Source organism: Anastrepha ludens, chromosome 2 (genome assembly GCF_028408465.1).
Source record: "Anastrepha ludens isolate Willacy chromosome 2, idAnaLude1.1, whole genome shotgun sequence".
Taxonomy (NCBI): Eukaryota; Metazoa; Arthropoda; class Insecta; order Diptera; family Tephritidae; genus Anastrepha; species Anastrepha ludens.
Window position 1 is genome coordinate 104,872,072 of NC_071498.1, and position 72,089 is coordinate 104,944,160.

The 72,089-nt window shown below is 36.2% G+C and overlaps 2 protein-coding genes across 4 annotated transcripts; one reads left to right on the forward strand and one right to left on the reverse strand.

Moving 5' to 3' along the window:
* Window positions 1-596: 596 nt before the first annotated feature.
* On the reverse strand, window positions 597-26,530 carry LOC128855010 (atlastin). 3 transcript variants are annotated; one of them, XM_054089552.1, is made up of 7 exons: window positions 26,282-26,530; window positions 3,987-4,287; window positions 3,108-3,887; window positions 2,861-3,016; window positions 2,510-2,790; window positions 2,351-2,417; window positions 597-2,266 (listed from the first exon to the last, which is right to left on the reverse strand). In XM_054089552.1, the coding sequence occupies exons 2-7, from the start codon at window positions 4,179-4,181 to the stop codon at window positions 2,138-2,140; spliced, it is 1,608 nt and encodes a 535-aa protein (XP_053945527.1). In that variant the 5' UTR covers window positions 4,182-4,287; window positions 26,282-26,530; the 3' UTR covers window positions 597-2,137. The 3 variants fall into 3 exon arrangements, with proteins under 3 accessions (XP_053945527.1, XP_053945529.1, XP_053945528.1); XM_054089554.1 differs by lacking the exon at window positions 26,282-26,530 and adding an exon at window positions 20,776-20,794; XM_054089553.1 differs by lacking the exon at window positions 26,282-26,530 and adding an exon at window positions 9,306-9,415.
* Window positions 11,655-15,546, forward strand: LOC128855009 (putative inactive tyrosine-protein kinase Wsck). Its single transcript, XM_054089551.1, has 2 exons — window positions 11,655-13,659; window positions 13,735-15,546. Exons 1-2 carry the CDS (start codon window positions 12,355-12,357, stop codon window positions 15,037-15,039), a joined length of 2,610 nt encoding a protein of 869 aa, XP_053945526.1. The 5' UTR covers window positions 11,655-12,354; the 3' UTR covers window positions 15,040-15,546.
* Window positions 26,531-72,089: the final 45,559 nt, after the last annotated feature.

Below are 72,089 nucleotides of genomic sequence, written 5' to 3' on the forward strand. Positions count from 1 at the left end.
ATAATATTTAACATTTACCTTGACGCCAGGCTCGATGAAAACGATTGGAGAGCGCCCACCTGCGGTTACAGCGGCCCAAACCATTACGTTTTGCGATGCTACCAGTATCACTGTAACGAGTAATGGTGCGATAAGCAAAAACTTTATTTACTTTAAGGTGCTCGAGCTCGCGAACAATCGCTGGTAGTGATTTTCCAGTCACATGTAATGCAATCAAACTATCACGTTTCAAAAGGCAAAATGCTTCCGCACTTTGGTAAACAATACTCTGGACTGTCATTTAGCCAACTAACAGACAGCTGCGCGAGCGGCCTGCAGTTAATTACACTTCGAATGCCAGACCCTGTAATAAGATTTGTTTTTTGTAAATCAGCGGAGAACTTTTCGAGTTAGATGGGAATTGAGAAAAACGCGACACCCTTTTCTATTTGCTCCGTGAGCTCTCGGTAAACCGGATAGGACTCCGCTTTACAGCTGGCAGCACAAAAAAATAAAAATAAAATACCAGGTTGCGCAAAATTAATCACCCTATCGGAAGGTTTATAATTTGTGTCTCAACCATACCCAAGGGAAAAATATACAAATCCCAATCCATATCAGAGAAACTTCATATCTTCTCACTTTTATTGACTTTGTTTTTCATTTTTTAATCTCAAAAATTAAAATTTCCAATTGCTGTATTCTGTATGTATACATATATATTCACTGCATTTAATACCTTAACCAAATAATTCTTACAAAGTTATAGAAGACGAATTGTATAAAAGAAATGGTACGAGTATGCAACATTAATATTATTGTAGTTATTAACAAATTAATTATTACCATTATTATTAATATTACGTAAATATGCAGGCAGGTGGATAAACAAACACAAACAATAGAAAACAAAGAAAAACAAACATAAATCAAAAAATTAACAGTGATGCGGAAATTCTATAAATTCTTTTCATACACAAATGACACGTTGCTTCTTATTTTTTCTAATAAGACCTTTTTTTCTTGAGGGGTCTTTCAAGGGTATAAAAATAAAGCTGGATTCCACCAACAACTTCAACATGGTTTCTATTCAAGCATACCCTGCAGCATTGTTGGCGAGCTCAAATTAGAATAGGCATTTTGATAGTTTAGTAAAATGTGTTGCTCAGTAACAAGGAGAAATGAGAATATTTCAAAACTCAATTATGTCTACATATATATGTATGCATCGGCAGATCGCATTTTTTAACAACCGCACAATGCCTAAAACTTACAATCTGTGAATGGTATAGACGACTATTTTTGTAATGATTTCTAAGGATTTCAAATTTTATTCATTTAGTTTTTCAAGGCAGCACTGAAAACAATACAATTATCGAAATAATAATAACAAACACCATTATATTATCGTATAACAACAACAGTAACCATCACGGTCAATGTTTTTTTTTTTGTTTTTTAAACAGTGTTGCTAGTGGACCATATTATAAGGTATATAAATATTTAGCGAATAGGGTAAATGCTGGGCAAACGTTCGCTCTTACATGCAACTGCTTAATCTAAGACAAAATTCTACAATTGGCCGAAGAGTAAGACTGTACATAAATTATCCGAGTTTAAAATATTTCCATTTCCAACTTACGGAATTGCATAATAAGATTGCAGCTATGTATAGTTACTAAATTTTGCGTTCAGTATTTGCATTTGTAGCTAACAAACATTTTTACGGGCGTTGGGCAAACTTTTTTTTCTATGTACAATACATTTACTTCTTGGGTCTTCGCTTTTTGCGATTGCTAGCCGCGCTATTTGGATTTGTTGTGTTGCTTGCATTGCTGTTGGCATCACCATTCGGCGGTGTGACGGTAGCGTATTGACGTGCTGCAGTGTTGGGAGTTTGAGCAAAATTAGTTTGCGAACTCGACGTCGTACCCACTAAACGTGACCAAATTTGCATGATCACAGTTTTGTCGGCCCTCTCGCCAATATTGCCACCACCACCTTGTGGCACAGTTGTTGCTGCTCTTGTACCTTTCTGTTGTGCCACATTGTTATTGTTGTTTATTTTCGTTGTTGCTATTTTCCCTTTAGAATTTGGTTGAGTTTGTTGTTGTTTTTGCTGCTGCTGCTGTTGCTGGTGAGATCTTTTGGCGTAATCTCATGACTTCTTCACCTTACCATTCATTGCCGTAGATGCTGTGCGTCCACCAACTGCCGCTTCGGCAGCATGCGTTGCCACATGTTGTATACCCTTCTCCATGCAGCCCTGATATATGGGTTTCATGAACTGAAATCGGGTTAGTAACAGCAAATCAAATTAAACAAAAAATGTAAAAAGGCAAAAGAGTAAAAAATATGAATATGAACTCACATTATCCCACATAAACGTCGCAAAGTCATCCAATTTGACACCAAAGTCACCCATTTCACCGCTGTACCTGTTAGTGGATATTTTTGTATTTATAACTATTATTATTTTACTATTCAACAAATGTTAGAAACCATTCACACTTGTAACGGTGATTTTTACCTAATATAAGCCCACAGCGCTAATGTTAATAAAGCCACACCCATTACTAGATTACAGAAATTGGCAAATGTGTAGAGCCCTACTAGACCAAATATTCCACTTAGTACATAACAGATCACTGCTGCGGCGAAATACACGGCCGGCGTGCGTGCAGCCTTGAAAATGTTTTTGCTCTCATTGTGCGATTTGTAAGTGGCATAAGAATCTTCCAGATCCACATCCAACTGTTGACGGAATTTCTCGGAGAACTCTTCACCTCCCATTTTTCGTTTAGATGCGAACTATGTATACAAATCATGAAATGAGTATAAGTAATAGTGTGTGCATGTGTGAAGTGTGTGTGTTGTTTACTTGGAATAATGCCTGATCCTTGATTCGGAAATGTTCTGCATCCAGATGTGCTGTGCTTAAGTACGGCTTAGTACCGCCACAAACCTCCTCCATCAACTGATTGTAAAGTTCCTTCGCTGATGCTACGGCTGTCAAGTGATTAGCCTCAGCGGTGGCCTACAATGATAAATAGTTGCCAATAAATCAATGTTGCCTCGGCACGATCAAGCGAATAAGGAATTTATTTATATTTGATCACGTCACTTACCACTAGCATGCTCTTCGGCTCGGGCAACTCATTACCTTTGTAGATGCTCATGTATGACTGGAAGTACTGTATGAGGTCGCGTGCACGCACCCGTTGGCCGCTAATTTCTTTATATACCAGATTGTCTGGTGACAGTAGCATTGGCACAAATGTGCGCAAACTTTGTTTGAATTCGGGCGTTATATCCTTGAGACGACCATCAAATTTGGGATTAGTTGCAACGCTTAAGCCTGGATGTGGCATTAAGAAACATGCCACTTCCATGAAACAGGAGGCAATATGTCGTCGCAACGACTGCAATTCCGGGTGCTGTTTGTCTGACACTTCTAGGCGGCGCTTTAGTATCTTATCGCCACCTAAAGCCCCATACTCAGCTTCATATGGAAAACTCCAATCGCGCACCAGAAACTGTAGACGTTGAAACGGCTTTTTGCCGGTGTCGGCCAATGCTAAACGGCCATATTCAGTGAACAACTGCAAATGCTGCAGATCGTCTTCCTGTATGTTTTGTGACAAATTATATATCTGAACGGAGGAGACCATTGTGCTGAGCGCAAAAACGGTAGCACAATCGCGCACTGTACTTTGACTATCGAATGCACCCTGCGTGTCGAGCAAAATGATGGCCACCTTATCACCGTTTGGGTAGTCATGCAGGAATATTTCGGACCACATTAAAATACCTGTGGTGTCACGTTCGGAACCACCGCGCCACGAGAAGCCTGTGAGCGGTTCGTGATCATCGCCTAGCCAATCGGTTACCACATCATGGCGCACATACTACAATGGAGAAACAGAAGAATGCTTATGGCATACGATACACTGTACACACATATATACATATATAAACATATGTATGTAATATAAGATCGATCTTACTTTGGAGTATAAGTAGCGCAGGAAAAAGTCGAGTAGAAAACTTTTGCCTTTTCGAAATGCGCCAGCCACCGATACGACACAAACGAAGCGATCCTTCACCTCGTCACGCATCAGCACTTCGCTTAACGCATCTTCGTTCAGCACGAAGGTGTGCTCCTCCGATGTGTTTATTATCTGCACTGCCACTCCAGGCATGCTCACGGCTGTGTGTGTACGAATGCTACGGACTACAGTGACAGCTTTGCCAATTGACAAGTGTGTGTTGCGTTTTTTTTCTTCAACTATTTCACGATGGGTTAAGCTGGAAGAGGAAAAAAGCGAAATAGTTAATTTTTACTGCGTGATTAAATAAAATTTGGAATCCAATAAGATTTAATTAAATATTTTATTTTGTTTCCTGCCACTTTAGAATTTATGTTTACTAGACTGGGTTGAAAAAAGTGGCAAAATTCTACCCCTGCATTTAAAGTTTATGTTTAAGTTATGTGGTTCATTTTGGCACTACAATTTTTTTTTTGTTTTTGGTTCTTCTAAAAACCGATATTTTTTAATTTAATTTTCAAAAATACTTCTAATGCGATTATATTCCACACCTGAGGAGTTCTATATATAATTAGCTCGAATGCCCTTTTGTGACACTTACTTGTTTATATATGTATGTATGTATGTATGTAACAAAAGTTTAAAAGTAAAGTTTTAATGAGTTAGTAAAAGTACTTGAGTTTGATGAAGCAAAAAGGGTATTGAAGCTGACCTAACATGTAAAAATGACTTCAGAGCTCAAAGGACATTTAAAGTAAATATAGACCTTCTCAAGACTGAAATATTGAAATAACGTTTGTGAAATAACCAAGTTTCAACAAAAAAAAAAATCATTCCGACGCTTTTTGACGGATACAAAAAAAAAAAAACTTTTTGAAGGTACATAATCTTGAAATATAGAACTGAACTTGTTCGATTTTTTTTGTATATGGCGATCAACGCGGTCTAATATATATATATACATATATAATTTCCACGTACACCATTTTTGGGTGTTTGGCCGAGCTCCTCCTCCTATTTATGGTGTCTTGATGTTGTTCCACAAATGAAGGGACCTACAGTTTCACTCGGAGGTTTGCCATTGCCTGCCGGGGGCGACCGCTATTAGAAAAAAATTTGTTCTTAATTTTTTGATCTTTCACCGAGATTCGAACCGACGTTCTATCTCTGAATTCCGAATGGTAGTCACGCACCAACCCATTCGGCCACGGCGGCCTAATATATACCGCACAAAAAATATGGTCTGCAACACTCATTAAACATAAAACATTTGTTACCACTACAGTCGGTTCTACGTTGCCGGACCGATTCATATCCGGCCAAGGACTTCCACTCCATCTCATTTTCTCGTACATGTATGGGGTGTCGATCGTTGTATTGAGCCGTAAAGGAGCTGATTTGAACCTTTGGTCTTATATACCTAGTAGTGATTTCTTTAAAAAAGTTTGAGAAAAGTAAATCAAACAATTTGCCGACACTATTGCGAGAAAAGAAATCAGCAAAAAAAAGGTTAGGTAGGTTAGGTAAAGGTTTTTATTAAATTTAATTAATTAATTTAAAATAAGAATTTATTAACAAAAAAAAAAAGATGGTTTTTATGAAATATTATTGTATAATTTTCTTAAAAAAATTGGTACAAAAATGTAGATGTTCGGAAGTCTTTTATATAAAAAAAGAAAATGCTCAACACCTCAGCGAAAAAAGACCGTGGAAAAACAACGAGAATTAGCTATAAAACTGTACACAGAATTCTCATAATATTCTGAATAAAAAGGTGGCAATTTTTATGTAACTATTTGTTAAATTGTTGTGAATTTTGCACACAGTTTGGAGCTTTGAGTTATATGGTATTTCTTATAGAATGCACTATACTTATATAAAAATATAAAAGAAAAAGTAAATACAAAAAATAAAAAATACTTAAAAGTTGGTAAGTCGTTACTACTATTTTGAACACAGGCGTGCTTACATATAAGGTGTTTTTTTAGCTGCATGAGAGCTACCAATATCGATAACTATGGTTTGGCAGCTCAGAATGGCAAACTCTATTGACATTTCTGTTCGGTAAGGTTTGGCAAGTCATTATGAATCGTTTAATGCTTGCAAATTTTGGATTTTCTTTGAAAAAATAAAAGCGCTCGGTCATCGGTTTATATTTCTTTCGAAATGAGGAAGAGATACTGTTATCGTGAATGGCGAGCGCTATCGAGCCATGCTGATTGAGTTTTTATTTCCAAAACAAACAAAACAAAAATTAATCAGCTAAAATCGACGACATTTGGTTCCAATAAGCGTGCACTTAGTAATCGATTCACTGTAAAATCAATTTGAAGACAACCTTTTTCCCCGAAGTGGTCCTGTTCACTGGCCCCGTCGTTGTTGCGATATAACACCTCTGGATTAATTTTTATGTTACGTAATTGATTTACATATGTCGACATATCAGCAACTCTTAAAACATTGGAAGCCAATATTCAAGCCGTCGTATGGCATCAGACAAGATTTATTGGAAAAAATAGTAATAAATTGGGTTGATTGAATGGAGCATGTAACTTTTAGCCGCGGTGGAAATATGCCGGGTATCAAATTCAAAAAATAAATGCCATGAAATGATCTACCAGACGATAATAAAAAAAATTCATTCCAACAATATTTCTCTTTTATATTAATTTGGGGAAAAAGAAATTCATTATTTTCTCGGTAGATCCCTCGTAAAGTATAGATCAAGCAATTTAAAGTTTATGCTTGTTTGTCAAGGTGACATTTCACACTAAAAAAATTATTTTTCTGTTTTTCGTTTGTTCCATTCAGTTGTGAGTTCAATTTTTCTTTAATGAAGGCGAAAATGCATTCCAGGCCGTTGAAATTGTGAATAATGTTTATAGTGCAACAGCTACTTACGCGCAATTTTGGTTTCGTCGATTCCGTTCATGTATTTTTAATGTTAAAGAAAATGTCGATAATGTCGAAAATTCTGATAAAATCACAAAAATAATCGAAGTTGACCGGCATGTTAGTAATTATAGCATCGCCCAGGAGCTAAAGATCGACCATAAAACAGTTTTAAACCATTTGCACACAAATTTTACGCAAAAGTAATGGATTTCTTTTTCTTCAATCTAATATTAAGTTCTCAAGCTCTTAAAAACACCCGATACATATGTAGTAAACATTTGTTAAAAACTGCATTGATTTTACCTTAAACAACACCTTTACAGCTCTTGTTCTCAATCCTAATTGGGAATATAATTCTCTTGAAAACATTTTGAAATGGCTAAGCCTTTTGTTTATCAACTCATAAATGGATTTTTGAAATCCACATAGCAAGGGCTAAAGAAGATTAGAATCAAAATGAATTTTTGCAAAAAGCAGGAAAATTAATATTTTACAACAGCAATAAATAACGTCTGCAAAGCGAAGTGCTGCAAAAGGCAAATTCTTGGCAAGCAATAGGAGCGCTGAGCGAAGGCAAAAGAAAGCAAAGACACAAAACCATGTGAAGGTGCCAAAAATGCAAACACAAATAAGTCAAAATTAAAAGTTTAAATGAAAGCATAATTTCAGCGCAACGTAGAGAAATGCTGTGTAGTGTACTTTTTACTTTTTTACATTTTTTTTGTTTTTGAAATTATTAGAATCCAAAAATAAATTTTTTAGGTAGCTTGCATTCGTCATAGGCGGCCGTCGTAGTGCCGTCGACAAACCAAAGAGATGTGATGCAAAAGGCTAGTGCGAATAGAAGGTACATATGTACATGCTAGGGCAGAGGTAAGTGGCCGGAAAAAAAGTGTATGTAGCTATAAAATGGAATTTCCACTGCAAATAGAATGAACGGCTAAAAGTTTATTTAAAGTAGAAGTCATTGACAGGTGAATATGAGCAGAAATGCATATGATGGTATGCTAGAGTCTGTGCACTTGCAGCTGTTCTGGTCTTACCATAAACGTATTGCACTCATACATATGCACGTACGTACATGTGACAGGTACACAAATTCATATGTTGCATGCATGCTGCCGTTATAGCCAACGGGTTTATGCTTGCGACACACATCTCGAAATTAATCACCATAATCACAATAACAACTCATAAGTTTTGTAGTTGATTTGCGGCAACAAATGTCAAGAGACTCATTTAGTCACCACCAAATTCAACAAACACCTATAGCAAATGCAAATATGCTCACAAACGACGACGCCGTTGCGTTAAGCAACAATTTCACATATTATGCATATATTTTATTACAAGTATATTGTACTTGATTGGGAACAGTGGTGAGTGAAAAACGGCGGAGAACTTTGGCTTTTCGACATCAATTAATTGAGCAACAAGTCGTTCGCTGCTATTAAATCACGATTCATTTACTAATAAAAATTACTTTGTTTGATGACGTTTGCAGCAATGAAATGAGGGGGGTGCGCACGCATGTAGAGTGAAATACTTATTAGGGATAGATCCAAACGATATATAGTATGTTTATAAAAATTAAAAGGGTGTCCAATCCAGATAATATTTTTGCTTAGAACTCTGAAAACAATTAAATTTCACTGGCAAACATATTTAAGCCTTAACATTTTTGAACTTGTTTTGAGTCTTTTCTTCATATATGTACATAGGTATATATAATTTTTGTTTGTATGATTATTCTTAACCATGAAATCACCTTCTTTGCACTACACAACTTTGAACTTGGAACGTAATTTCGTTTCTTTTCAAGGACGCATATGCTTGAAAATACTTCAAAACTTGAGATTTTAATCGAAAACTTGGAGTAATATTAACAGTAAAATAGAAAAAAAAAAAAAACGTGAAAACCAACCAGCTTTCTTGTACACAAAATACGAATGTTTTACAATGAACTGTATAAATAAATACATGAATAAATCGCAATAAAACAACAGCGGTCACCACACGCAGTATAATTATAATTATAAAAAAATTAAAATAATAATAATAATAACTAAAAATAATAATAATAATAACTAAAAATAATAATAATAATAACTAAAAATAATAATAATGCAAAAAAAAAAATATAATAATAAAAAAACAAAATATTAATATTATAAAACAAATAATAGTAACAAAAAATAATAATAATAATATTAGTAATACTAATAACAATAACAAAGGTAACTACGTCAACAATATTTGTAAACTTCGTAGTAGGTTGTCGCAGTTAAAGCACAAAAACAAGAACAATTAGCAGTCCGTTTATGGAGAATTATGCATTTACTCTTGTCCATCGTGTTCTATCACTACTAAGTAAGTATTTACCAGCGTTCGCGTTTTTCGTTTTTCGTTTTGTTTTTTGGAAAACGACGGATTTAATTGAATTAATTAACCGTCACCGCACGCAGTCGGAATACTACTCAATAGCACCAACTCTGCTCGATTCAGCACAGCTCACAGATTAGTTTAGTTCACTTGACATCGAAGTGATTCGGTTCTATACACGACAATCTTCAAATGATGTAGAGTGTCATCGTTGCCTGTTCTCCTGTACTCGTATAGAGAATGAGTGCTCAACGGCAGAATGTTATGCATAAAAACTCGGGCATTTGTCTCTTCGATTTAATAGTACAGCAAAGATTCCGAGATTGGGGAGAAAAAAAAAAAAAAAACAAAAAACAGACGAAGTCACAAAACCTGCTTATATCGATAAAGTATATAAAATGATTACATCGACGATCTGTTCGATTGAAATTTTATGTTTTTATAGTGTTTGTTTCAGTTTGTATTTGTATGCAAACGCTTAGCAGTGTAGCAAGAATGAGTGAGCTTATACTCGTACATGGGTGTTTGGATATTTCATTGCTCAGTGATGACAACAGCGGAAATAAGCAACTGGAATCAGTAGATACTCGGAGTAGCACATGTATGTATGTGTGCTTAGTACATACATATATATGTACATATGAAAGTGGAAGGTATCAAAAATAAATCGAAAACCATGCACATCTACATAGGTAAGGTTAACTTGGTTGAGCAGCAATGATCTCACAATGATCAGACGACTGGTGGTCCCTGGTTGCTAGAGTATGACGGTGTTAGGCTTCAGACTCAGTCATGATGTACTTCTGCGCCGTAAGATTGTAAGATAATGATATGGAAAGCGGTTAACAAAGTTGGAGCTTCAGGAGCTTTATTGTGGGTGTGCTTTTCGAGCATTGTCTGTTAAGCATACACGCGGTGAGACTTGGCATTCAAAATTTTGTATCTTTAGTGCGTCCAATGGCCGACACTTCGACCTAAACTATTTTTTGTGTCCGAGAGAGACTTGGCATTACGTTCGAGTCCATTTTGCAGCAGATGCCTGAATGATGAATGAACTAAACCTCTTGGCCCTTTTTTGCTTAGTCATGGTTCAGTTTTTTCATACAACAAAAACGTTACGTTCAAAGAAGAGCACAACAGAGACATGCGGAATGAGATTTAAGTGAACTCTGGTTGCAGCAGGATGGCGCTTTGTATCATAAAAGTTATTCAACCTTGATCATCTGCACGAAGCTAAAATATCGATTTTAAGTTGACAATCTAGAAACGAGTCTCTTAACATAATATTTTTTGCATTTTTTGTTGTAAAATTTCGTTGTATGCTCCACAAATATTTTTTCTAAAAATATTTAACGGTTTTTTTATAGCATTTTTAATAAGATACCCTTTAATAGAGAATTATACTGGTACGAATAAAAATTGCACTCATTTTTATCGGTCTCAAATTATGCTGTTTGGTTTTGCGTGCGACTCTGAATCAAAATGAAAATTTTGAAATTATGAAATAAATAATAGCATAAGTACGAGAGTCGTTTGAAAAGTCCGTGTGCAAAGTCATAAAGATGACACTGCTGGCGCGTAAAAAGGTTATGTTTAGTTCGTACCAATTCTTGGAAGAACACATCGCAAGTTTCAGCCAGATCGGTTATTTCTTTGTGTTTGGCATTCGTTTGAATCGCGGAAGTCGGGTGGTTTTTCTTTGCGATCACGACAACGCACTAGCTCACGCCTCAGCAGTTGTATCGCAAAATCGATGGAAATAAGGTTCCAACTCGTTTCACATCCCCCTATTCTCTAGACTTGACTTCCTCGGATTCCTCCAATTTCAAAAAAATGGCTAGCTAGAAAAAGATTTTATTCAAGCGTGAATTTTAATTAATTTAATTTAAAAACAAAAAAATTATTTTTCGAAATTATATTTTAATTAGTCTTCTTTGACGTGACGTTTTAATGTGGAGCGGAAAAGACGACACGGCTTGGGTTCAAATGTATTAAAAAACTCTCTAATTTTCAGCATCGCCATCCATTCATTGCGTTATGTTTTAACTAATTACTTTATACTTTATATACTTAATTAAATTTCCAAAATAGGTTAATAACAATAATAATACCTTTCGAAAAATATATGAGTGGTTAATTAAAAATGCAACAAAGTAGTGTTTTTATATGCAATAAGATGGACATGAATTAACATCATACCTGTATCCAATATTTTCTTTTAAATCTAAAATCGACGAAAATCGTTCTTGCAGGGTGACTTTTTCACAACAACTGTTCCCAACTGGCGCTGATCTCACACTCTCAATACTTCTGCGCGCTCTCAGCCAGTCAGAGATGACTGAGGGTGCCGCATTGACTTCTGCGTATTAGTCAGCAATGGCTTGAATGATTTTTAAGCCGGGCTAAGGTAAAACCAGGTGAGACCCCGAAACGATTGTGTGTAAAACAACTAGCAGAAGAATGTGAAAATGAATATAAAGTAAAATGAAAATAAAAAATGTTCATTCCGATCGTGAGGTGAGCTCAACATCGATCTCTTTTCTGTACATGCATGTTAAAGGTTTGTGGTGGCACGTAAACAGAAAAATATGAAAGTAACAACGATAGATAGCCAACGTTTGGTCACTCTGCAGCCAGTTAGTTAAACACAGTTTTTGCTTTTCAATTCGCCTTTGTCACTTGTGAAGTGCTCGTGTCGTTTGTGCGACGAATAAGTGAGTAAACATCTGAGCACCGCCTAGTCAATTCGATTATGCTGGTAGTGTGTTTAAATGGAACGTTACTGATTACTGATGCTCGCTAGATAGTCAACGATGAAGCAGAATACTTGGCGTAAGTAGTCAACTATTCCGAATGCGAATTTCAACAATAAAATATAATAAGGAAAACAACGTCGGAGAAAATTTAAAACATAATTCAAAAGTCCAATAAAAGTAGTGCAAGATTTAATTAGTGAGCCAACGATAGAATACAGCTCAGATATAATCGAATTTGATAAGAGTAAAATAGCGTACAGACCGACGAGGGTGGCACCCTGAACGCCAAGCGCATGGAGCATTTAATTAGTCACAATCCAGCAATAGAGGCAGCAGCAGCAACATTAAAAATGTCAGTAACGCCGTTAGAAGAACATCGTAAAACGCTGCGGCCGCAGTGTAGGAAAAAAGCCTATAACAGCGGCCACCGCCCAAGTAACGCGTGGAGTCACACCTGGCGAAGCAGCAGTGGCAGCAATAGCAGCACGAACGCTAGCAGTTTAACGCACTTGTTTACCTTTCGTTCTGGCCACATATTGCGTTTGGCAACGTTATTTTTCGGTACATTATTAACGCTGATAAGCGCACAAACTACAGATCAATTGCAAATTGTGCCGATCGCTGGTGATTCAACATTTTTCTACGTCGGTTGCTATACTGCACGTTCAGACCTCTTTAAGGAATCCATATACGCGAAGACACCGCAGTCATGTGTTGAAATGTGCGAACATCAAAAGTTGAGCTACGCTATATTGTCTGCGGAGCGTTGTTTCTGCACGAACAATGTCATTTCGAAGGATCGCCAGGATGACAATCTTTGCAACACTCGTTGCTTAGCTGACAAATCTCAGTACTGTGGTGGCGTCGGCGTACACAGCTATTATTCAACAGTCTGGGCTGCAGAGACGGCACCGCGCAATTTACGTGTGGCAAACGTAACTGAGAACACAATTACAATTGCTTGGGATATGCACGTGTCCCCTAGCAAAGTGTTCGTTGCTGGTGTGGAGGCCACAGCAATCAATCCAGTGAAAGAGATTACGAATTTCCTCATACGTACACATGTACTTCACTCGTATTCAACGCTACCCTTCTTCCCCCAACCTGAATTCATTGTGCAAAGCATGGAGACCAGTTTCGAAATTACTGACCTACATCCGGCTACTGAATACAACATCACCGTTGAAGCAATGTGCGCTCAGGATGTGTGTGGCAATGGCTCGTTGCACGCCACCACCGAGGTCGGAATACCGAATCCGTTGCCGCCACAGCCGCGTATTGTACGCACAACTGACTCCACTATGACTATAGAAATCGCGCCGCTACGGAATGATAACGGCCCTCTAACTAAAGTGTTGGTTATTGTGGAACGCGTTGATGAATCGTTGAGTCAACCCTTCGATACCGAGCTTTTGGGCAGCTGGCAAAAGGCGCAAGAAGATGGCTTACCGTACTACATAGCTGCTCAATTGGATTACAACGCACCAGAGGATAATCGGACAAGTCTCTTTATTGTAGGCGACGGTAAACGTTATGGACCCTATGTCAATATGCCATTAAATACCACCGGGACCGATATTCATCTCAGTTTGGGCGTGGTAGGTTGAGAATTAATTACCAATGTTAATACAAGTATATACTGATTACTTTATATAAATTTTCCTCTTCATCAGGTCAGCACATTAAACGGTGTAACAAAGACCCTGTATACTCGTGGCTCTCACGAGCAACACTCAATTACTTTGGACAATTTTACCTACGCTACCTTCGACTCGGGCCGCGCTTCGATTATTGCATTGACCGTCACCTGTATTGTGTTTGCAATTTGTTTGGTACTCAGTGTGTTCACTTATTTTTATTTGCGCTATAAGACCTGCCAGGCGCGCAACGTCATGAATCGCAATGCCCACGAGATGACCATGCAACAACCGATCATTGAGCGCGAGAACAATGGATTTGTGGTGGAGGATGAACTACCCCCTGCTGAGAATTTCCGCCAACAGCTTGATGTGCTCATCTCGACTTTAGACGCCAGTAAGCGTTTGCCTCGCAATGCGCTGCGCATGAATGTTAATGATATCTTTGCGGAGGGTCGCTACGGCGAGGTGATTACTGGCAAATTCATCTCTACCGCGCTGCCGGAAGCCAGTGCCGACTGTCAGCTGCATGTGCTAGCATTGGACGAATTGCAGGGCAAAGAGCAAGCACATCTGTTGCGCGACTTCCGCAATCTTTCCAAGCTGCAGCGGCACGAGCATTTGCTTGATTTTTACGGCATCTCAGCCAGCTCCGATTGGTTCTATTTAGTGTTTGAACATCAAAATGTAAGTTTAAAACGACGTCTTATAGAGAGCCGCCGTGTACCTAGTTCAGCGCCCATGCAACGTATTACTGCTCTCTCCGAGGAGCTAGTACTGCAGTGGATATACGAGATAGCCAGTGCCTTGGAGTATCTCACCAGTTGCAAAGTAGTGCACAAACAATTGTGCTCACATAATATTTTCGTCACAGCCGATGCCAAATTGAAGGTGTCCTTATTCGGTCCAATTCCGTACGTGCAAAACCAAAAGAAAGTCGACATTACCCGCTGGTTGGCACCGGAAGCGTTACGTTATCAACATTTCTCCGTTAAATCGGACGTGTGGTCATTTGCTTGTGTCGCCTGGGAGTGTTGCACCTTGGGCGGTACACTATATTCTAATATAAATAATACACAACAGCTGCTCGACGCAATTAAGAGCGGTTCACGACCCGCACAACCGACATTCGTCTTTCAGGATTTGTACCAACTGTTGCTCAACTGCTGGCAGTTAGAGCCAAGTGAACGTATCAATTTCGACGAGATCGCGTACAATGTGCGTCAGCTGATGACGTCACCACGACACGCGTTGTGCTTTGATCGAGCGACAGAAATGCCCGGCAATAATGTGCTTGACACACTGCCATACTACATGCCAATGCTGGAAATGCTCAACTAGGCCAGCTAGACAGCTGTAGCCGCTGCTGACAGGTTAGAGAGCCGCATTGACGAAAGACGAAAATAAAGGACAGCCTGTATAGATCCAAAAGGTTTATTTTAGCAATGCCGGCAGACAATGAAGACGAAATCACAAATTCTGGTTCTCAAATATGACCAAAAAGCCCTTGTGTGTCATTAAGTAAAATCTATTGTTATTTACAAAAATAAAATTAAATTTAGTTGTAGATTTATTAGTGCAATGAGTGAATTGCTTAATAATTATATTTATATGCATATGTATGTATCCTAGCTGAAATTAAAATATGTAAGTGTTCTCAGTATAAAATGCCGGTATTCTGATTTGCAACAGATTTAAATATATTATTTATTGTTAATGTAAAACCAAATACCCAAGCAAGCGAGGGAGAAATATGTAAAGAAAAAACGCAGTTTATAATAAAAAACCATTTTTGAAGACACTTGAAAGGAAGATTTCTTTCATTGGAATATGTTTTCTGTATACATATATAGGGTGTTGCAGTTGCCATGTTGACATTTTTAAGAAAAACTGTAGTTCTCCTATACAAAAGTACACAATCTTTAGTATTACTTTATTTCTATGTATGAAATAGAAGATACTCTTTTTCAATATTTCAATCATAAATAAATGATTTTTAAATCTAATTTAATCTAATAAGCACTAACACGATTATCACAGAATACATTTGAATCTATGTAGTTGTTATATTTTTTAGTTTTTTTACTCGAGGTCATTTTATCAATGTTTGCTTAATATTGCCTTTAACTGGTGGGATATTAACCGAATGGTCGACTTGAAATGACAATTTCATTTCTATGAAAGTCTGGTTAGCTAGGGTGTGTGTTTATATTTGTCATCCATTATTGAGAAATGGTTCTTCCTAATAGTTTAAACTTAATCGAAGATAACACAAGAAATGGGAAACCAAATTTCTAGAGCGCCGTTCAAAAAATGATTGATAGCACTGGGCGATCGAATAAACTATTAAGAGAATCTGATGCTATGTTCTCACGACAAGTAATTCGCGAATTACCCTATTTTCATGGCCATTCGTAATTCACTTTGGCAGCAATGTTCTGTGCTTTTTATTAATATTATTAATTGTGAATATTGGTGAGAAAAAGTAAGTTAAAACTAAGATTTTAGCTTTCCAAACGACTTACTTTCTTCCAAGTTGAACTTTTACAGTTTTTATAACTTAACAGTACTTAGGATATGCAGTTGCTTCAAAAGCTATAACAGCTCCTCATGAAGGTGGAGCAGTTCTTCAGAAGATAATGTGAACTCCTGTACAAATCTTGAGGTATTGAACAACCTCCTCTATAAAATTATTTTTTTATTCCATTATTAAAATTAAACATTTTCTGGTTATTACTGAATATTCCTTTGGGTTTGACAGCTAATTTCGAAAAATTTCCAAACCAAATTAGGGAAGACAACGATTTTTCGGGAGATTGAGACGGAATTAATTGCAAATCATGGTGAAAAGACTTCATAGGTGGGATCTTTAACAGACTGTTATTCGGCTTTGAGTGAATTTGACGGAATCAGCTGATGGACTGACGTCACTTAGTGTGTGTTTACAAAAAAACTGAGAATGTGTTGGTGATATAAGAATAAAATCAACCAATGACACTTCGTTGCCGTCTGAGCAACGACTGACTAGGCGAGTGTGCCCATTTGTGGAACAACATCAAACTCACACCACAAATAGGAGGAGGAGCTCGGCCAAACACCCAAAAAGGGTGTACGCGCCAATTATATATATATATATACATATATATATAACATGCGTGAAATGATGGTGCAGAGTTCGGCTGCCAAGTCCCAAAGTGACGTGGCAGCCAAACTTCCCCTCACAATTTTCTTTTTCACCATAGTGAAATAGCAAACCTTTTAATCTACCATCCTTGATTGCAAATGAAGTAATCCGCTCTCAGAATTTTGTATGACAAATTACTTAATTTGAAGGGTAATTGGGAAGTGAATTACGTATGAGAGAGCGAATTACATACATACGTGCCATGGGAACATTATAGTAATATTGGGCATTTTATCATTTCATACAAAAAAGCCTCTGACTTAATATACATAGGTGGAAGGTGAATTCGCCTTAAATGCTCCGTTATTTGAAAAAAAAAAAATCTTTGTAAACTTTCAAAACGATGGCAAAACAAAATAATTTTGTTTTTGTGACATTAGCTGTTAGTTGTTTTGATTGGCAGCTTATCCTACATCTACACCTTTTACTAAATGTGTCTTAACATCATTTTCACATGTGGGCATCTTGCTGTCTTAGTATTTCATTTTCAAAATGGCATTGAGCAAATCTGATTCGCGCATGCAAATTGGGTGGTGAATTTAAATTGGGCTGTCAAAGTACGAAAAAACAGCTGATGTTAAAACAGTGATGGCAAGAAATTCGGTAAGACAAATACATACATATGTTTTAACAGCGAAATTTGCGGTTTCCACGTAGCATTTCTGTTTCAACACGCCTTTTTTTAACATAATCTATAGAAGGTGCAGATGTGGGGTAACTGACAGCAGATCTTCCGGAAAACGTAAGCAGAAGGCAAGTGACAGATGTTCGCTTACCGCACATTGAGAAATCATTTCCTAGCCATCTACTGATTTTAGTTTTGTGTAAGCGCTAAATGACGCATTATAAAAACGGCCCTAAGAATGAGATGTTCAAATAAATGCATATTCTATTGAGTACGTCCAGACATATGTACATACAGACTTAAGTAGTATATTGTATCAATGCTTGTTGAACCTTATTCAACTGAGAATTACTTTATTTATTTACATAGCTAAACATTCGTAGGCAATGTACAAGAGCACAAAACTTGTAAACTTGTTGTTGTAAACTGCAAAAATATATTTAGAAATAATTTAGTTATATACAAAAAGCAAATTACAATTGCTTATTGTTAAACTTGTGTAATATCTTACAATGCAAAATAACTATATTATATGTACATATGTATATGGGCATCCGCATACAGAGCATTGTTAAATACAGCGGTGTGCGATAAAACAAGTCCACATGCTGTTTGACTTGCGTGCACTTGCGCACATACATATGTAGCTACTATAATTTTCCTCACGCAACTGCTGTATGTAACAGTATAGAATAGTCGGGATATATGTCTAAATATGCTCAGAATAATGATAGGAGTCGATTTATCACGATAACTCGAGCGAAAATTAATACATACATATATACATATATTTCACTGAAGCTTGGTACACATTTTATTCTCTATCCAAGGTAGTTTGGTTTTGAAAATGGGCGTAATCGGTCAATAACCATGCCTACCTACCATATAACGGTAATCTTCAAAAAGGAAAAAAAAACGCGATAATTCTATACAAATGATGCACCCAAGAAAAAAATGCAACGCAAGCCAAATTTTGAAAAATGGGCGGTGTCACACCTACTTTTGGGTAAATGGGTATATCTCGATAACCAATTCGTCCAAACTTGGCACACGTTTTACTCCACATCTCATTCAGATCCGACATAAATTTTATTGGAATCGAATAAAACCACGCCCCTTTTTTGCATAGTAATACTAAATTTCCTTCCCTTGGACTAATATTACAAACTATAACTTTCATACCCTATGCGTTTGTTTGATTCCAAAAATTAATAACCAGCGCAAATTAAATTTGCGCGCTATATAAAGTTCGATCCGAACCGAATTTAGCCTTCCTTTCCTTGTTTTGCACAAAAATTTAGAGTCTCCCCTAGCGGAAGTTTTGTTTTATTTCCGGAACAATTGCAATATGGTTTTAAAATATGTATATAAAACACAATCAGAACTTTGGGCAATATACAAAGCGCTGTATAGTTATGTAACGGGTGTTTCTTTTTTTTTTAAGATATAGAGCTTTTGTTAAAAGTAAAATACAGGGTGGACCATATAGCGTTTGCTTTTTGAACCACCTAGTTTTTTGAGAATGGTAAAACAAATGACATGTCAAATGTTTATAATTTACTTAAAGGTTTAACATTTACGAAATGGGACGCTATACGCTTGAACAAAATTGGGAAATATTGAAAACCTATTTCCAAAGTGCTGAGTCTTCTTCTTCTTTTCTGATTTTCACATCGGTGACTACGTCAATAAGCAAAATTGTCGGATTTGAGGCTCAGAAAATCCACACGTTACTGTAGAGAAGCAAATGCATCCCCAACGAGTCACTGTTTGGTGCGGTTTTTGGTCTGGCGGCATCATCGGGCCATTTTTTTTCGAAAAAGAGCGAGGAGCCGCGGTTACAGTAAATGGCGAGCGTTACGGTGACATGCTCAACGAGTTGTTTCCAAAAATTGAAGAGGATGACATGGACGACATTTCGTTTCAACAGGACGGTGCAACTTGTCACACTGCCAAAGTTACACTTGAACTTTTGGCTACCGTTTTTGAAAACCGAATAATCCGCCGAAATTCCGATATCAATTGGCCGCCTCGGAGCTGTGATTTAAGCCCGTTGGACTATTTTTTGTGGGGAGGCGTTAGGGACAAATTCTATGCGAACCATCCAGAGACGTTTGATGCTTTAAAACACGAAATCGAAGTTGCCATTCATGAAATTGGAGCCCAAACAATCGAAAATGTGCTTAAAACTTGGGCTGATCGAATGGCCTACCGTAAAGCCAGTCGTGGCAGTCATTTGAAAGATATTATTTTTTATTCATATATGACAATGTTCAATCTGCAAAATAAAAAAAAAGTGTGAAAAAATATTGATTAGTTTTTTTTATAGCCGATTCAAAAAGCAAATTTTATATGGCCCACCCTATACCAGGCCAATATTTTTGTTTTTTAAGCAATTTAAATACCACTTTTTCACATAAAAAGCAATAACGTTCCCATTTTGGCTTTAAAGTCGTCGATCGCAGTTGCTTTATCAGCATAGACTAGTATATGGGCGAGATCTAGATGGTCAGTTGATACGAGCCATTTCTAGAGACTATTTATGTGAACAAACGTTCGTTATAAAATTACGCTTTGCGTGCTGTAGGCCAAGTTGTATAACTTAGGAAATAGATGAATAGTATTGACTTCGGAAGCCAAGAAATCACGAAGCGCCCATTATTAATAATAACGTTGCCTCCATATTCAGTTCCGACTAAAGGCTTGTTTAACTTCAAAGCCGCGAAATCTCGGCAGCAACATGCGTTCATAGGGGTGTAGGTCAATATCTTTTCTTAAAATATTCCACCTAGTGGACTGGCATATACCGAGTTGTCAAATGGACAAGTTTTAAGCCTCGCTCATACGCGCTTCTACAGCGATAATGACCTCTTAGAACTGCAGAGCTCATGTTAAATATAATCAACCAGAGTGAACTCAAACATAAATCGATCCCTTTTATTGCTAAAGACTTGACTACAGAACGAGACATTTTTTTGTGACGTTGCATAATTTGCTAAATTACAGAACAGAAGTGTCAAAAGCCTGTCGTCATACCCCGGCCGCTAAAAGCAAACACCCGTTACAAATATATACCTACACTTGCACGAGTGTGTTCAGAATAGCAAATATGAATAAGAGCGGCACAACATCTACGCTCCTATCTACGTACATATGTACGCAGGATTATTTAATGTTTTGTTGCAATTCAAATACTATTTCGTGAATATACAATATTCCCATGGCTTAGCTCACCGAACAATATAAAAAAGTATTACACACGATTCACCTTAGAAAAGCAATTCAACTGAACATTTTATTTCACATCGCTAACTAATTGAAACGACGGACGTGTTTAATCAAGCGATGATCAACGATCGACTACAAAGTGATCAGCGTTATAAGGTAGGCCATAGCTAGTAGGATATATGTATGTGCGTACGTGTGCTTGTACATACGTGTGTATGCGATATTTTGAATGAAACTACGTGAATTGAGTGAAACAAGCATTGGTAGAGCGTTAAAGAGAAATGTGAAAGTTCCGAGGTGGAAAGATACAACACAACCACAAACTAATATCTACAATTCAGAATACATAAATACATGAATCGGTAGGTGAGATCGTTCTGTCTAACAAATATAATTTCTCTATGGCGGTGCAAAGGTTATTAGTCAATAAAGGTCCCGCTATGGTTTAACATTGGCTACTACGTATGTATGTACAGTATGTATATACCTAAATAAGTGGACAAGAAAAAAATTGGAAATCTCGTATGCACTAATGCTCGTATATAAGTACAGTGGCTCACAGAAGGCCCTCCTCTTTCTCTGCTACCACCAGCTGGTGCCGCATCGAATACTTTCAGAGCCGAAGCGTTTGTATCCATTCGGATGACATGACCCAGCCAACGTAGCAGCTGTGCCCTGTCTAAGTCATCATAAAGCTCATTCAGCACATCATTCCGCCGCCTGCGATGTTCGCCATCACCAACGTGCAAAGTACCAAAAACCTTCCACAGAATCTTTTTCTCAAACACTCCAAGGGACGCCTCATCGAATATTGTCATCGTCCAAGCTTCCGCGCCTTAGTTCAGACGGGCATGACAAGAGCCTTGTAGCTGCGAATCAAAAACTTGAAATTCTCTGTTAAGCGCTGCGAAAGTTCTGTCATCGTTTAGGGTTTTATATCACCTCATCGAGTCGGAAAACTAGTTTTTATAGATGGGTAAGCATCTTTATTTGTCGATTGTCAGGGAAATTTTACACTGGCGCAGAAAAAATGGGTATGTCTATAAAGAAGCTTTATTTCAACACGAAAACGATCGCAAACATATACGCTTATGACAACAAAATGAGAATACTCTGCAACAAAAAGCATTTGCAAATATCTCCCCAAAGTTCTGACATATGCCCTTTAGAAAATCTTTAGACCTATTTCGAGTTTCCACGACAGTCGGTTCTACGTAACCGGAACGACCCGGATTTATATCCGGCCAAGGACTGTCACTTCAGCAGCATTCCTCGTCTATGCAGGGGGAATTTTTATGCTGCTACAACAACAACAACAACAAGTATAAAATGCGGGAACCCAACATTTCATCAAAAAGTGACCTTAAGGCTGTTTTGCTCGAGGAATGGGGAAAAATTCTTGCCAAATTCCGTAAAAAATTAATAAAATCATAAAAATAATGGGATATTTATACAACACTATTAGTAGAAAGAAAAATACTTTTGTGAGGAATGAATTCTGATTTTTTTACATATTGTTAAGCTTATATTAAAATAAAAATTATCTTTAAGTTTTGCTGAATTAATTATGTAGTATTAACCTATAATTTTAATAACAGATATGAAATAAATCATAGATCACAAGTAAAATACTTATGTGAGCCACTGTACATACATACATATATGAAATTGTATTTTTGCGTTATCAGAGGTGAATTTGTTATTTAGCCGAGCAGCTGGTATGAAAATTATACCACTTATTTTGATATTTTTCGTACATTTTGATTACGTGGTTATTAGTCTCGTACCCATTTTATAGGCAAATTTGAATTTATATTTCCAAAAAAAAATTATATCAAGTGCGGGAAAGAAATAAATACACCTGTGTACACATTACACTTTTCTTTAATTTAAATGTGGATGGCAGTGAAATTCCAAGAAGAGCTATAGAAAGCCATTGAAGAAAGAATACAACAGCGAAAAGTCTTGTTCATAAAAATGTTTTATTCACTATTTTTATTGAATTGATTAAAGTTTTGGTAAAACACTTCTAACAATTATTTTAAAGATTGTGTGAAATAGATAATGTGAACCAAGAGGGCTAATTATTAAAAGGGGCTATTGTTAAAAGTGGTGCCACTAGAGCAACAAAGAAGTAGGCCACCAAATCACAAAATCAGCTGCTTTAAAATACTGCTTCGAAAATCTTATAACAACATTTAAGCCAGTACTAATTAGCTTTAGTTCAATCGCTTGGTGCGTGACTACCATTCGGTAGTGCCTGGGTTCGAAACCCGTTGTGGGCACGAAATACTAAAATTAAACTTTTTTTGACTGCGGTCGCTCATCGGAAGGAAATGAGAGTGCATTTCCCGCATGAAAAAGTTCTTCACAAAAAACCATCTGCCGTTCGGAGGCGGCGTAAGACTGTAGGTCCCCCTACACTTGTGGAACAACATCAAGACGCATATCACAATTTGGAGGGGGTACTCGGCCAAATAATCAAAACATCAAACAGCCGTATACTCTAATAAAATGGCATCTCCTGTGAACATACAAATACTTGTTAACAAACAATTTTTACTTGAAAAGGAAATAAAAACATAAATAACTTTATATATGAAAACGATTTTCCATAAGTCCACGTGAAGATCTTAGGGGCGGACAATTTTTTCTGTTTTGATTTGCAACATTACGAGCACTATTCCACTTTCTTTTTTAACTTTGAATGTTTTTATTTCTGAAATAAATTTGCTTATAATTTATTTGCACTATTCAGTTGTTACGACAAAGGAAAATAAAGTAGTAGTTGTTGTTTTTGTAACGGCATAAAATATTCGCCATATATTTTTATGAAACACAGCTGAAGTGAGTGTTTGGCCGAATATAAATTCGTGTCGTTCCGGTAACGTAGAACAAACTATCGTGGGAACGCAAAAAAATTATTTGTAGCCTTTGCCTTAGTTTATAGAAAAAACAATGCAAAGGTTTGTAAGCCAAATCATTCGATGTGTAAATATTTGTTTAAATGATGACGTTATATTATATATTATATGACGGAAGTTCACACACGGAGCAGGCTTACATCAGTAGCATCTTGTGTTATTGAAAGTGATAAGGGAAGTGACGGTGTATATACATAGATAAAGATGAAAAGACACTAATCAAATTTCAAACTTGAAAGAATGAATGAATGAAAATGATGCATGCACTTCGATCTTACGGTTTTTTGAGCCCTGCCCTCATCACAGTACCTCATCCAAACCCAGCTCTCTTAATAAACCTAAGATAGAGCTGGGATAGACTGAGTGTGTGTGATGCGTGTGACAAATAATTATGCTTGCGATTTAGCTTATCAACATAGAAAACAATTAGAAACCACAATAGTTTGATGAGAGAGAAAGTGAAGAAAAACTAACGAGCAAACTAAAATTTTAAACTTTTTTCAAGAAATTAAGTGATTTCATTTGAGAATAATCAAATAATAAATACAATTTGTATATTAAACGTTTTTTTTTCGAAATTCCAATGAGCCGGCAAAAATTTTAAACTTTTTTCAAGAAATTAAGTGACTTCATTTGAGAATAATCAAATAATAAATACAATTTGTATATTAAACGTTTTTTTTTTCGAAATTCCAATGAGCCGGCATCTCTTATAAATGGGAAAAATGGAGCTTTCACTATATATATGTACATACATATGTATGTAAATTTGATTAAAAAAAAAAATAGCTCCATTATTGCATAAACTTAATATGTAGGTTTAGCTTTCTAACTAATATATTTTGCTGTACCTCAAACAATTTTAATGATGGAAGTGTACAACTTAGTTGAGAATTGGACTATTTGTAGTTCCACATAAACGTTTTTCCAAAAGAATGCGGAGGAAAGCAAACATTGGTATAGCATTATTTGAACCACATACTCCATGCTCCTAGGTCTTTTTATGAATACCATTTAATTCATCCTTTATGGTCTACCTTTAAAAAAACCTTATTTATAAAAAGTAAAAGATTTAAGAAACCTTTAACATACCCGTATATATGCACTTAGAAAATTGCACATGCATACAAATTACATCACATAACGTAGCTATGTACATACATATGTACTTATACATACATTCGCGAAAATTTCACATTGAATGATCTTACAAAATATGAATAAAATCTGCATAAGCATGTAGAGGCGAGTACGATTAGATGGCGCACAGGTGTTGAATGTAAATTGCACAAAGCTGATACGTACATACATATGCACTGCGCCAATGAGTTATTTCATGTATCGCACATTATGTTTTATGTAAACACTCGCAGTGGGAAAATTTGTGCCACGAATATATTATAAAAACAAAATTTAAACGATTAGTCACATACAGTAAAATTTTGAAACTAATTGGCTTTTTGAACGATTCATAAAATATTTGATTTGACAGGAGTGCTTTTTTGTGTTGCTTGTTTTTTAAACAGAGGAAGCAAAAACTTATGATTGCGACGTAAAGTCAAGAACTGAATTTAGGGCTGTATTTTAATATGGTAGTTGTACTAGAATATTTTGAGTCTCTAATTTAGTTTATTAATGTGCTCCAAGCAGAAGTCATTCATATACGTGGAAGTTTTTCAGCTCATCTCTTTTTTAACTTTGAATTTTGGTATAATAAATAAAAGATAAAGAAATATGCTCGAACTACTATAAAGCGGTCAACTCTATTGGAAGTTGTATAATGAAAAATCTCTGACCCGCTTGTTAGCGATGCACTAGCAAGTTGTATCTGAAGACAAATATAGCTTTCTGTTAAAAGAAAACCAGTTAATATATTTCAAGCGAACAGTTTCGAAAGTAATTTGTATATTCATAAGTTGTTTGATCTGTACAATCGGCTTTGCTGGAATGAGGTGACACCGTCATTTCATTTTTTTTTATGTTCAGCTACACGCGAAACTAACTTATCAGCATTTATTTCAATGTAACTTAACTGTTGATTAATATAGTATGCTAGAAATATACGTATGTATACGACTATATTTGGGTGTCGCTCTAAAACCTGCCTCAACATTATATGTAATCAAGACATATCGAAATGTGATTATTCAAGCAGCTACCCTAGGAAAGCAACACCCCCTCGCAAAGTAACATATCACAAAAATTGAAAAATCAAACTAAGGCGCTATATTGACACATTTTAATCCTATTATTATGGAATGTAAGATCACAATTTTTCTCAATTTTAATATTTTAATGTAAGAGTTTTGTATATTTTTGTTATTTCCTACTACTGCTTGTGCTTGATGATGGGAATGTGCATAACTTGGCCTAGTGCTGCTCTCGGCAACGAACCTTTTGCACATAGCTTGCTTGCCCTATTGCCCTGGTTGATCTTTGATCATATACCGCAATCCGGCAATAAACGCAAACTCAATTGCCATGTGAATCATTTGATATAGTTCTTACTATTATTGCTTTGTCCAGGTTCCACGACTTGCACATTTAACACTTGACCACGAATCTTTATACATACTACTTAGAATACTGCTGAATTTTCTGTAATCACATTTTTCCACTTACATATTTCTTTTGCGTTTCAGATGGCCTTATGCACCCAACTGCCCAAGCTCCGTTTCGCTTGCAAATATTCTTTTTCTATTAATTTCTGAAATTTGCTCGCAAAATTTTGTGTTTTTCTTTCAACTGTCGTCGATTTGTAGCTTTTTGTTGGCTATTGACACTCTTTTCCATTAAATGCCTATTATTTTTGTTGCATGCTTAAGTACAAATCGTGCGCAAGACCGAGATAACACGATTATTGGAAACACACGTCAATTTACCAAACGGGTTGCAGTGTAAACTTCCGTATTGTCAAATGGAGAAAAAGTATGATTTCTCAGCTACCAATCATATCAACTTCAAACAATGGTTGCCGTATTTGGTAACTGGTTACAAAAATAGTAAACTTTTTAATTGCTTGATTACTTGGCAACTTTATTTTTATTTTTGGTAACTTTTCTACGGAATATTCGATCTGCAGAAAAGTGATCTAAGTTTATGTGTGATTAAAAAAAGTTAGAATAACATTTATATCAGTGCCAAAACAACGTTTCGTATAACTTATTAATTAATTTCGACCATTTCGGGCTTTTGTCATAAATAAAGTGTCACTCTGAAATTATTGGTAAATACTATTCAAATAAAAAAGTTTTGGCGAACACTTTTGTTGTTGTATTAAATTATTGCGCTTTTCTTGGTTTCCATCTTAAATCTTTTTTTAATCTCTTTCATTAAAAAATACATATCTAAAATATCCATAAATCAAATAAAAACCTTGAATTTAAATCACAAATGAAAAACCTTGTACTGTTTTGAACTAATTGCAAATCGTAACTTTGTTCATGAGCAGCCTATATGCTTAACTTTTGTCTTTATCTTTATACTAGCGGACCCTCTGCCTGCTTCGCTAGGCATATCAAAATTAGAAATGAAACATGAACAATCGATTTAAATTCACTCTATGAGTATTTATTCTTTTTTTACAATATAAAATTAATGTTAATTTTAAACTTAAACTAACGCAAAGTCTTTTCGTAAACTACATTTTTTGTTTTGCCCTGAGTTGTGGTATAAATAAACAGAACTGATGTCTTTCCTACACGTGAACACGATACATACTCGTATGTCCGTGGGAGAAGCATGGATATTCTAAGTCAATTCCGCATAATTCCAGCGATTGTCCTTGTGTTTTGTTTATGTGTTTGTTTTAATCTATCTTGCTCATTACGTTGTATACGTTCTTCAGGTGAATGGCCTGAACGTGATCTGGCCATACGTTCCCTTTGATTTTGGTTTTGAATTTGTCGCTCTTCTTGTGATTGATTTTGCCTTTCCTTTGATCTATTTTGCGTTCTACGCGACCGACGATCAATATAATTTCTTCGCGGGCGTGGCATTTCTAAAATAAAGCGATACAAATATAAATAATATAATTTTCTTTTTTCCATTGTTGAAATTAAATTTCTAATTCTTTTGGCCGCATACGTTGATTTCAAATAAGTTAAGAGAAAATAATTGAAAAGTAATGAATTTAATCAAAAAAACATGAAAAACTCACAATGTGCATTAAAATTGCTAACAACAACAACGAAAACACCGTTTTTTTATTTTCACTGATTATTAAAATTTTACGCACAATATATTTTATTTTTATAAATTTTTTCCCAAAAAAAAAAAATAACAATGAAAAACGCACTTTAAAATTGTTGACCACTCACCAAATGGTTTTGATACAGCTGATTATGTTGACCTCAGTATATCCAGTAAACAAACTGTGGTGAAAGTCCTTTATAAGGACCAAGTTTATAGTGGTGAAGTTTTAAGTACAACACAATTTTCTGTACGCACGGTTGCTCTTTGGCAAAAATAAAGTAATCTTTAGAAATCATAAAAAAAGTTGCAAATTTTAGAGAAATTTCTTAAAGAAAAATTAATACATGCATTTACTTGAATAAGTAAACACCAAAAGTATACTAAAATGACTATTTAATGCGTTGTTTGATACAAATTTATATTATTGCTCAAAACCCTCTGCGCGCTGTCGCTGTCTTTTTGTTTCTGTATCGCATCGCGGTGAATTCACGTTTTTCAGAAAGTTGGCAACAGAAGAAAATTGAAGAAAGTACATATTTTGCTCATATTTGCTATTTTAGTTGTTAAATCAAAATGTGTTTCAGGTATTTTTTAATCTTGCAACTATTCTTTGTAACAGAAATTCCTGAGAGCGCTATTTTAGTTATACCTGCTTTTAGGCAAACGTACGTTTGCCCATATAAAATTGTCTACCTAAATGCATGAAAAAAGTGTTAGCATAACTTTTTCGAGTATATTATACATCGAGTATTTTATACATTTTGCTCGTCAGCTTTCGCGTTTTCTTTTCTTGGTTTTAGACTTTCACCACAAAAAAATTACGCAAACCCATGAACAAAGTTATACTAATAGAGACCTGATCTTAATACTCGAGCTATTAACACGTTTTATTTTTTAAAAGAACATTTATGGCGACTGTCGATCCATATTCATGGATTTCAAAAAATGTATGGATTCAACCGCTGAATAATTTCGTATATTTTAAATCCATGTAAACTTTTACATTTGCGCATTTATATATATGTATTTAACCTTTAATTTAAGTAAACGTTTCAATATTTGTCCAAAAACTTTGAACTTCGAAAAATACAGGCTTATGGTTATTAATGGAATAAAACATATTTAACGAATTTTTATTTTATCTAAATCATAAAACGTTCAAATGAAGCTCAAAATATTCTTCCAGTTTAAAAAAAAGCAATGTGCTTTGATGCCGTGTCACGCATGCATAAAAAGGAAAGAAAAGAGATGACAACTATTGCGTTACGAATAATACAGTCGCATACGTCACTCGACATCAGAACAATGTTATTCATATCTGTGTATATTCTATTCATTTGCGTGTATTCTCATTCCGTATACGTAATGTCCGTATAAGGGAAACACGCAAATATTATATTTTTCACACTTACACAACGCACGCATACTTTTACCAATTTCTTTAAAACTTCACATAAACCATCTATGGACCAATACCAATGATCTGTGAAAGTTTGATTGAAATCGGTGAATGCGTTTAGGCGTGAATCGGCGACTAACGAACACAAAAAAACGTCTCCATTTTTATATATAAGATATATAATTACATAGGTGTTTGGCCGAGCCTCTCTTCCTATTTGTGGTGTGCGTCTTGATGTTGTTTCACAAATAGAGGGACCTACAGTTTCAAGCCGACTCCGAACGGCAATGTTTTTATGAGGAGCTTTTTCAAGGCAGAAATACACTTGGAGGTTTGCCATTACCTGCCGAGGGGCGATCGCTATTAGAAAAATGTTTTTCTTAATTTTGGTGTTTCACCGCGATTTGAACCTACGAACGCTCGGCTACGGCGGCCGCCTAGGTCTTTGCTTGGATTTAATGCAACGAAACTGCTTGCGGAAATTGTAATAAAATATTCAATGTAAAATTAGTTAAATGTATAATTTACAATATTTACTGTATTTCTTTTATTCATACTTAATTAAATTCCACTCGAGTCCACAATTTTTTGACATGATTTTGTTTGCGTACAGTACACGTGAAATTATGAAAGTTGTCCAACTTTACATTTTGCTTTCTTGATTGCTTTGCTCAGACTTAATGATCTTTCGGATGCAACGCGTTAGTGAGTGCTAAAAAAACAAAAAAAAAAAAAAAAAAAAAAAAAAAATGTAAAGGGATAGTTAGATTTGGAAAAAATGTATCTCCATTTAAATATTTTTAATTAGCCACGAATCTCTACATTAAAATTGAAACAAATTTTTGTTTAACTCCATTAAAATAAACAGGAATTTTTTAATTGATTTGCTGTATTACCTTTATTCTTGTCAAGAGCAATGCTGGCTCCAACAACTCTAGCATTTGCAAGAATTTTGAATACAAGTTGTCGGCATTTAGTAGAGAGAAGTAGTTGGTGAAATAATTTTATTGCGCATAACTAGAATCCTCACAATGAAACACAAAATCTCACGGGCCTTTTTATGGTGCGAAAATCCCATGCGCTGGCAGCATTGATTGAGCTGTGTTTCACAGGCAGACGAATGTAAAATAGTACAGGGTGGAAATTCAGCGGTTAAAAAAGAAAATTCAAATGCCTGACAAAGAATGAAGGAAACAATTTATATGAAAAAATTATGAATTTAGAATTATTATTAAATTAAAAATAAATATTAAAAATAAATATAAATAAATTAATAAAATTAAAAATAAATATTGCCAATTTTTCACCCTGTGTAAGTCATCTTGATGTCTCTTGGAAAAAAGCTACATTTAAATTCAGAGTACTCAAAAATGTAGAAATAAATAGTTTTGCTAAAAAAGTTAGCAGACAATACTGTTTTGCCCGTTTAGTTTTATTTTGACTGTTCTGGGGGGGAAAAAATTCCAGAAATGCGCGTGTTTTTCATTAAGAAATTTCATTTACCAACGTTTTTAGCTGCAAATCAAGGAAAAATCTATAGCATAAAGTTTTATAGCCATATTTTGATATCAATTTGAGTTTTCATTCTTAGTCCATAGGTTATTTCATTGCTGCACAAATAAGCCAGTGATACGTAACTGCTAAAACCGTAAATTATTTAATTCAAATTGAATATTTGTTAATAACTGTTTAAAATATACACTGAAGAGTATAACTGTAATAAAATGTATACTTTCTATTGTTAAATCGGGAAGTATAACACCAGTTAATTGATTTGCTGAAGAAGGGCGAGTCTATAAGAAAAATAGCTAAAAAATTCGAAGTTAGCCACATGGCTGTGCAAAGGCTGCGGAAAAATGTATCAGACCCTATTCCCAGTAACAAAGGAGGCTGGCCAAGGAAGATAAGCGACCGCGATGCCCACCATCTGGCAGTTCGGTAACAAGCAGCAAGGCGGTCACTCCCAAAGAAGCACTAAAGGTGCTGGATATTGATGCGAGTCAGTGGACAGCCAGGCGCAGCCTGTCAAAACTTGGGTTAAAGGCAAAATAGAAGAAAAAGAAGCCAATGCTGACAAAAAGACATTTGCGGTTGAGGCGGGATTTTGTTGTGGCTCACTAAAGCTGGACAGTTGAGGGTTGGGATCAGGCACGTCTTTATAAATGGATTATAAAAGACCTTTTTTCATAACATTTCAAAACGATTTCAGGTTATTTGGTCTGATGAAACCAAAATCAATCGATTTTAATCAGATGGTCGGGCCTGGTATTGGATTAAAGACCCAAATGCAGTCCAGTCACATCACATCAAGCAAACAGTAAAAATGGGGGTGGCTCCATTATGGTGTGGGGCTGCATTTCCAAAAATGGTGTGGGTCCTTTAGTACGAATAGACGGTATTATGCGGAAAGAGGAGTACCTGGCCATATTGCAATAAAATCTGCCGGGTGTAGTGGAAAGTATGGGTCTTGCTGCTGAAAAGTAATTTTTTAGCAAGACAATGACCCTAAGCACACCGCACATGTTGTACGAAATTGGATGCAACGCCAAAAATTTCGTAGCTTGAAGTGGCCTCCACAATCACCGGACATGAACCCAATCGAAAATTTATGGAGTCATGTAAAATCGAAGCTTGCCGCCCAATGGAGTTAATGAGCTGTGAGAGCGAACACGCGATGTTTAGGATGCTATTTCGACTGATTTTGCCTTGAGGTATACGCGAAGTATGCCCAATCGTATCGACGAGCAAAATCCAAAGGATATTGGACATCTTATTAATATTTATTTTATTTATTGTAAGAAATAAAAAAATGGTTGAGTGCAAACTGTAACATTTGTCTTTATTTGCATTATTGCTTGCTACTAGTGTTGTTGTTGTTGCATTGACAGCAAACCGGTTTGAGAGAGAGAGAACATACATGCCAATAAAGTTATGCAAAAAAAAATATTTGATGTTAAAACATGCCAAGGCGAATTTATTATAGGTGACAGCAACCACATATAAGTAAAACCCTACATGTATTTGTTGTTGCGTTTGGTCCAAGCATCACGTCAAAATCAGCAAGCAAATGTAAACATACGAATGTAAACATACCAATACATACAAACAAAGCATATCATTTTGACGTAAGCCATACCTACGGTGAAAAATTCAGCTGGGTGAATGCTGTCACCTATAATAAATCCACCTTGAAACATGCCTAAAAAATTTGTTGAATGTATGTGTCGTGTATAACCACAGAGGCGAGTACAGCCCGTTGCGTTTGCATTTCACCATACGTCCTTCTTGCGATAAATAGCTGCTACACTACCACATATTAGGTAGGCCTTTCGTTTCTTTGTAATGAAATGAATTCAAAAGCTAATAGAGTTTTGTCATCATAGATTATGGACCGGTGAGTTATCATTTTTGTATCAGGGTACCTACTTTTGGGAGAACATGTATATGTACATAAATTTAACACATAGCCTACGATGTAATATAATTTACCAATAGCTTTGGGGCAGTTCAATACTGCTGACAAGGAGTTCTCATGTTTATTAATGTTTAATCTAATCCCTTCAATCTTTTTGCGAGCAACGACTGGGTTTTGCGATAGGACTATGCCACAAAGAATTAGTAACCTGTCAAGTACTGAATACACTAAATAAAGCTGTTCTTTTGGTCAACTCAAAGCCTGGGATTTGACATAATTTATAAAACAACAACGTACAATTAACAATTTTACTCAATTTGATTCCATTTATTTCACAAGGTTGCACGTAGTAATCGATGATGATGGTAGTTATATGGAGTATTTCATTTAATGCAAAATTATTACCTTACATCTCAATATTACCTGTTTTTCTGGAATAAAATCAATTATTAACATTACACCGATAAATATTAAATGTTTAAAATATTTGTTTTGGTTTCCATTTTCATAGACCTCGCAGCCGTATAAGATACACTTGGCTAAAAATATAGTTTTATTTATCACTTCAGTGTAGGTTTAGAAGCGGAATTAAAGTGCAACGAAAGAAGCGTGTTGTTATATGTGTAGCTTCAAGAATTTACTTCTAGAATTATTAAGTTTGGGAATCAAAAGTAATAAGTTCAGTGGCCGTTTCTGTTGCTTTTAATGTCGCTAATGGAATCAAAGCATTCAAATTGCACGATTGGGCGAGAAAGTGTTTCTGTAAGTACCATATTAACTGACAAAATGTGAAACAGCTAGGAAAATGGTATGCGAATCGATGGAATAAATGAGATCGAATGAACGATTCTATACGGCATCATTGAGGAAAGCAAACATGAATATCAAGAAAAAATTTCATATTAATAACTAACATTCCCTTTAATATCGGGAACTTGACCGAGAGTGGTTACAAAAACAGGCTACAGAGCTGTCTTTATTCATGCGAAAGGAGGGAGTTGTGGATAATGTTTTGCTGATTACTCGAAAATAGTATTTCCAGCGTTAATTTAAAACAAGGCACTTAGCATCATCTTTTTTATCTTCAGATGCTCAGATGTTCTTTGCATCATCATTTCTTGGTTGCTTTGTTAAGTGTGAAACCATTAGTTAATATTAATTAATAATTAACATTAATATTTTACATTAAATAAGAAACATTTAAAGAAATTACACTGCCACTGCCACAATTTAGAACAAAAAGATGAAACATTTTTGGGTTAGAAACTGTCTATTACTATCGCCTACTCTTCCTCAAGAGAACGTTAATGTATACTATGTATGTATGTTACTAAAACGCACACAACAAAATGTGAGGTCGTTTTATACTGTATTTTGTTTAAATTCTTCTTTTTAAATTAAATCAACAAACATTAAAGTTACTTTGATTTTAAATGTTGGCGCATAATTCATAATTGTATTTGTTTGAAAATATAAAGTGAATAAAATTACGTTTATCAAGGGAATATAGAAATGCACAGGCAAATTCCTTGCAAAATGCCGTCGGCATTCGTTAATTTGATTTCATACAGAAACCAAAAACTGAGCAGAGCCAATGTACTTGTACATAATTCAATGTAATATCAGCTCTGTTAAGAAATTCCCCGCTGTCGAGTTGAACGAGGTGAAAAAGTCTGCGCGGTTTCACTTCATTTTTGACAATTCACGCTATTCGTAGCTCGTGAGACTTCTCTATACATTAACGTTCTCTGCTTCCTCTTCAAAAACAGTAATTTCCCTTCCTTTTGTTTGTTTGTTTGTTTCTAGATGAACTCTTACGACACGGCGAATCCGGAAAGCGCAGTCTTGTATTCTATCATTCTTGGCCGCAACATAAGAATTTCCAGCACGTCAGCTAGGTGCTGGCAAAGGTTGGTAGGGTGGGTAAGATGGCAAGAGTACCTCAGGCACACTTCAAGTAGCACTTACATGCCGTTTTAATACCATAATGTGGACCACTACATGTGCAGAGAAAAATTTTGGGCAGAGAAAACCTGCTACAGCCATCCAGTACTGTGATGTAGTGGAGGAGAGAAAAGGTATTTAGGCTCGAAATTTTCTTCAAGTCATCCCCAAAGGCACGCTAAGGAATCTCAAGCGCTTAGCCGCCAGAGCCGGACATTTGCAGAGAAAGTGTTCAACAGTCTTTTTCTCTGCAGGATCCCCACAGCTTCTGCAATAGGGGTTGCACGGAATTCGAAGCTTCTCCGCATGAGTACCGATCACCCAGTGACCAGTGAGCACCGCAATGAGTTTGGAAATTGAATGGCAGGGGATTCCCATCACCTTAAGCTTTCTGTTTATATCGTATTGAGAAGTAGCACACGATGAGACACATCTCCATCTGTCTTGAGCTTTTTTTAGAAAGAAATTGTGTAGTTTCCCTTTAACAACGGTCAACGGTCATAACATCGGTGTCCCCATGTCTGAGAGGGGGCAGCTGAAACTAGTTCTGTCGACCCCTTCCTGGCAAGCTCATCGGCAATTTCATTTCCCTCTATATTCCTGTGCCCAGGAACCCAGATAAGGGGAATGGTTCCTGCACCTCCATGCTGGCAAAAGTCGAACTAGAAATTTTAAGTACTCAGTTTTTTTTTTATTCATACCTGTTTTAAGTTAACGCTGGAAAAACTAGTTTTTCTACTGGTTAGCAAAAAGCACTTAATTTAAAGTTTTATTCACATCAAAGCTACAAAGTTTAAACTAAGGTAGATCAAGTAGTAGTAGGAGGTGTTATAACAGTAGATTCGACTTTTCATTATAATTTTATGTACTTTCTAAATAATCAAACTTTGTTTACTTTTTACTTTATTGTTGCCTAGAGAATTCATGACAAAATACACACCGTTGTCATTTCTGTTCTACTGCTGCTATTGTACAGATCCATAAGTAGTTTAGATGTCAAAAAATGTCCACAGCTGAGTTCACCTGATTCCGAAACCCCTTTTGGTTAATATGGTTGCATAAAAAATGGACACAAAAATCGTATAAAAAAATCTGAAAAATGTCTAATTCAGATATTTCTCAATAAAAAAACATTATTACGAAGAAGAAGGCAAGTCCAGGATATTACATATTTTGCATTTCTTTACTAAAGGGTTTTCCAATAACAGGTGTTACAGGTGAATGGATTGCGCTATCGAAAGATGATTAACGATTTTTTATGGCCGGAATTGGATGGTATTGATCTGGTCAACGTTTATTTTCAACAAGACGGCGCTACGTACCACGAAAGCAACGAAACCATTGATCTTTTACGGGAAAAGTTTCCGAACCACGTTATCTCTCGACGAAGTGATCACAATTAACCACAGAGATCTTGTGATTTAGCACCTTGTGACTTTTTCTTTGAGGCCATGTGAAAGAGAAGGTCTACGCCAACAGCCCGCGGTCGATTCAAGACCTCAAAGATGGAATTCGTGCGGCTATCGAGGACATAGGGCAGCCACTTTGCAATTCGGTTATGGAAAATTTCATCAAAAGGATATTGTCCTGCAAGCGTGGTCATGGTGGTCATTTGCCTGATGTTAACGGCATACCTGCCTCATAATAATGAAATAAACATCCGATCATTTATATTAAAAAATAGCATTTTTCTTTGAATATCAAAATAACCCCTCTTATTAAAAAACCCGGTACTTAAAGATTTTAATAAGTGATCTTTTGAAGATGAAAAATCTATCTCAATGAATTTAGAAACTTTATTAAAATCAATTAGTTCTAGAAATAGGAGAATTCTGAGCATAAAGAGATTTTGAAAGACCAACATAGAAGAACTTCGCCCTACGCAGAGCTCTGGTCGGAATATTAAAGAAAATCCTCTCAAGAAGCACCGGGCAGTCAACAGCACCACGGATTAAGTCGAAAATGAAAGATAAAGATAGAATAATTCTCCTGCTTTGCAATGATTTTAAGTTGATCAATAAGCAACGCGCTTCATATGTAGGGATATTATATAATATAGGCCGGGCCGATTTGTTGGGAGGCAAAAAAATCGCCCATTGCTTGTGAAAATCATATTCTAGGGATCAAAATAAGAAACTTTGCCGAAGGAACCATACCTTTAAAACGAATTCTGATGTCCCCCAATTTGGGTCGAACTTTTTATTTAGTTTCTTTTCTATAACTCACTTAAATTAATTTTTTCATTTACATATCTTCTGACTAAATAAATTTCTTAAGAGAAAAAATTGATATTATTATAAATAAATAATAAATATTATTATAAATAAATAAAAATAAAGAAAAAACATAGCCATTTAGCTGATTTTTTCATGTAAAGTCCAAAAATGGTGATATTTTGAAATTGGGGGATATCAGAACTCGTTTTAGAGGTATGGCTCCTTCGGCAAAGTTTCTTATTTTGATCCCTAGAATACGATTTTCACAGAGCAATGAGCCATTTTTAAATCGACCCGCCCTATTACATATATATATACATAATTGGCGCGTACACCCTTTTTGGTCTTGATGTTGTTCCACAAATGGAGGGACCTACAGTTCAAGCCGACTCCGAACGGCAGATATTTTTATGGGGAGCTTTTTCATGGCAGAAATACACTTGGAGGTTTGCCATTGCCTGCTGAGGGGCGGTCACTATTAGAAAAATGTTTTTCTTAATTTTGGTGTTTTCACCGAGATTCGAACCGACGTTCTCTCTGTGAATTCCGAATGGTAGTCACGCACCAACCCATTCGGCTACGGCGGGAGATTATATACATATTTTTAATTTCATTAAAACAATTCAGGATGTATGTATCTTTATTATTTTTGAACATTATTTTTTTTGGTGTTATATTTTATATTTTTGTATTATTTAGTACAACAGTTTTTTACATAACAGTTATAAAAAACGAAAATTGTTTTTCTTAACGTTAATATGCCTTTTTAACAAGCTTAATAAAAACAACCTTGTTACATTTATTTATTTATTTATTGTATAATAGACGATTGCACTCTTTTTGGGTGTTTGGCCTAACTCCTCCTATTTGTGGTGTGCGTTTTGATATTGTTCCACAAATGGAGAAGCTTTTTCATGGCACAAATGCCTTGGGAGGTTTGCCATTGCCATTGTATCTCATGTATAGAGATTCGAACCTGCGTACTTCCGAGTGGTAGTCACGCACCTTACGGCAGCCGCGAGTTCTTACATTGCGAGTCCTTAAAAACTACCGGGCTGGCATGAATAGAGATTTTGGTTCCGGGGACCACGAAAAAAAGTAAAATGCAATAACTATCCGTTGCTGGGCTTATCTATGCTTGTACGCGAAGGGGGTCGTGTCAAGGCACATAAAACAAGTAGCAGCGGTAGTGCAAAAACAGTGAGACCAATGAATTTTGTTATTGCTCTTTGTCCATAGAATGTCAAAATCTATAAAAAAGATTGACAATTCAGAGTAACTTAAAGAAAATGGTGTTACAATAGAGACCAAAAAAATAGAAGAAAAAAATTAAAGTTGCATCCCTACTGCTGCTGCCTGTTCAATGTGCCTCGACGCTACATCTTTTGAATAAGCTGGTAGTTCAAGCAAATACTAAAAAATTTGAAACTTAAACTAAGCCACATCGACAAGGTAGCAACACTAATTGTACAAAAATACAAGTAAAAACACTCTTCTTCTTTCTTATTGTTGACAGGCACCCTTGGTGTGACTTTGACAAGCAGTCAAATGGGTGTGAGGGCTTGGTCGTTTTGCTTGAGCGTATTGGCGAACGTATTGCAATGCCAAATTTGAATTTTTATGGTAACTTTAAAAATAATAAAGGATTTTTTAATAAGAGGTGTTATTTTGATATTCAAAGAAAAATGCTATTTTTTAATATAAATGATCGGATGTTTATTTCATTATAATGCCGTATAAGGAAGGTATGCCGTTAATAGTGGAAAATAAAATCAGGCAAATTACTACCACGCAATATCCTTTACATGAAGTTTTCGATAACCGAATTGCAACGTGGCTGCCCTACGTCCTCGATAGCCTCACGACTTCCATCTTTGATGTCTTGAGTCGACCCCGGGCTGTTGGCGTAGACCTTCTCTTTCACATGACCCCAAAGAAAAAGTCACAAGGTTTTAAATCACAAGATCTCGGTGGTTAATTGTAATCACTTCGTCGAGAGATAGCATGGTTCGGAAACTTTTCCCGTAAAAGATCAATGGTTTCGTTGCTTGTGTGGCACGTAGCACCGTCTTGTTGAAAATAAACGTTGTCCAGATCAATACCATCCAATTTCGGCCATAAAAAATCGTTAATCATCTTTCCATAGCGCAATCCATTCACCTGTAACACCTGTTATTGGAAAACTTGACACTACTGCGTTATGGCTTTAGCGGTGGCAAAAACGTAAGAAATTGTTTTAAAAAATACGTCAGTGATAGGCAGCATTTGCTGCCTCATTAATCGCAAATGTTGTCTGATAGTCAATACCTTACCCTTATCAGTATTTTGGCATGCCGTCATTGTCAAACTATGTGCAAATGTAAGTCTAACGCCTAAATATATGCTATGCAAATGCAATGAAGTCGTGACAAGTCTGAGAACTCATATCAAATTTCAATAAAGAATATCTAAATTATTTAATAGAAAACTTTTGGCTGTTCAGATAGAAAACCCTGTATACTTGTATTATTATTTCGTCTGGCAACTTCTTAAAAGTCACAGTGGGATGCGCGCGTCGAATTTTCGGCCTCTTGTCGGTTCATTTTAATGCGCATTTATCTCTTATTCGCATATTTCGTATTTTCCGATGGTTTAGTATATTGCTTTGAGTTGTTGTTCTTCTGAACAGAGCAACTGAATAGAACGCGCCAAAAACGATATATATAAGTACATGCATACTTACGTACAAGTTTGTGTATGGGTATGTAAGGCATGTCCAATATACGCATGAATATATGTACATATGTATGTAATAGATGGCACACGAAATTTGTTTTATATGCCCCATATGTACACACATTCATATATATATTTGTACATACGTATGTATGTATATAAACATAAGCCCTAGCGTATCCGTCCGCCTGCCATAGCTCACCTTCATTCACCCCAAAACGCTTGCTGCGAGAAAGTGGTAAACATTCAGATAGTCAACGTGAAAGTTACCACTACTTACATATACATGTGTACATACATACATCCAAACAAATACAAGAACACACATATTATGCGAGTACAAGTACAAGTAAGAACACGAACATATGTATATATGAACGAAAGTACAAGCAATACCAAAAGGCGCGCTCTCTCTCCTACTGGCAGAGTGGACAGGTGCAGCAAGCGTGCAGAAGTGAGAGCGCATAGGCCCATAGAAAACCTAAACACTCGTCGTTGGGGCAGCAGCATCTCAGTGGATACAATAACAAACACATGCGAACGTCATCGTCGGGTGGCGGACTCCTGACGTCGTCGTCAAATAGGCAGAGTGTGCAGCGAGCGCGGTGATGAGATTAGAGCGCCGAAGGTGTAGATGCTTTTGAGGGCGAGGCAGGAAGGTGATGCTGTTGGCGAGATGATTTTGACTGTCGCTCGCTCGTCTTTGATGTTCGTCTTGGCCAAAATAGTAGTGCTCCGTAAAATAGTTGGTTCGCATGCAAAAAACGGCAAAATACCAACGGAATTTTCGCACAACGCGTTTATTTTTTATTTTACTTTTTTTCTACACATCATTCTAGAAAGTAAAGAAAATATTACCAAATATTATCACTAAATGTAAAATTATTATTTGTGAAAGGCTAAAATGGCCATTAAAAGATAAATAGCATTCAATTCAAAAAAACAAAAAAATCAAATACAAATTAAAGAGCAACGAAAAATCGCGGCGAAAATTTTTTCGGTTGAAAATTCTAAAAATTGTTTTTATTAAATCGACGTTAATGAAAATACATACATACATAGATATGTACATATGTATGTACTATTTATGCAAATGCAACTGAAAAACAAAAATGAAATTAATAAATAAATAACTGAATGAAATGAAATGGACAAGGAATTTTCGAAAAGAGGACAAAATATGAAATCACGCAAAGAATTCAGCGCATAAATGCAAGAGTTTTAAGGCGTTTGGCATAAAAGAAGAAATTGTTTTTCTGTGCACAAGAAAGCAAAAAATCATTAAAGTATTTGAAATAATAAGGATTTTCCAGCATCAAGTACCGTTGCACTCAAACGAAAAGTGAAAAAATGAAAATTCTACTTGAAGCTTTAGAATTGATGTGGAAAAATTGTTGTTAGTTGTGTGAAGTGAAAATTTTAGTATCTATCATAATTATATGCTGTGCAATACATACACACATGTACATACATACATACATGTATGTATGTATGTACGTATATGTGTAACTTTACAAAACATATAATTACATATGTACACTTATTTATACACATACAATATAAGGGAACAACAACGACAACGGTCATGCAAGATATTTATATGTTTGTCAAACACACTCACACTAATAAATAACTATTTTACAAGAAATGCAAGAAATAGCTTGCGACAAATAAACACATTTATTTTCTATATAAAAAAATATCCCTTTTCTATATCAAGTGGCAGTTGACGGATCTGTGAAGTTTCCGTTTTTTACCTCTCTTTGATTGACATGACATCTGATGATGCTCATATTATGTTTGTATGTATGTACGAACGTATGCATGGATCTATGTACATTTATCACCTTGAGTGACAGTAGTTTGGGGCCGAGTCATACATACAAAATCAGTGAAAAGTTTAGTGCTCGTTTTAAGTATAAACATACGCAAACCTTACCTACAAATTCACACACGCACACAAACACACGTATGTTATATGCAAATACATATACACGAAGTGTATACTAAGTTATACAAAAGTTCTTATACACATAAAATTAAAGTTACTCTTTAATATTTCTACATACATATCTACATTCCAACCTATCTATTTTCGCATCCTGATACACACACTTGGCGCAAAGGTGGTTGAAATGGATACTACTGACTTATCGCGTTCGAAAGTATGTTAAAATGACTTTTACGTTCCATTTAAAGTTAATTTTCCAGCATCAATATGCACAATGAAATTAGCTTGAATATGATTTTTAAGTTTTCATCTCATTAAAGTTTGACCACCATGCAATGGACATGAGTAAAATGCCAAACGCCATAAGCCATGCGCCCACCTCTTTACCCCCATCATTACTTCGCATCAGCTGCGTTAAGTTGGCGAACGTCCTTTGTCGTTACTCGTTGGTCGACTATCGTCGTTTTTTATGCTTATTTAAGCTTGTGTGTGTGTGAAGTCTTAATATAATAAAATACAATACTTTCCAAAGTAGGTGTGTATAACTGTGAATTTCGTTGATTTATCATATGAAAACATCTTTGTACTACCATTGCCAATTCAATATAATTCGGCATCCTCTCCTCCTGTACTTTGCCTTTCTCTTTTGTGTGCTGGAGTAACCGATCAGCGCCTGCCCCGGACGTGTCCACAGTGCCTTCGTTAGCTTTCATTGTTACCACATCTATTTCTGCTCTCACTTTCTCCCGCAATGGTATCAAACGCGCAATGTTGTTTTTCCATTTCAATTTTATTGCTGTTATGCCTTTCGCAGTTACGAAATTGTTTTCCTTTATTTTCACTACTTTTCGGTAGTTGGTGCGATTTGTGTTGTTTTTATTATCCTTTTGTTGCATTTTAGTCTATAAATATGTACATGCATACACATATACATTCATTTGCACATATTTTGTGTTTCACATCCTTGCGCAAATACGGGTGTTGCCACACTTATGGAATTCGTTTATTAGTTAACCTCCAAAATGTTTATATTCTTTTTTTAGAAGAAAGGATACGGAAATATGAGTTTGGAGAAAAAGAAATGCACTATTTTTGAGTAAAAATTGTGCGCAAATGGTTTAAAATTGTTTTATGGTCGATCTTTAGCTGCTGGGCGATGCTACGACTACTAAGATGCCGACCAACTTCGATTATTTCGACATATCGAGATTTTCTTTAACATCAAAAATACCTGAACGGAATCGACGAAACCAAAATTGCAAGTAATTAGCTGTTACAGTATCTGCACCTTTCACAATTTCAGCGGTCTGGCTTGCATTCTCGACTTTATCAAAGAAAAACTGTTAAATTGTAAACCGACTTTTGACTTCCATTCTTAACACCCAGTAGCTCACAACTGAATGGAATCAGCAAAAGAATTTTTTAGCGTGAAATGTCACCATGACAACGAGCAAAAACTTTAAATTGTGTAATCGATACCTTACGAGATATCGATCACTATAGCCATCTGCCGAGAAAAAAAAGTGGTTTTCTTATTATTATAATATTTCCTTTCAGAATAAGTTGTAGTTTCTTTTGTGTAATTTCGTATATAGGCTTTTAAAATGAAATAAAACAAAGAAGTAGCGGGTGTTTTCTACAGTGATAAATCTTTCGAATGTAAATCACATACATACCCCCTTGATAAAAAAGTTTCCGGAATAAATATTCGTTTTCAAAGTATTCCCCATCAGCTGCAACGCACTTATGCCGGTTTGATCTAGCACTCAAAATATTTCTGGACCTCTATTTTCAGCATAGCCACCAGATCCGTCTTCGATTCTTCCAATACTTCTTTTCGCCAGCCAAAACGCGTTCCCCACTAACCCCAAAGCCACTATGTTTTTGACTCGATCAAACAGGAAACAATCGCAGGGAGCCATTAAGGGACCATCTACTCACCTAACCAATAAATAAAGCTTTACTAACCAAGTCAATAAACTAATCCTAACTTGACCCCTTTCGGAACGGATTTTCATTCGGGTGACGGAAATGTGTAGTCAGAATAAAAAGTTTTGCTCTTACTGAATTGTACTGAAAAATTATCTTCTTTACCCTGGGTGACATATGCCCAATAAACATTTTCTTTAGCATATAAAATCCCAATAATAACAAATAATCAAGGAAATTTCATATTTATTAAGAATTCATTTAGTAATTCATTTAATTTGCGCAAGGGTTCAATGCGTTGAGCAGATAGTTTTTGTTTGCTTTTCCTTTCCAAGTGAAGTGCAGCATACGCAATGACTATCTTTCTCACTGGCACTCCGGCAACATTCTCCGTATATGTATGGGGAATAATATACTGCTACAACAACAATGTCTCTCTTGCTCCACTGTCTATTGATTTCAAACATGTTTGATTTTTAACAGTCAACATCTGGTACAGAGTGCTGAGTTGTGGCAAATATCAGACCGTTAATTGGCTCTTAGCGATTTTGATGGAATCAGCTGATTTGCTAACGTAACCGGAGTTATGACAGTGGTTTGTTTACGAAAAAACTGAGATTGTGTTGGTGATATACAAAAAAAATCTTATCGGACTACTGTGTTCCAGTCAAAGTTACTCCCACAAGTTTTTTTTTTTCACTATAGCTGATGGCTAAACACAGTAATCTATCATCCTTGATGCTAATCCTCGCTGCTAATAAAGCTGAACTAAAAAGTTTAAAATCTTTTGATAGTTACACAGAATTGAAAGAGAAACGGCTGTGATGACCGGCTCACTTTGCATACGACGGTACAAAGCCTGGATGCATGAGCTTAGCGTTGATATACTGGTAACTATCCACTGAGAGCTGGTTCATAAAAGTATTGCATAGAATGAGCGGTCACTTGTACTCATCTAAAGTGATGCAAGAGTGGGTAATATGTCACAGACCCCGTGCCAGCAATCTTAGAACTGAGTTAGTTAAGGGACACTGACTTAAAGCATCTCGCGTACAAATAGGATCCCGAAGCACTTTTTAAGTGCAAGACGATGAAGATAGCAACTTAGTAGCTGTGGTTTTACGTATTTTCTATCATTCAGATATATTGTAAACCAACGGATAGACAACTTACTGGAACAAGCGAAACAGGTTAACTGTTAAATATTGTGAAATGTAAAATTACTGAAATTGTTGCTCTAGATCGTAGTCAAGTTCTTTTCAATTTGATATGAAATTTCGCTACCTACTGGCCTGATCTTTCTAAGTAGTATTTGATTGTTCTACAAGTGTTCAGCCTACACCAACGAATCCTGTGGGTTTTACTCACGCAAGCTCTGGTATTTACGTAATTGCCCCGACTAAATTCGAGTGTACAATTAGTTCTTACAATTTTGAGTGATTCGCAGACAACTATTTACGCAATTTATTAATTTGTCAGGCAGTTATTTTTCTTGAAATCAACAGTCTCCTGGTACTGAAATCATTTAAAAACTATTTAATTTTGCTATTGCTTTTCTATTTTCCGCTTCCACTTAAGAAAATATACAAATAAACAAATTTTTATAAAGTGCAAGCATTTTCCATGGCCCTCAGGGCAGTTCAGCTGTTACTGTAGTCAGCAGTCCTGAAACCGCAACACCGCCTCTCAATTATCCATTCCGATGCAGTAAGTATTGTAATAACTTCCGATTAAAAGGCCGCTGGCATAGCAACTCATGCCATTCCATTTTCTGACTTGAAGGCGTCAGTAAGGAAATTTTTTGTGAAGATTCCTTAATGAGTTTCTGGCGCAGCGTAGTTTTTTTTCAAAAAAGACTTCAAGCAGCGCTACCCTATTTGGAGCCAGAGGCAACTGGATTGTTTGGCATACTTCCAAACATTGAAAAATGAGATACTTTAAATGTCCAAGATGAGCACATCTAGAGGCCAAAAAGTTGATTCATGTATGCCTAATTGTTGAGAACGTCGAGATTTGACGTTGCAGGTTGTTCAGCAACACTTTGCGCTACAGCATCAATATTCTTCACAGAACGTCTAGTTTTTGGCCTGCCAGTCCTTTTTCTATTCTTGACAAAACCATTTTCATGAAATGTTTTCATCAACCTTTGAATTGTCGACTCATTCGGATGATTATTTCCACCAAAAAAAGTCTCGAATTTTGTGATATGATATTTTTAAGCGGTCCCTGTGGTCTAGAGCTCGACATTTTAGGGGTTTAAAAATGAAAAACGATATTTAAATTTTTAGGCTTTTTGTTTAACTTCTTTTACATACAAAAATGAAAAAAAATAAATAAATAAATAAATAATAAATAAAAAAGCTGACCCTCCCGAAAAATTGGAGCTGGACGTTGTTGTCCATTTTGGCTCTTCTAAAGGGTGATTTTTTAAGAGCTATAGGAAAGTTTAAAAAAAAAAACACACGTAAAATTCAGAAAAATGCATGCAATTTTTATTTAAATCTATAGTACAGTCCATATAATTTAATGTTTGAAGATTATTTCCTGCAAAAGTTGACCGCGACTGCGCTTCAAATGGTCCATCTCCTTAGTCCAATTTTTTTATACTATTTCCAATGTTTCGGCCTGTATCTCACATATAAATGCTTTAATGTTGTCTTCCAATGCGTTAATTGAAGCAGGCTTGTCTGAATAGACATGAGCTTTAACATAGCCCCACAAAAAATAATCTAAAGGCGTTCTATCGCACGATTTGGGTGGCTAATTGACAGGTCCCGAACGTGAAATAAAATGTTAACCGAACTCGCCTCTCTACAAGTCCATTGTTACGCGTGCTGTGTGGCATGTGGCACCGTCTTGCTGAAACCACTTGTCAAGCAAGTCAAGCTTCTGCATTTTGGGCAAAAAAAAGTAGGATATCATTTCACGGTAGCGCTCACCATTCACGATTCGATTACGTTACGATTTGCAGCATCTTTGAAGAAGTACGGTCCAATGATACCTCCAGCCCATAAACCGCACCAAACTGTGGATTTTTCTGGATACATTGGTAGCTCTTGCAATTCTTCTGGCTGATCTTCACTCCAAAATCGACAATTCTACTTATTTACGTACCCATTGATCTAAAAATGAGACCAAACTGAAGATGCTTGACAGTGAAACAAAACACGAAACGTGCTTCAGCTGTTTAAACCAACTGTTTAAAAAGATAATAGCTAAAAAATCACCCGTTATTTATCTGAAACACAAAACCAAACCCAAAAAAACTATTAATCAGTATGACTGTAGCTATGTCCCGCTACTAGAATAAAAAAATTGGCAAAATGGCGTGGTTTGGAATTTGACACTTTAAAAATCGTTTTTTTTTCAGTTTTTAATAAAAAAAAAACGAAATAATTGAAATAATAATATGATTCTAATATGAGCGATAGCCTTTGATGTTGTGAACAACATATTAAAATTTCAGGCGATTCGGTTGAATAGTTTTTGATTTTTTGACAACACCAGGCCGAGTTTGAGGTAGAGGAGCGCGCAGACCGCTCTCCACCTAGTTAATGGGCTGTAGCAGCTAAAATATTGGGAATTTCTGCATTAAAATTTCACAGTATATTCTTAAGATACTATACTTTCGAAATATCGAAAAAACAAATAATCGATTTTTTTTTAACTTCTAGACCACCGGGTCCCCTTAAAGATCGATCATTTACATTAGTAAGTTTCACCTTTGAAAGACTCTTTATAGGTATACAAGTTAACTATTTTGCTAACACTTCGTTGTAGTGCTACGATACTTTCCTACGGAATACTTCTGTTCTTGGTTAAGATTTTGCTCAATTCGAACTGCATCGAAATTAGGTTTGGCTAGACCCTTCCTAATTGTTTTTAGTTTGAAATATTTCTATTTATGATTCCTTAGGAAGAGTTGCGTGGATTTTGCTAGCACTGTATATGTAAATTAAAATCTAACATTTTTTACACGTGCAAGTGAACATCAATTTCTCATACTTTTGAATACTTGTTTTTTCACTATAAATATTTCGGCTAATTGGAGCACGCGAAAATGTTGACAGCTGCCAGTTGGATGGGCTTCTCAAATTCTAATATTCCAAATGTGTAATTTGACATTTTGCGATGTTCTCGCCACTAATGTACAAGCACGAGTACAGCAAATGCATGAAATTAAAAAAAAAAAAACAAGTACTTGCTCAGGTATTTGACTATTCTGAGTGACAAAAACAAAAACACAGAAAATTGGCTACTCAGAAGATGTTTGAAAATACAACTCTTTCAAAAGCCGAATAACTTTAAAATTTCGTTTTAAATAATAATTTCGAAAAATATGAATGTAGTAGTTGTCAGAATTTGTTGTTTAGAAAATTAATTTATTTTTTAATTCAGAGAAAATAAGCTTTTTAAGTCAGTCGAATCAAATAGGAGAGCAATTATAGAATTTGTTTTTCAGACGAAATGTTTCCCAAAGTAGTTTTTTATGGAGGCTCGATGACACATCTTTTGGAAAATAAAGTATTTGTCATAAAATGCTGCGTACTTATTTTAATACTTATTTTAAGGAGTTGCCAGGGCCGAATATGATCGTGTGTAATACACCAGGACTTGGTTTGATGCCTACTGTGGGCAATATCAAAATAATAGAATACTTTTACTTTTTATTTTATCTAATAAAAAATATTTCACGGCGTACAATAGGAAACTACTTTTTTGTTTTAATATTATGCATAGAAAGATAGTTTTGTTAGCACAGATGGATACCTTGGAAAACTAAAATTTCTACTTTGAGTTGCTTTTTAATGCATTCAGAGGGATTTTTTTTGTAATTGACGACTTTTTTGATATCTCGATTTCCGAAATGAAAAAGATTGCTGAGATAAAATCTGAGATTGGAAATGCAAAATTCTAAATGGCGGACCCAATATAGAGCACGGAAATCATTGAAATGGTACCATCTGGAGGTCTGCGTTCCAAAATTGATGTACGTACTAAATCTAGACGATTGGAGCAAATCTACGCGAATATTGGTTCTAAGAGGTCTTGATATCACTGATGATGAATTTGAGGTTCAAAGGCCGTTTTCAAAAAGATCTGTTCCGCCTAAAAAACTGGGGCGAACACCTGATCTTATCGGTTCGCCGAAAAAAACTAAAATATACAGTCGAATCGTGATAGTCCGACACATACGGGACCGACTCGTTGTCGGATTATCAAATATTCCGGACTACCGAAGGTTCCATTTAATCAATGTTAATTCGAAAATTATGATCAAAATACATAATGCAAAAATAATCTTTTTATTAATATCTCTTTTAGTGGGGGAACAAAAACGTAACTGCTAAACTTAAAGAAAATAATTACACGCAAAATTTTTAGTTTTTTAATACATATGCTCTACATATACTCTTTAAAAACTTCACGTGAAACCCATGCTCGGCTTTGAGATTTGTAAACAACAGGGAGGGTTTCTAATTTAAAATTTTTAAAAGAACGCGGCCTTTTGAATTTCCCTACAGCTAAAAGTTTCAATTTATGCCTGCCTGAGGCATTTGTGCAGGGCATCAAAGTTAAGCGTTCTTTTCTGAGCTTTCGACCGGGTGCGCCGATTTCACCATGTGTAACAAAGGTTTTGGTCGACAGTTGACGCCAATTTAAACCTGTCTCATCTGCATTATAGACCTGGTCAGGAGTAAGGCCAGCTTCTAAAATTTTTTCTCTGAGTTTGGCTTTAAAATTTTCGATTTGTGATTCGTCCGCAGAAAGCTTTTCACCACTCACATGGAGAAATCGTATGCCGAAACGGGATTTAAAATTGTCAAGCCAGCCGTCACTAGCACGAAAATCATCCTTCTTAAAAATTTTACCATAAAAAAGTTTCGCCTTTTTTTTTAAATTTCACCTGATATTGGTATGTTCCTATTTCTTTGTTGTTGAAACCAGACATGTATGTAATGCTTCTTCAACTTCTGGGAATTCACCACTCTTTAAAGTTTTTCGGTTTCCCGATTGACTTACGACAGATTTTATGAAGTTTTCAATTTTATCTTTGCGCTTCACTATGTCATATATAGTAGCTCGCCCGACTCCGTAGATCCCACTTAGGTAAAGAGGTGTTTCACCACGCTCATATCGCTGAATTATGGCCCATTTATCATTCAGCGTAAGTGTTGCATGTTTACGTTTGTTTGACGTCGATGCCATCACTAAGTAAAACCAAATCAGAAAATAACGACACGAAAAGACAGAAAAAAATCACATCAACACCGTCAGAAATCGCGAGGGAACTGGCGTCGTTCAAATTTAATGACAAATACGTTGTGACCGGGAAACAAAACACAATCCCCCTCTGCTGCTCTGCTACGACTGATCAAAATAAAATAATGCCAATTGCATCCATAGACGTTATGAGGTTGTCGGATTACCGAACGTGTCGGATTAAGAAATGTCGGACTATCACGATTGTACTGTATATGAAAAACACTACAAAAACCAAGAAAACTAAAAAAACATCGGGATCGAATTAAATTAAATTCTACCTTTTAATATGTATTACATATACAAGATTACCGGGAAAGTCGTCCTAGATGAATCACAAATGAACTAAAGAAAAATAAAAAAGGAATGAGTGAGGAATGCACACAGTGAAGGCATCTGGACCATAAAAAAATTGCTTAATCAAATTTTCGATTGCCAGTGTTTGGAGTCGATGTTTCGTTAAGTTCGACTACCTGCTGAGTTTGTGCAATTACATTATTCGTAGAATATTATACCCGTTTGGATAGCTAAAAACACAAGCCAGTTTTTAAAACAATTTGCAAAAATGACTAAAATTTTTTTTTGTTAAGGATGTGAAAAAGATAAAAAAAGTTAAAAATAGGAAACGCTTAGTGAAAAATTGTAAATTCAAAACTTTATCAAGTACCCGTTAACTCTTAACTCTTGGTTCAAATTTTTCGAGTATTTAAATGGGTTTTCTTAAGTGACATACCTTGAAACTTGACAATTGAACTAACATTTAAAAAGAAAATGGATATACGATAAGGCGGGCCATTTTTTCTCGATATCTATACATAAAACTCTAAGACAAAAGTCTAAAATCAATTTCGAGCCTCCCCTCTCCCGAGTTTTAAAATAAGCTATATTTTATCAATGCGAAGTTAATGTGAAGATTAATATAGGGCTTTTAAAAAGACGCGCCTAGATGTGGTAAAAAAAAAAAAAATTAAAAATTTTAGACTCTTTCAGGTTTCACTATTTTTATTCAAAATACGGTTCCTAATAATTATATATGAAAAATGTCATCATTTAAATGTCCACCATGTCTACAATAGCCGATTCATGAATTCTAAGTTGTTGAGAACGCCGAGTTATCGATGTTGCAACACTTTGCGCTACCACAGCAGCAGCAACATTCTGAGCAGAACTTCCAGTTTTTGACCTGTCAGTCCGTTTTCTACCCTCGACAGCATCACTTTCTTAAATTTTTTTCACTAACCTTCGAATTGTCGACTCATTCGGAGCATTATTTCCACGAAAAATATCACGAATTTTTCGATATATTGTTCTTAAAGCTCGACTATTTTCATAATAAGTTTCAATAATTTTAACGCGTGTGAATTTGTAAATCTGTATACTTGACAATGTTAAAGACGGCAAACCGTCCAGGAATTATTCACTTCTGACATCTAGGCGTCACTTTTGAAAGACGCTTTATTGATCAAAGGGTTGAGTGTTATTGTTTTAATACAAACTTGTAGTTGTGGATTTTTTGGTTCGAAGAAATTATTTTTGATATCTTTTTTATTTATTTAAAGAACAACTTGAACGCAAATATTTAATTTTGTAATAGGAACTTGCTGAAAAAGCAAAAAAAAAAAACAATAAATATTGTAAAATTTCAAAAACTAATTTTTAGTATTTTTTTCTAATCATATGTTTAATTGTCTCGAAAACGGTTAAGCTTTGAATATCAACAGTCTTTTCACGCACAAATAAATACCATAGATGGCAAAATTTTTTTTCGCTCTCCAGATTCACTAAGCAATGAACAACGTGAAACTAAAATCGTCAACAAATCCACATACCTGTGGTGAAATGAGTTTTAACCGACGGTTTCGATTTGTTTCCGGTCTGTGGGCTGATTTATTTGTGTGTGACATTTCTTCGCTTTATTTATATATTTTTTCCAAGTTTGTTCTTTTTTTCTCCTTCGAGCAGTTAAATCTCTCTCTCGCAACTGCAGTGTGATCAATTTTTGGATATAAAAGAAAGCATTTTAATGAAGAAAAGAATTTTAATGAATACCAAATTTTTATTGAACTATTAGGTGCGCAACTAAGTTCCCGCTGTTTGTCAATAGATGCCGCCAGCAATGTGTGCTAGTCGATTCTAATATAACCTAAACGTCATAAACCAAGCTTAGACATATGGTATACAAACTGCTTCGACACATTAGTGATTTTGTTTTGGTATCATATACTTTTGGTTTTGTGAAAATGTCTAATTTTGTGCCGAATAATCGCCATTTGCGTGAGGTGTTGATTTTTCTCTTTCGTTCGAAAAAAACAACGGGTGAAGCGGAAGACAAAAACCTTCGAAGACGCTGAATTGGAGGCATTGCTCAATGAGGATCCGTGTCAAACGCAAGAAGAGCTTGCTTCAGTGTTAGGAGTTACCCGCCAATCCATTTCCAAGTGATTGCATGCTTTGGGAGTGATTCAGAAACAGGGGACTTGGGTTCCTTATGAGTTAAAACCCTGGGTTTTTCGCCTGTGAACAACTGCTCCGGCGGCAAAAAAAAGAAAGGGTTTTCTTCATCGCATCGTGACGGTTGATGAAAAATGGATTCATTACAGCAAACCAAAGGAAAGAATGCTATGGGGACTGCCGGTCATGCTTCTACGTCGTCACCTCGGCCGAATATTCACGCTGCGAAGGTTATGCTATGTATTTGGTGGGATCAAGTTGGTGTTATTTATTATGAACTGTTAAAACCAAGCGAAACCATCACTGGGGATCGGTATCGACTTCAATTGATGCGATTGAACCGAGAACGACGCGAGAAGCGGACGCAATACGCGGATAGCCATAAAAAAGTGATTCTACAGCATGACAACGCTTGGCCTCACGTTGCCAAACCCGTTAAAACCTACCTGGAACCACTGAAATGGGAAATCCTACCCCACCCGCAAAATTCTCCAGATATTGCGCCGTCCGATTATCACCTGTTCCGATCGATGGCACATGGTCTAGCTGACCAGCAGTTCCATTCATATGAAGACATCAAAAAGTGGATTTGGTAGGATTACAAAAGAATTGTCTACTTTGAACTCTTACCACTCAACCAAACGACCGATTCTGATGTCTACATTGAAAAACTAACGAAATAAGACCATGCAGTTGAAGAAAAGCGGCCCGAATTGACAACAAATCGAAAAGGTATTGTATTCCATCATGACAATGCAAAACCACACACATCTTTGGCCACTCGGCAAAAACTATTGGAGCTTGGTTGGGATGTTTTGCCACATTCACCATATAGTCCTGACCTTGCACCATCTGATTACTTTTTGTTTCGATCTTTACAAAACTCCTTGAATAGTAAAAATTTCAATAATGATGATGATATCTAATCGTACCTGATTCAGGTTTTTTGTAATAAAAACCAGAAGTTTTATGGACGTGGGATTATGATGCTGCCTGAAAGATGGGCAATACATTCCAGAATGAAGTTATTTAGTTCCATAAAAAATTCTCTTTGATTTTCTAAAAAAATCCGCAATAACTTAGTTGCCAGCCCAATAATTTACATTAATTTTGGTAGCTTCCAATTAAAAACAGAAACAAGCATCAAACTCAAAAATTTTAGTATTTTGGGTATAAAAAGCACTAATTTTATTGCGAAGAGCAAAGTGTGAGCAACACTACACAACTAGACTAATGTGACGTCACGCACTCTCTGATATGCGCAATCTTGTTTCCATCATTCTTGTATTATATAAGGATTGCAAATTATATTTTCTTTTTTTAAATTTTCTCATTTAAATTTAATTATTGTTGTGTAGCGTAAATCCCGTGCCTTAATTTTACAAACCGTCAAAGATAATATTCACAAACGATTTTCCATGCACTACCTTTGTTTACCAGTGCAGCAGCATAAAATGTAGTACTCGTAATCATTTTGAAATTTTTTGGTACGCCATAAATTTAAAGAAAGAAATTGCGCTTTAGACTTATAAATCACATAAAAACTTTCCACAGAAACTATATTTTCCTGCTCTAAAATGTATCCTGCAATTAGCAAATAATACCAATAATGCCAGTAATACTGTGCCTTGCCCTTGCCCTTGAAAGAGTTAGTGTGATAAGTTGAAAGTTTAACCAAATTTGAATGGGACAATGTCTATGCACTCAAATATTTCCAATGTTAATTAAGAAATATTCTATTTTAACAGAAAGTTTTCCTCATGAATCCCAGAGGAGCACGCATTTGTGGGCTCACACTCAAGCACACTGAAGGTTCATTGCTTTCCTTAGGGATTGAGCTCAGGCATGAGTTCGTGTATGCAAACCAAAAATACCCAACAAGATTTCAAAACAAGTAGGTTTACTGTTATTGTTACTGTTTGTTATGGAACCCATTGAGAATTGTTTGCATGCGGTTAATCACGGATTCAATGTCTTTTGTGGTGTGAAGCATGAAATGATAGAGCAACTTCTTTCTAATAGCGGCGGGTGGTAGTGACAAAACTTGCGACGGCATCTATGCCATTAAAGAAAGCTTCTTAAACAAACCATTTGCCATTCGAACGTGGGGCCTACAGTTGAACCATTATTGATTGGACAATATCAACACCCACCCAACGAGTTGGAGGAGAAGCTCGGGCAAACATATAGAAAGGGTAGATATATATGTATGTATGTTTATTAGGATGCCCATAAAAAATAATTTGCTTTTTTGTTATGTTGATACTTTCGTTTATTTTGTTCTACAGCCAAAAAACGTGATTTCAACTTATTTAACTTTTAATTTATCATCAATGATTTGAAAATTACCTACGATGGAAAAAATGCATTTTCCCGCAAATTTGGAACACGCCGAAGTTATTTAAAATGTTTTTGGAGAATTGAATTATCGACACGTCAGAAATTTAGTTTATGACTCAACGCTCTTCGCTTGAACAAAGTCGGCCCAATGAGCTGAAGTACACTTGGTTGTAGATGAGCAAAAGTTAACAGACGGAATTGTTGCATTTGTGGGCCGAAAAATCCACACATCGCCATGAAAGAACCAATACAACCACACTGGATGGCTGTTTGGTGGAGATTTTAGTCGGGCGACATCATTGAGACATTTCTTTTCGAAAAAAAAACTTATTTTTTAGTTTTGCAATCCATGGAATTTTACTTTTTGGCTCTTAATTTGAGTCAGAGGGCGTTATTGGCTTCCTCTATCCCACTACAGATGCCATACTTAGTCAACTTTTTTGTTATATTCTTGCCTTTTGTACTTATTTATTTAAGTGGATGTTTAACGGACATACAATTTATATAATAAAAAAATCGGACTAGTTTCTAAACATTTTTCAAATAGTTACAGTAAAAATAAATTTTAGATTTCTTACATTAGGACTTTTTTCCGCTTAGGAATGAATGTGCGCCATAATTGTGGCGATTTGCACGTAACTACTAGTCGGTTGGTTTTGGGTTCGAAGACCACTGTAGATATGAAATATCAAATGACAGAAAAAATATTTTTTTTTTAAATACAGTTGGCGCTCAGAGGCTAAAGGAAACCTTTCACATAAAAAGCTTTCATAAGAAACATCTGTCTTCCGGAATTCGGCATCAAACTATTGGTTCTTTGGCTTGGAAGACAATATCACGATAAATTTGAGGGGAATCGTGGCACAAATATGGTAGTTTGGTGGAAAGCTCTAGGCAGGAATTACAATACCAAATTACTTGGTAGAATACAATTAAGAGTGACATCTAGATCATATCCTCGATCCTGACAGATGTTATTCCGATAGACCCACATACCATGGCAACCACGATGGCAACCATGAGTGCATTTAGGATAAATAAAGCGGGTCGCTGGAAAGAAAAAAACGTATGGTCATGCCTGGTTTATTTATTGTGTACACCTCGGAGAGAACTAACTACATCGTGCCGACGGTAACTTTCCATAGGAATTTTGCCACTCTCTTTCCTTCGCAGGAGGAATGGAATAAGAGATTCTTACTAAATAACTTCGACAATACAATCTAAACAGTTGGTTCAAAAATGGACTGCCATTGGAGCTGGTATATACCTATTCTTATAGACTTAGAATTGAAAACCCTGTACGTCCTAATACTAGCAGTGCCTTCTAGGCGGAAGTACTGACAATTGAGGAAGCTTGTAAGTTACTAATCGCAGATTTATTTTTTAAGGGCAATATCACTATTCCTTTGGATAGCCAAGCTGTAATCTAAGCACTGGATTTGGCTACAACAACCTCTAAACTGGTGGAACAGAGTAGGAATAGACTCACCACCTTGAGTGAAAACCATAAAGTTACCTTAATCTGGGTCCCGGGACATCGGAACATTGAAGGTAACAAAAAAGCAGATGAACTGGCAAGAGGGGGATCTGCCATGAATAACGTTCTTGCAGAATCGATATTCACACCATTGGGTGCAATTAAGAATACAATTTCCTCAAAATATATTACCTTCTAATCGTGGATCGTAGATGGAGAGTTCAGACGATGTGCAAAATTAGCAAAACGTTATGGCCCTCTAACAATCTCGAACAAACGTCAATATTGATAAAAAAGAAACAAAGGGACGTCTGGAGACTCACGGCAGACATAACTAACTGCTTGGTCTGTCGGAGAACAAGTAGCCAAAATGGGCATCTCTCCCAACGAAAAGTGGCACAGTTGCAAACAACCAGATGGGAAGGAAACGATTTTCCATTTCTTCTGTGAAATCACTATTCGAGAGTCTCGAACAACTGTCCGGCTTAGACCTCAACAACCTAATAAGGATATAGTCAAGCTGTAATTAACCGTCAAACAAGTTGGTAACGAGGATGTGGCAACAAAATGGGGCGAAAGCGCTAGTTGGATTCTGGTTGAATCACCACTTTAACCGATCAACCAAGCAAGCTCATCTTGAAACACCCATACTCTTGATTGATGTTTGACCACTTCGAAAATCGTAATAAATCATCGCACGAAAATTTTCTCGAGTTAATTCCAACTTTTGGGCGATATGAAATTTTCAACTCACTGAAAAAAGAACAAGTAAAGCTCGTAAGTGAAAAAGTTAATTATATGTGAGGAAACCAAAATTTTCCATAAAAATATGGAGTTACAGCTTATCACACGTAGCAGAGGCTCGTACAAGCATCTGGATAACTTATGTATAACTGTTCTGCTTGAAATTGCACTCAGTTTTTTCCTTCTTCTGCAATGTACAAAATAAGAGTTGGGGTCTTTCTATGTGAAGATAAATGTATATATGTATGTATATATTTGTATATATGCATATATAAGCAAAGTTTGTAGTTGGAAAGATTAAATGCAGCATTCACTTCAGAAAATTGATATCTGGCATCCTTCTTCAACCTAAATATACAACGCAGTGCCAGATATAGTCGAAAGTGAACCAAAAATAAAGGTTAATAGCGAGTAGTAAATCGACGTAATTCAACGAGTAGGCGAAACTCGTGCGATGTTCAATAAACGAGCAACGGATGCCAAAAAACAAAAACTTCTTTATTTATATATGTACATAGGTACATATATATGTATTTAAATGTATTCGCATATGGTTACCATTTATGGAAGGCATTCGTACATGTGCACACCCATGTCCAAACTTTTGCGTCCTTACATACTTACATATGTACGTATACATACATACATACATTAAGCAATTTACAAATGTCGATTGTTACGTTAAAGTTGGCGATTTATAATGCAAAATCTCAGAATAACAACCTATTCTGGAATAACAACGTACAAACAATCAACCAACCGAGCAAACAACAACTACAAGTAGAGACAACCACAGTTATTGTTGTTAGTGTTGTAGCGTTTTTGCGTGTCTTTAAATTCAAGAACCTTATTTGTGTACATACATTTGTGTGTGCGTGTGTTTTTATATGTATATGTGTACGTTTGTATGCACTTGTATGACTGAATTCTTCACATGCCTTGGATTGTGTGTGAGTAAATCCTTAAAACTACAAATGTTTCAAGACGATTTTGCATATATTAAATATCTACTTACTTGCATATGTCTATGTGGGCCTCAAGTACACACGCAATCGAAGACACTGGCACACACACTCACCCACAAGCAAACAAATAAATTTATCCGTTTGCTTTGCAGTGGTATCCATAAACGCACTCACACACACACACATATATATGCTTCTTCATACTTATTTACATTTATGCATAAATATTTCAATTCTGTTAACACGCGTGTTATTGTGTGAACCTCAATGTGGAGGTGTGTGCGTGTGGCGCGTAAAATATCCTTTGAAACACTGCTCGCAAAGGCACCCTGCCGCTTTCGTTTGTGGTTTCTGTCTTCAATCCTCTACTGTCCGCCCCCCATCGTCTGTTGTTTGCGACTGTGTCGTTCTGCTATTCTGCCATTCTATCGCTTGTCGCTTGTCTTAATGTTCGTCCATTGTCATTCGTCAGTATGTACTTATGTGTATTTATGTTCGTTTTTTACTTTTCGTCATTTAACACTTGACTTTTATCGTTTAATGAATGCCTTCGGTCGGCTAGTTTTGTGTATGTTTGCTGATTGTTATTGTTGTATTCATAAAATTCTTAAGTGAGTCTGAAGATGCTGGCAAATTTGATAGCCAACCTCTACCATTACCACTTTTGTATGTATCTATAAATACAAACAGATTCTTTCGTTTTATGGGACATTCCTTCACATTGTCGCTCAAAGTCAGTTTAGTTAGTCAGCATTAAAGGGGGGAATGAGCAATGAAACAAGTAATTTAGACATTCTTTGAATCTCGTCAGGTTGATAAATAGTATGCTCTGCTGTTGGTCAACTTTGTTGCAATGATTGTTTTAGATTAAGCAATTGAAATGTGAGCAGTAATAATAATTGTCATGTCAGCAAAATTTCAACTTTGATTTCGTATCTCTGCTTAACAATTAAGCAGATGCTGAAGGGCCCTTTCAATCCAGATAAATTTTTTAACCCAAATTATCTCATAGAAAATGCGTAAGAAGGCTGCTGTCTTGATGTGTGCTCTGAGTACCCCAGTATCATTCCTATTCAAATAAAAAGTGATCTCCCGTAAATGGGACTACCCAAGCGAATGAAATCCACAACTAACCTCAACTTTTGCCTGCAGGCGATAGACAATAATAATAGCATCGGCTAGCCTTTCTACTAACTAATTTTTGCTGCTTTTAGTTTGTTTACATTGCTATAAAAAGATTCGATTCTAGTGATACCTGTGATTATAATAAACGCGGCGGTAATGTTCTGGTCTACAGTAATGTCATGTAAATGTAATCTTGTAATTTTGGGTATGGCAATTATGACGAGTGCCGGCTGAATTCCCCGACTGAGGGACAAAAATTCAGACATTGCCCACCCTGCATTGAAATCACCAAGCTCGAATGTGGATTATTGCGAGACGCTTATCCACCAAAGGGAACGTAACTACGAAGTCTCTTTCCCATATCCCATTAATAAATTCAACACCGAATTTGCGCTTCTCTACATGGCAGCTGTAGTAGACGTCGCAAGGTCCCATGTTTTTCTTGCCTTGCCCCGTCTATCGCATATCTTGAATGGCAATGATGTCAGCCTTTGCTCCTACGAAGACATCAACCAGCAGGGCAGAGGCACCAGAGCACCCATTAAGGGATCGGACATTCCAGGTGCATGCCCTAAAATCGTAATCCTTAGTTTGTTCGCAGTGGTCGTCATCAGTGCAGACAGTTCTTATCCGAGGCTTTGTTTCGTCTTCATTGGGAGGGTTTTTACGTGGCTGGACCCAAAACCAGCGCACAATGAGCTATTCTGGTTGGGCCATCTTCACAGTGAGGCACGCATGCTCCTAGTAGGGCAGTATAACATCAAGCTGAGCAAGGTTTTCCGTCTGGGATATTACCAATAGCAACCAGCCAGCAGCCTCCTGCTAGAAGCCGAGTAATTTTTTTGCCACTAAATGATCGATGAGATCTGTGTAATGGCAGTTTCTAAACGATATTCACAGAGTCTATAACCACCTTCAAAAACTCGCGCTTTCTGAATAGCGTTATTGGCTCTCACTTTTATCTACAATATAACAGAATTCAGCTGTCTCGTTAGACCCACGTTTCCTTGGCTATTTTCAGCTGAAGTGAAGTTAATAACATTGAACATGTTATAGAGGCATTTGTTGGATAGAGCTCCTTGCGAGCTGCGTACAAGTAGTGCCAAATTAGCCCTTCATTTCCTGAATAAAGTTGCCTATTTACATATGTAACTGTGTTTCGATTTAAGTCTTACAACTTCTCCAATAATTATCGTCAACATTATCCAGTCTTCTAGCGTGAGCACTAATAAGTTAAAGGCGATGAGCTTCACAGTTCTCTTAAGGCCAAATTTGAGGCCTGTGTGACGCTATGTGGCATCTATACCTAAAGTCGGTGCATGCTTCATGAATCCTAGTGGAGCTAGGGTTTAAATGAGACTTAAGACTACCGAGAGCTGGATGCCTACATTATTATTACATAGAGTTCGGTATTGCTCAATGAGTCTCGAACAACAGAACCAAAATGGTAGCTAGACTATCTGAAAAAATGGCAACACACTCATCTTGAAGTTGATGAGAGTTACTATGCGTTAGCCTTTAGAAATAACAATCACCTATGCCTGAAAGACATTTAAACAAACAGTCAAATGCTCTCGTTGCCCTCGTTGTTCCAATGAATGCTGTCGTCAGCATAATTTCTTATATTGGTTTAAGATGATTATGTTATGGATTAAGTGTGGCTGCCAACCACGCAAAGAAAACTTAAGATATGACTAGATGAGTTACGGCATTTATAGGATCATTTTCGGTTGGAGACTGCATGGCTTTGCCGTCACAACTGCACAAATGGCGCAATTAGGAAAAAACTGTTTCTATCATTTGGTATTTCATGCATGGACACTGAACTAGTGCACTTTCTAATGGTAGACATGCGACAACCCATTCGACTACGGCGGTCGCCAGACGAATATCATTCAATAAATAAGATTTTATTCGTTCCAGAATAATATAGTGAAAAGCTATTGCTGCCAGTTTGCTGATTAAAACTGAGTGTGAAATCCTGTCAAAAAGATGTATACAATATATATCTGAAAACCAACTTGAAACCCAGATACACTTCCTTCTGTAAAGACGGTAATATTAGAGACGTTGGAACGGTTTGGAATAATCCCGAGAGACTTTTAATTGCAAAAACTAACTTATCGTTAATTATAAACTCCACCAATTTCGAAGTTGTAGAAAGATTGGAAATGGGCCTGTATTTGAACTTATGTAACTTTTCTATTTTTGCCGTTCTTTATTAAACTCCAATCTCAACTTTCGACCGTTCTTTATTAAACTCCAATCTCAACTTTCGACCGTTCTTTATTAAACTCCAATCTCAACTTTCGACCGTTCTTTATTAAACTCCAATCTCAACTTTCGACCGTTCTTTATTAAACTCCAATCTCAACTAAAAACTATATTCTTACAATCTACCCTAAATCCCTACTTGCGGTGTAGCTATTGAGTTTGTGTTGGTGTAGTTGCGCCGGCAGCTTTGTTTGTATGTTGGTACGAATGCATTCTCAGCTGCATTCCTCAAGCTGCCAAAAGTCACGTACGTAAATTGATGATCAGCTTGACCGCTGTAAGATTTGTTTATTTGCAAAATCCAAAAGACGGGCAGGCGTAGGAGTAAGCTGTGCGATCTAATTACGAACAGCCAGTAGCGTGGGAGTGATTCAAGGGAATCATCAAATCTCTGTTTTAGCTTTGCAAGTGTGCAATGCGCTAACTTGTATAATTCATTTTTATTGCCGCTTTTGAAGATAGAGGTGATATTAGAAATTTCACAATCATCGGCAAATTCGCCAGAAATTGCGGAAAGTCCATCGACATCTGTTTGGTCTGAAGATTTAAGCCGGGAAATGTCGCTACGAATGTCATTTGAGTTGAAAGTTAAAGAACCGACGCTTATGGATTAGTCCTTGTCCACTCCGCTCGGACGTCGACAAGCCTCTTCCATCGCACACAGTTCTAAGCTGTTGTTTTTGCGCAGTCCCATGTGATGTCGGTCTTTGGCCGACCGCGTCCTCTGCTCCCTCGCCGCTTCCAGTCCAGTGCCATTCTCGTGATGCTATCTGGTGGTTTTCTAAGCGTGTGACCTATCAATCGCTATTTTATGCGTTTGATTTGTCATAGGATAGGTTCCACATTCGTTGATCTTCACAGCGCGTCGTTGCTGATGGTGTTCGGCCAGAATATTCTACAGATGATGCGGAGGGATTTATTGACGAAAGATTGTATCCTCTGAGTGATGGTGTTAGAGACCATCCATGTTTCACTTCCGTACAGCAATACTTAGTTAGCTCAAGAGCTGAATATTCGTAGTTTAGAGCGCCTGGCGATTTGCGAACTCGCCCATACTGTAAGCATTCGCCCGAACACCACCCTTTTTTTCGATGTTGAAATTTTCATCTTCTCCGCCGTCTTCCGGAATAGTGCAGCCTAGATAGCAGATAGCGCTCCATCGGGCAGATTAATCTAATGTACTAGAAAAATTTACTGCAGGATCTCTAACCCAAACCAGGTTGGACCGGAAAAATCACATCATGCTTCTGAGATAAATCACTTCATATTGCTGTTACTTCGCAAGCTTGTAGATGACTGTGGATATGAACACCAAATGATTCGAAACGTGTTTTTTTTGCAGCCGCCTCGTGGAGACAATTCTGCGTATATTTCTGCCATGAAAAAACGCCACATAAAAAACCATCTGCCATTTGCTGGCGCACTATAGGCTCCTCCGTTTGGCGAACAACATCAAAACGAATAAATAAAAAATAACTATGAAAATATGTTAGACCTACATTTTCGGACGGGCAGACATTTCGCGTGAACTAACATTTTTTTAGTAGAACACTGCAGCTTGTATGTATACTCAATCCTTTTCAAGCTGACGCTTTTTGCTTGTAACATACATATGATATATTTTGCTCTCTCTTTATTTCGCTTAAACTAGAACTTAAACTCCGAAGGCTGTTCTTAATCTAAATAAGAAATAGATTATATGATTTGTGGAGAAATTTATTAATTTGTTAAGCTTCTGAATGCTTGGGACGTACTCTATATACATATATGCATATATTTTCATGTATATGTAATATAATTTGAGTATTCGTGTATTCATCAACATACATATTTGTAAGTATACACGTACGTCCACAAGTACACAAATACCTAAGCTCGCGACAAGAGAACGAGTGAGAACCCGACAGCAAAGCAAATGAGAGCCAAATAAGGAGTGTTGTTTACGAGTGCGGTTTGAGAAATTTTTATCCATTCGTGCTTAGAGAATGATACCAGCACTAAGATGAATGATTCTGTTATGTTTGGAATCAAACAACATCCATCGTAGGGGGAGTGGGGTGTGTACTTGGAGAGTGGGTGAGGGTGATTTTTGTGAATAATGTTGTTGACGGCAGTTGGCGGTCGGCGGTCGGCAGTCGGCAGAAGAGTGTTAAGGTGAGTGCATTTGTAATTTAATGAATGTGACAAGCGCAGCTGCGACTGCGTCTGCGTCTGAATTCGAATCGAAATATGCATCTGGGATTGTTGGTCTGTGTGCTCGACCAACAACTAAGTATTTGTATAAGGATGAGTATTCATTTTTCTTGTTTGTATTTGCATTTATGCTTGTCTAACTGCTTGTCCCTGGACCAAGAGAAGGCCTTCTTACCTGCGTTGTTGCTGCGCCACTCTGCGCTTCGTTGCGGTACTCAACAGTCACTGCTTTGAGAACTATGTACATATGTAACTGTGCATATTTATTCATAGGTTGTGATTATTTTGATTTTATGGTTTGCTCGTCCTGTCACGAGTTTGTACTGTTGTTGGGATTAATTTTTGTTACTTCTTGTTGTTATTGCTGCTGATTCTTATGATTGAAATAAAATTTGCAGTCTTGTTGTTTTTTGTTGTGACTGTTGTTGTTGTCGTTTGATGCTGATGTTGCTCGATGACGAAGGTGTTGTTGTGAAGAGGGTGGATGCTACTGTTGATTATGGCTGCGACGACCTTCACCTATTTTTATACTCGGTGTACTATTTTAGTGCTAAACTGCTGGATTTACTTACTTGCACATACACACAATATTTATGGGTTTGTCTGAGTTGAGTGCAATAATAGTGAATGAAGCGAATGAAATATTTATTAGGACAACTTTTTATTACTTATTACTAATGGACAGTTTATATACATAGTACTTTGCATTATTAACAATACAGTTATTTTCACATGGCACCTCACATTTTGAAATTTGTAAAACAAAGTTTTTAACTTAGAAGTTCCGTTTTTTTTTCATTGCAGTGCAGAATACAGACATGACCAGTATGTATGGTCTCCTATATGGAAGAAACGTCCGTGTTGCTTCATTAATTGTTTAGGATGACTTTTTAACATAGTCTAGTCGTTTTGTTAAAATTCTTTAAGTTAGAAAAAAATTAGTGACCTTGAAAATTGCAAAGTCGCACCATTTCTATACAATGATATTTAGAGAAATCTAAAGAAGTTTGTCGAATAGTCCATACGGTAAACGAAGACAATAAAAACATAAAACCGTGATTAGAGTGGGATGTAAATTGGAATAATAGCTTGAGCTGTGGAGTTGTAGAATATCTAGAAAAATTGAGAATTTTGAAACATGATGCTTTAAATAATTAATAAATAGTAATTCGTAATACTCAAAGTAATATCTGGAATATACGTAATGTTGATGAGGACATCGTAAAATACGTCAAGTCCCAAAGACTGTGATGGTTGGGTCATGTTACGCGTATGAGAGATAACCGACTCCAGGAATCAATTGTGTCATACAACCCCGTAGCGCCTAAAGCACGAGGACGTCCAAGACTAACGTGGTTTGAGCAAGTTCTAATGGACATAAGAACACTGGGCGTTAGAAACTGGAGAACTGTTGCCGAGGATCGATAAACGAGTCGTGAACGAAGCTAAAGCTATCCGATGATGATGATGATACATACATTTCATTATAATCTTGCCGCAGAGATGTATTGTAGAAATTTAAATCATATTTTTTTATTTTATGTAAATTCTTTTATTCTCTGTAGTATCAGAAAAGCCTTTTGACGAATATTAGGGTGACTTCTCCTTCATTTCCGTTGCTGTCTATGGGGGAAAAGTATTGTCTTAAATGATTTACTTATCTCGTTCATTAAGAAATCTAGTGGCATTTGAATTGTTGAAGAAATCTTATGGCAGATTTGCAAGAAGTGTTAATAGCAGAATACTAACTAATTGAAAGGTATTGGGAAAACTAGTAAAGTTTTGTGGCAAAAAAAAAATTGAAAAAAAAACTTGAAAAATTCTGAATTTTACATTTTGTAGTACATTTTTTTGTAATACATTTTTTTACCGAACTATAAGCACGTCAGAGGCGGGTTAGCTATGGAGGCAAAAGAGCAGTTGCCTAAGTGGGCACCACGCTAGTGGGATACACCACAAAAAAGGAAAGGTAAAAATTAGAAGATTAAAAGAACTGATTGATATTTATTCACGTTGAAAATTTGTGTACAGAGTTTTTAAATAAATGAAGTATTTAAATCTCTTCGCTTCTTTTTAACATTTTTGTAAATTTTTTTAAATAATTTTTTATGATAAAATATAAATGAATAAAAATATGTTTTGTATCAAATCAGTTTTTCCTCAGATTTTCTTTCTTATATTTTTCATTAATAACTGAGACTCAGTAAGCGTTGAAGTATAGCGGGATTCCCATAACTTTTCCAGTTATATTCAAATACGTGCAGTGAATCAGTGCAAAATACTGCTCTAGCGAGTGGCTTACATACATACGTACAACGTAAATATTGCTACGTACACTAGTAAACAGTACACGTTTTTCAAAAATGACAGAAAAAAAAATTTTTCCCCAAAAAGTTTGAACAAAAAAATTATTTTTTTTTATAAAAACTACATATAACATATAATATATTAATATAATATAATATATTAATTTTAAAAAATAAAATATAGTTTTTTTTACAAAAAAATTATATGTTTAACAAAAACAAAAATATTTCCTAAAGAATGAAAAATAAATTAAATATTTTTAATGTTAAAAAGAACAAAAAAACTACATTTTTTTATAAAAAAATATAACCTACAAAAATATATAATGTAATATATAAAATATAGTTTTTACAAAAAAATTATATTTTTATCAAAGAATTAGAAATAAATTAAATATTTTTATTGTTAAAAAGAACTGAAGATATTTGAGCTTATGAAACTTTATATCCTAATTTCAAAATTGAATAAATCTATAAATTTCAAAATTACAATGTTTTTAATTTTTCGGTATTTTTTTTAATAGCCAGGTCTACAAATAAACAAATTTTCAGAAAAACTTGCGACAATTACGACAATGATTGCAGCCATCCTGTTTAATCAGATTTGGTCTCAATTATCAGCAGTGCTGAAGATTCTTGTGTACCTTCATGTGTATATAATTCTTTGGCAATAATAAAGTCGAAATTTCCTTAGCTACATATTGACTAAGTTAATTAACTAAACCGAACTTTTCATTCTGTGATAGAAATAATAAGTGAAGAAAAAGATTCTCAAAATTTTTTTGCTCAACATTATTTCGACGAAGATTCCAAATACTTTTCTGACTTATCTTCAATTTCTGGACAACGGAATAAGTGCTTTGACTTTGAAATTTGATTAGTCGAGTCGACTTTCTTTTCTTTGGATTGCTGTTATGAATCCATTTTTCATCAACCGTCACGATGCGATGAAGAAAACCCTTCCTTTTTTGCCGCTGGAGCAGTTGTTCATAGGCGAAAAAACGACGTTCAACATATCTTGGTTTTAACTCATAAGGAACCGAAGCCCCCTGTCTCTGAATCATTCCCAAATCATGAAATCGCTTTGAAATGGATTGGCGGGTAACTCCTAATACTGAAGCAAGCTCTTCTTGCGTTTGACACGGATCCTCATTGAGCAATGCCTCCAATTCAGCGTCTTCGAAGGTTTTTGTCTTTCTTCACGCGGGCGGTCGTCAATATTAAAATCACCGTCTTTGAAGCGATGGAACCAATCTCGGCACGTTGTTTCACTTAAAGCAGCATCTCAAAAATCAACACTTCTCGCAAATGACGATTATTCGGCACAAAATCAGACATTTTCACAAAACCAAAAGTATATGGATACTCGATATCGATTTGCTTAATATACACATACATATAATATAAACACAGACTAGTCACAGCATTTTTTTTAGAGTAATTTTACCTTTGACCCGTCATATAATATGAGCCGAAGCAATGTAAATATTGGGGGCTATTGGATATTTATCGAAAAGCGTTCAAAACATTTTAATATACCTAATATTTCACTTCCATGCGGCATCAAAATGGGCTATGATCCTAAGTGTCCTCCAGGACAACCGCTTCAACTTAATCTAACCTACTATTTCAATTCTGACCAAGCAGCAAAAAAATTGGCTAAAAAATGTATACAAAAGCATTAATTTACTTTACAATACAGCAGAAAAATTTCATAGAATGTATGTACATACATTTATATGTGTAGGTATGTATGAGAGTAATATCTTTACATGAGAGCGAGTGCTTTACCTACAGGTACGGGGAGCAATGTAGGCGTCCCTGATACTTTTATTGAAATTGAATGGGAAAAAATGAACAATTTGTTGAGCCTAAAGTGTTTCAAATTTTGTAGCAAAGGCACTTCGCTATAAGTGGCTGTGCATGTACATGTTCGGGAGGGCAACAACAATACCAATAGCTGGATTTCGTGATTTTTATGATGCTTATCAACTACCATTTAGCGATTGGATGTTGTTGTTGTTGTTGGATCTTTTAATTGCTGTTGTTGCTATTTTTGCTGCTGCTGCAGTTGCAGTTGCACTCTACGCAATTTGCATGAATATTTTAGCGGAAATTGGGTCACTTAGCGCAGCTTTCAGCCCGACTACGATTATTTATAGCCGATTGACGTTTAAGTCCCGTACGTACGTGTGTATGTATGTATGTAAGTAGGCTACGGACTGAGTGTGAGAAATCATTGTGATATCAGCAATATACGTACCATATTCATAGTTGCTTTCCCTGCTTCCCTTGCGCTAGTGTTCAAATCTGGCAGCCACCAAAATTGCAAGAAGTGCAACTGCAATGAGGCATATGAATTGAGTTTTAAAACTAAAAAGCGATTTGCCCTTCAGAAAAACTTTCATCACCACAATTTCTACTATTGACATTGCATTTGCGCATGTGTATTGTAGATGTACGGGATTGTGTATGCGTGGGTGTCTATCTGTGAACTATGTAGCGGAATCATTCCACTGCGACACTGTGACAAGTTAATTGAACTAATAGTTTATGCATCAGTATCTGCATCTGTCGACGGATGCCTGCAGGAAAAACTTTGCTGAGAACTCAGTATTTAGCAGCAAATTGGTGACTAAATGGTGCTAAATAAAAAAAGTAGTATAATTCATGAAATAATTCATGTTTCAGCATTCATATTAATTTCAGTTTCAGAAATTTGTTTTGAAATTATAATAATATACTCGTGCTTATAAAATTTAAAATTTTAGAACTAATAAATTTAATAATTTTTGACGGTGAAAAACTTATGACTTCTTAATAAAATCGTAATAGGACTATGAATAAGTTCGTGCGGGTTTTTTTCGAAATTTGAAACTTTATTGACGTAAAATGGTTACAAATTTAATATTCAAAATATTGTCCATCGCTTACTACTACTTTTTCCCATCTTTCTGGCAATTCACGGATTCCCTTTGTGAAAAATTCGGTCGGTTTTGCCGCAATCCACGAATCGATCCATTTTTTGACTTCATCGTAATTACGGAAGTGCTGGTCAGCCAGGCCATGTTGCATCGATCGGAAGAGATAGTAATCGGATGGCGCAAGGTCTGGACTATACAGCGGGTGGGGTAGGACATCCCATTTGAGCGTTTCTAAGTATGTTTTGACCACTTGTGCAACATGTGGCCGAGCATTGTCATGTTGCAAAATAACTTTGTCGTGTCTATCGGCGTATTGCGGCCGTTTTTCTCGCAGTGCTCGGCTCAAACGCATCAATTGTCGTCGGTAGACATCCCCCGTAATCGTTTCATTCGGTTTCAGTAGCTCATAATACACAACACCCAGCTGGTCCCACCAGATACACAGCATAACCTTCAGGCCATGAATATTCTGCGCCGACGTCGATGTTGAAGCATGGCCAGGGTATCCATACGTTGCCCGACGTTTTGGATTGTCGTAATGGACCCACTTTTCATCGCCAGTCACAATTCGATGCAAAAAACCCTTTCTTTTGTGCCGTTGAAGCAGTTGTTCGCATGCCATAAAACGGCGTTCAACGTCTCTTGGCTTCAATTCATACGGCACCCAATGGCCTACCTTTCGGATCATTCCCATGGCTTTTAAACGTTTGGAAATGGTTGATTGATCAACTCCCAAAGTTTTTGCAACCTCTTCTTGCGTTTGAGCCGGATCTTGATCGAGCAATTCCTCCAATTCGGTATCCATGAACTTTGGCGGCGCACCCTCGCGTTCTTCGTCTTCCAAGCCAAAATCACCACTTTTAAAGCGTGCAAACCACTTCTGGCACGTTCGCTCAGATAGAGCATGCTCACCATAAACTTCCACCAAGATACGATGACTTTCGGCTGCTTTTTTCTTCATATTAAAATAATGAAGAAGAATTCCCCGCAAAAACACATTATTTGGCACGAAATTCGACATTTTCAAGTGTGGTAAAAATATTGTTGTTTACGCTTCAAATAAAAAACTTATACTGACGTTTGTGCCTTACGACAGTAGCTCTCCAATGAATGTTTGGAAATGTGGATCGATGGAATAATAATCAAGTTACGCCATCTGTTGTAAAACCGCACGAACTTATAAATAGACCTATTAGTAGGTAGTACTAAGCGACTATCAAAAAATGACTACAAGCACATCCACTTTTTCGAATCAAATTCTCCGACTTAGCGAGTAGAGAGCGCCAACAATTTCAGTTTCCAAGGCACTGCCACCTAAAATAAATTTGCTTGTAGGAAGAAGAATATAAAGCATGTAAATAATGGCCTCATATTCACTAGAAGGGCAGTGGTTGGAAATAAATGAGTTTTCTAGTAGGACGTGTTGTCTGTGTGTGTGTGCGTGTTATGCTCGTAATTGCAGTAATTGCCAAATCAACTACAAAAGGCTTTATCAGAGAAAGGTTGCACACCTAATTGCAGTAATTTGTGCAAAGTGAAGTTAGTTAAATACACAACAGATTTCATGGAAAATTATTTGAGAAACATCAGAGTTTTGCCATTGGGGCTTAAAAGCTAGAATTTTGCACATTTGCCAACTGTAAAATCTTGCTTGCTCTAAATGTTTTCAATATTGAAGAACTTTTAAAACCAACACATTTTTTCAGCAAAAGTTTTAGGCAGTCGCTTGGCCAAGAGAAAAGAAACATCGAATTTTTAGATGTTTCTTTCAAGCTGAAATTTGTATTTCAAGCTGAAATTTATGCCGCAACATTAGCAGCTGAATTACCTCTGCAAAGAGGCTATTAAAGCAAGTATGGCTCCTAGCACTAACTCGGAATATGTTGAACAATGCAGATCTTAAATGGATGAACTCTGCGGAAAGGGGCAGGTCAATATTTACTGTATATCAGGACACAGAGGAATAGAAGGAAATGAGAGTGCCGATGAGCTCGCTAAGGCAGGTATTTGCTAGCCGAGATTGATCACGTCAGACATATACCCAACACTCGTCTTTCTGAAAACGGAACTAAATGAGTACCTCATTCAGGAAACGTAGTCGATATGGGAACATTGAACCTCGTATAAAACTGCCAAAATTATGGTAAAGACTTGGTATACGAAAGACGGCAAAATATTGGTTGGAGTACTGACGGCGCACTGTCTCACCAAACATCATGCAGCTAAAATGGGATTAGTCCAGAGCGAAGGTGTAACACATGCAACGAAGCGAATGCTAGGGGTACATTGGAACATCTACTTTGCTTCTTTCCTGCTCTTTGTAAGACTAGATAAATGTTCTTAGGGTCAGCATGTTTTTCATCCTTGAAGGACGTTGCTGACAAACAGCTGAACGGCTTGTTAAAACTCACGAAGGCGTGCATTAAGAATTTCAGAAAATATCTTCGACTCCAAATACATAGCACTGGTAACATAATGGACCCCACAGGCTTAAGTGAGATCTTTTTACAGATCAGTCAGCGCTACCTAACCTAACCTAGATGTTTCTTTTATATTCCTATTTTTTTTGAAAACTGCTCCTCACTTTCGAAAATATCGTATTTCCAAATTATACGAAAAAATTTCAGTGCGGCAAACAAGTCATAAATGATGCGGTAATTCGACTGGCGGGAATGTTTTTTTCATTCGCTTTAAAACGAGACTAATTGGAGGTTAATATGATGGAAACTCTTGACCCAAGAACATCTCATCCGAAAAATGTTGATCTAACATGCGATCCTTCGAAATGCGAGTTCCGTGCTGTCATTTACTACTTCGTGGTGAGAGTGAGAAAAATCCAGCTGAGATTTTTAATGAATGTAAAATTGTTTACGGTGATATGGAGAATAAAATGGCATGCTATTAAAAAGAGTCTGCTTACTATACACCCGACGCTGCAACTCAACTCCTATGCTCGGCTGGATGGAACGTTTTGAAACCGCATTCCTCTGGTCTGGTGCCTTTCGATTACGATATGATCACTTTGTTGAAAGAAAAATGCTTCCAATGGAAGAGGAGTGAAGGAAGAGGAGGAAAAGTGCGGAAGACTTTTTCGGTGCAGCATTACCGAAATTCTAATTTCGGCAGCATTTTTTGGTCTAAGCTGATGGCTGGAAAACTGGCATGGTGATTCCCCGAAATGATATCTATCACATCATTTTTAATGGGACAGATACCTGTAAACGGCCATGTTTTACCTGATTTTCATTAAAATTATTTAAAATAAAGGAGTCAATATATTTTTTTTAAAACTGGCATACAGTTTATTTATACATTAAAATAATATACATTTTTATTTTTTATTTTAATGATTTAAAATGGCGGATGTACACTCAATTCTTCCAGGAAGGTCGCAGCGGGGCTTCTCAATCGGCGGGCATTGTAGCATCGGTGCAGTGACCTGAATACACAAAACCAAAATTTTTTTTTGTTTATTTATGTCATAATTTCTATAAGAAATTAAAAAAAATGGGGAGAAAATCGCGGAATACAATGCTTCAAAAAAAAAATTAATTTTGGGCCGGATTTTCCTACTATTTTTGCTTCGAAAAAATTATGTTTTCTA

Excerpts from the sequence above, each read along its gene's own strand:
- LOC128855009 (XM_054089551.1), top strand. The coding sequence starts at position 12,355 with ATGGAGCATTTAATTAGTCACAATCCAGCAATAGAGGCAGCAGCAGCA. Across the intron at positions 13,660-13,734 it reads TTCATCTCAGTTTGGGCGTG|GTCAGCACATTAAACGGTGT; the intron begins GTAGGTTGAGAA and ends CCTCTTCATCAG.
- LOC128855010 (XM_054089552.1), bottom strand. The coding sequence starts at position 4,181 with ATGCCTGGAGTGGCAGTGCAGATAATAAACACATCGGAGGAGCACACC. Across the intron at positions 3,888-3,986 it reads TGCGCTACTTATACTCCAAA|TATGTGCGCCATGATGTGGT; the intron begins GTAAGATCGATC and ends TCTCCATTGTAG. Across the intron at positions 2,418-2,509 it reads GCGCTGTGGGCTTATATTAG|GTACAGCGGTGAAATGGGTG; the intron begins GTAAAAATCACC and ends ATCCACTAACAG.